The sequence below is a fragment of the Carya illinoinensis genome, chromosome 2 (genome assembly GCF_018687715.1).
Source record: "Carya illinoinensis cultivar Pawnee chromosome 2, C.illinoinensisPawnee_v1, whole genome shotgun sequence".
Classification (NCBI taxonomy): Eukaryota; Viridiplantae; Streptophyta; class Magnoliopsida; order Fagales; family Juglandaceae; genus Carya; species Carya illinoinensis.
In genome coordinates this window covers 28,567,453-28,639,541 of record NC_056753.1, presented here as the reverse complement: position 1 = coordinate 28,639,541, position 72,089 = coordinate 28,567,453, and the positions used below count along the sequence as shown (strand labels likewise).

General features: G+C 35.3%; 3 protein-coding genes and 2 long non-coding RNA genes across 5 annotated transcripts; all 5 read right to left on the bottom strand.

Annotated features, from left to right (window-relative positions):
* Nucleotides 1–10,977: 10,977 nt before the first annotated feature.
* On the bottom strand, nucleotides 10,978–11,760 carry LOC122301866. The gene has a single exon (XM_043113230.1). The coding sequence runs from the start codon at nucleotides 11,758–11,760 to the stop codon at nucleotides 10,978–10,980; it is 783 nt and encodes a 260-aa protein (XP_042969164.1).
* A 19,685-nt stretch (nucleotides 11,761–31,445) lies between these two features.
* LOC122295009 lies at nucleotides 31,446–33,880 on the bottom strand. Its single transcript, XR_006237827.1, has 2 exons — nucleotides 33,393–33,880; nucleotides 31,446–31,730 (listed from the first exon to the last, which is right to left on the bottom strand). It is a non-coding gene; the product is annotated as an uncharacterized LOC122295009 (long non-coding RNA).
* Nucleotides 33,881–37,275: 3,395 nt separating this feature from the next.
* On the bottom strand, nucleotides 37,276–37,629 carry LOC122301865 (secreted RxLR effector protein 161-like). The gene is made up of 2 exons (XM_043113229.1): nucleotides 37,434–37,629; nucleotides 37,276–37,370 (listed from the first exon to the last, which is right to left on the bottom strand). The coding sequence occupies exons 1-2, from the start codon at nucleotides 37,627–37,629 to the stop codon at nucleotides 37,276–37,278; spliced, it is 291 nt and encodes a 96-aa protein (XP_042969163.1).
* A 6,733-nt stretch (nucleotides 37,630–44,362) lies between these two features.
* On the bottom strand, nucleotides 44,363–51,874 carry LOC122300679. The gene is made up of 5 exons (XR_006240060.1): nucleotides 51,503–51,874; nucleotides 49,891–49,943; nucleotides 49,447–49,554; nucleotides 46,797–46,857; nucleotides 44,363–44,984 (listed from the first exon to the last, which is right to left on the bottom strand). It is a non-coding gene; the product is annotated as an uncharacterized LOC122300679 (long non-coding RNA).
* A 1,124-nt stretch (nucleotides 51,875–52,998) lies between these two features.
* Nucleotides 52,999–55,689, bottom strand: LOC122301864 (receptor-like protein 7). The gene has a single exon (XM_043113228.1). It carries the CDS (start codon nucleotides 55,687–55,689, stop codon nucleotides 52,999–53,001), a length of 2,691 nt encoding a protein of 896 aa, XP_042969162.1.
* Between the last annotated feature and the right edge of the window lie 16,400 nt (nucleotides 55,690–72,089).

The window sequence follows — 72,089 nt, the reverse complement described above, 5'->3', positions numbered from 1 at the left end:
TTTTTTTAATTTAAAAAAATTAAATTATTTATTATATTTTATTTAAAATTTTAAAAAAATTATAATAATTAGGTAAAATAAATTAAGATTACTGTTAATATTTACTGCCGCTCCAAATTCCAATTTATCATTCTTCGTGTATGAGTCCATGGGTCTACAATTAAAAGCCATGATTAAATAGGATACCAATCCACAATATGGAGTCTAAATCCAATTATGTTAAAGATTAGATTAGAACAAGACAACTCAATCTTTCTTTTTGATAGAAAATGCTTCACTACATATATTCATAAACGAAGTTACAACTGTGACTTAACAAACTGGAGAACCAAACCATAAGCCAACTAACGCATCTGCTCAGGAGCTTCCCCGTCAACAAATTTCTTTGTGACGGACATTGTCTAAAATTTCTATACCTCCTCTCTTGACAGCAATCAAAAGAGAAAGCTCTCTGTTGAAACAGAGATAAACGACCTCTCTTCCGAAGAAGAGAGGTACACCCACGCTCCATCCTCTCAAGGAGGAGGAGTACAACCACACTCTCTCCTCCTAAGAGGAAGAGTACTAACACCTACATTCCTCCAAAAGAGGAGTAGGACAAAACCCACATTCCTTTTAAAAAGGAGTGGGACACTAGGCAATGTTTTATTTATAATAGCTAAAACAAAATAAAAACAAATACAGAACAACAAAACAAAAAACAGTAAAGGGCTGTGTAAAACAGAAAGCCCAGCCCAAGACCAATGACCCAACATCCCCGTGGGGGCCCAAACCGCTAACAAAAGAGGCGCCTAAGGATCAGACTAGGGTTTCTTCGCTACATCCGCCGCCCCTTCTTCCTTCTCTGTTCCTGTGCAGCATGAGTTGCTGCTGCCGATCACCACCACAAGGCACGAGAAGACCCACAATGCCTAGATTAGCCCCTCAAAACCGTCGGCCAGAACCAGATAGGGAAAAACCAGCAGCCCCATCGTTTTACGAAACCCATCACTCTGTTACGAAACAAAGTATCAAGCCTCTTGCCGTCGAGCCACCTCGCCGTATCCTCGCCTCACCATAGCCCATCGCCGTCAGCCTTGCGTCAACAAGAAAGGGTAGCTAGCTTCTCACCCGTCCAAAACCTCCTATCTATTTCGCCTTCGTCGTACGTCTCCTCTGCAAAGCGCCACCTCGCAGGATTGCTCGGGGCCCTCCTCGATTTAGGATGGCACTGTAAACAGGGGCCATGAGCTATTGCGCCCTCTCCGCACGCCTTCGGGGCCCTTACCAGTGATCCTCGCTTCAGGAAGGCACTGAAACTAGAGGCGAAGAGCTAACCACCACAAACGCAAGAGCCGACTGATATAAAACCAAACCGAGCCAAGAAAACAGACGAAACAGGAAAAAATAGAAAAACAAAGGAACAAAAACTAAAGGGAGGAGGGAGGGAGGAAGGGAGGAGCCGAGGCTCCCACCTCCCTCAACGGCGAGGAAACGATTTGTTTTCTTTCTAGAGAGGGGGCAGAGCTTCTCTCTCTAATGAGGGTAGAGAGTCCATTTCATGAGGTGTTTGTTAAGACTGAAAAAAAGTGCTCATATCTTTCCAATTCAAGACAACTCAATCTGACTAAGAAACTATACCATTTGGTCCATTGCTTTTTAAATTAGGTACGATATGTGGCACTCATTTATACGTACCCGGTCTACAACACTACGGTGTTTGGAAGAATTTCATCATCATGATTCATCAGTTGGATGGGCCGATTAGGGCTTAGATGATCAATTGATACGGTCCGGCCTTATGGGCATCCATGTTTGAGACATAAGTATTTTAAGGTAGGTTAAAGAATACAACTATTTTTAGTTATTTTTAAAATATTTTATTATTATTCATAATATATTTATTATCATTTACAAATTTGCATGTAGCAGCTTCCAGACGTCAAGGAATTACTTGCTCTGGTTGTAAGCTGGTAGTTATTATCTACGAGGAATTATTGGCATACACTTGCTTTCACGTTGTGTGATCTGTGCGGTCAACACTTTGGTGTCGTGACTCAAGTCACACGTGGGGTCAAGAGCGCCACATCATTCACTATTTCTAACTACACCGACCAATTGAGCTAAGAAATACAACCACAATAAAAATAATAATAATAATAAGTTATAGTCGTATCACATAAAAATAAATAAAATAAATAAAAAAGGAACAAGTGACTTATACATTTCATATATATATATATATATATAGAGAGAGAGAGAGAGAGAGAGAGAGAGAGAGAGAGAGAGAGAGAGAGAGAGAGAGAGAGAAGCTTCATCGGTACACAAAAGAAAGGAAAAGGAAAATTAACCTATGAGTAGATTTTCTTTTTTTTAATCAAAGATATGGAGGATAAGTAAGAAGGCTATATTTCAGGAGGTTGATAGAAATGTCTTCGTTATCACTTTCGCAACCCATGCAGACCGTCTGCGGATATTGGACGGCACTCCATGGCTTTTTGATAACTCTCTGTTTCTGGCTCAACCCTACAATGGAGCATCCCAACTAGCCAAAATGAAGTTCGTGACTACACAGTTTTGGATGCAAATCCACAATCTTCCTCTCAGTTTTATGACGAAAGAATGGGGCCAGCAAATAGGAGAGTCAGTTGGAACAGTGCATGAGATTGACGTGGCGGAGGATGGGATTGGCTAGGGCAAATTCATTCGGGTGAAGGTTGAATTTCTAGTACAGTAGGCTATTGCACGTGGTCGAATTATTATGGGTATTGAGAAAAAACAGTGGGTGCATTTTAAGTATGAAAAGCTTCCAAAGATTTGCTTTGCATGTGGCTGGATTCTACATGGCGAACAAGGATGTATGGCGGGAAAACGAACTCTGAATGCAGATCCACAATTTGGTGTCTGGCTTCGTGCTAAGGAGTCTTTTCAACATCGCAATTCAGGATGGGCTACAAAAGACTTGTTTGGTGGTAGGGGAGAAATTACGTTGAAGGACGCTACCACAAGGCCGTCTCACTTTGAGACACCTGGTTCGGGGACAGTACGGCGGCAGAAAGTTCTCTCGGGGATTCAGGGCAAGGGCACGTTGGGAATACAGGGGGTAAAGACAGTAATCATAGGCATGGTGGTAAGGGAGTAAAAATCGATGATGCTGCACCAATGAGTGTGATGGAGCAGTGCAGTGGAGAAGAAGGGTTAAGAAGTTGGGCATAACTGTTCCGCGTTTGAAGGATACAGTTTCAAAGGAGGGGTTTCAGGCTGACTTTAAATTGCCAAATCAGGTGGTTTTGCGGGTAATCACTGCAATCCATCTCTAGGAAAATGGGCCACAAGTAGTGGATCAACCTATCACGAATGCTAGGGGTTCTTAGCCTCATCTTGAACCCGTTTCTTCACAACAATTAAGTGGAGAGCATGGTGCTGTTCATGAGCAAGTGTCTCCACAGATTACTAGCAACGGGGACAACAAATGGAAGACACTTGCAAGAGCATCTAGTGGAAGAGCAGTGCCATTCGACTCTAGAGTGGGAACTAAACGTCGGAAGGGCTCTACAGAGGACATTGGTGCAAGTACGGCAGGCTTAAAACGAGGTAAGAAACTTTGTTTAATTGATGAAGCTATTGATCAACCATTTGATAATTTATCGGTGAAGGCTGGTTGCCAGCCCTGCCAGGCACCATAAAAATCTTGAGTTGGAACTGTCGGGGGCTTAGGAACCCCCGTACAATTCAAAGCCTTTACTCTCTTATAAAGGCACAAGGTCCCGAAGTGATGTTTTTAATGGAAACTAGGCTTACAAGTTTTCAGGCATCAAAGGTAGTTAGGAAGGTTCAGTTTGAGAATTATGTGGAAGTGGCGGCTATTGGTAAGAGTGGAGGTTTGTTGGTTATGTGGAAACAAGAAGTCTTTTTGGAGTTAGTTAACTACTCCAATAGGCATATCAATATGCATATTAAAATTGAGGATGATGACACCAAATGGCTGCTTACCTATTTCTATGGGCATCCAGAGACAGCCAAGAGGAAGGAGGTGTGGAAGCTTCTTAAATCTTTTAGACCCCAACATATGGGATGGAGCGTTATAAGTGACTTTAATGAAATTCTTTACCTTGATGAGAAGGTTGGGGGTCGGGTGAGAGCTGGCTCTCAAATGGCTCTTTTTCATAGTGTATTAGATGAAGGCCATCTATTTGATTTGGGATGGCAGGGTGCAAAATTTACATGGTGCAATATGCATAAGGATGAGACTTTTACTAAGGAGAGATTAGTTAGAGCATTGGTACATAGTAAATGGATGGACTGCTTTCCTAGTTTCAAAGTCATTATTTTGTCTACAATTGCTTCTGACCATAAGCCGATACTGTTGGATTTCATGAAGGCAGGAAGTACTAGAATATGGAGGGGGTGCCAGTTCAAATATGAAGTAAGTTGGTCAAAGGAGGAAGGCTGCAGTGATGTTATAAAGGAAGTATGGGCGAGACAGGGTAGTGTTTCAACAGCACAAGGGGGTTTACAAGGGAAACTCGAAGGTTGTCAAAAAAGGTTACAATCATGAAGTAGGAATTTATTCTCAGAAAGAAGGCAGGCTATAAGGGAGAAGACAAAGCTTATCAAACAGCTTCAGTCTAATGAATGTGCTGCAAATATGGGGGAGTTGAAGAGATTGCAAAGTGATTTGGGTTTCCTATTGGAACAAAAGGATAAAACTTGGAAACAAAGAGCTAAAAAACACTAGCTAGCAGAAGGAGACAGAAATACTAAATTCTACCATGCATGTGTTAAACAACGAAGGAAAAAGAACTTGATTACTAAGATCATGGATGGCGCTGGATAGGTTTTGCATACCTCTGAAGATATTGCAGCTGGCTTCAGAGACTATTTTTCTCAAGTTTTCAAGTCCTCTCAGCCTTCATGTTGTGCAATTCAGCAATGTATTATGCGAGTTCAACAGAAAGTTTCTGAGGATATGCATGTACAACTTGACAAGGCTTTTACACGAGAGGAAGTTAAAGTTGCTTTAAAGCACATGTCTCCTTTCAAATCTCTAGGCGTAGATGGATACAATGCAGGTTTTTATCAAGATCATTGGGGGATTGTAGGGTCTGATGTGACTCAAGCAGTGCTTCAGTTTCCAAGCAGTGGGGAGATGCCTCCAGGTTTGAATCATACTCTTATTGCTCTTATTCCCAAGCTTGATTCTCCCAAATTCATGCATGATTTTCGACCTATTAGCCTCTGTAATGTATGGTATAAGCTTATTTCAAAGGTCTTGGCTAATCGATTAAAGCATGTATTATCCAAAATCATTTCATGAAACCAAAGTGCCTTCATTCCTGGGAGATTAATCACGGATAACGTCATGGTTGCATATAAGCTTCTTCACTCTATGCAATCAAGACACAAAGGTAGGGAGGGAAGTATGGCCATTAAAATAGATATGTCCAAAGCTTATGATCGTGTTGAATGGAATTTTTTGGAAGCTATGCTTGACAAATTGGGGTTTAATGAGGGTTGGATAAAGCTGGTCATGACTTGTGTAAAAACAGTGAGCTACTCAGTACTGCTAAATGGGGCTCCTGGTGAGGTTATAGTTCCTACTCGAGGGTTGAGGCAAGGGGATCCTTTGTCCCCTTACCTTTTCCTCATATGTGCTTAAGGTTTTAGTATGCTGATGAATCAAGCTGAACAGAGGGGGATTATTAAAGGAGTGTCAGTTGCAAGAGGTGGTACACGGGTCAACCACTTACTCTTTGCTGATGACTGTGTGATTCTCTGTAGATCAAAATTGGAGGAATGATTTACTGTTCTATCTATTCTTAAACAATATGAAGAGGCTTCAGGTCAAACTTTAAACCGTCATAAATCCTCTATTCTTGTTAGTTCCAACACAAAGGATGAAACAAAGCATAGTATCACGCAGGTGGCTGGAGGGGTAACATGCAGAAATTACAATAGGTATTTAGGATTACCTACTGTTGTAGGTAAATCCAAATACAATACCTTCAGGGGCCTTAAGGAGCGGATTTGGAAAAGGATTTCAAGTTGGAAAACAAGGCTCTTGTCTTTTGCAGGAAAAGAGATCTTAATAAAGAGTGTGTTGTAGGCAATATCTACTTATACCATGAGTGTGTTCAGGTTGCCAAAGAAGTTACTTCATGAGATTGAGGCTCTTATTGCAAATTTCTGGTGGTCTCACACTAGAGAGTATGCATTGGAAGGCTTGGAGTAGTCTTGGCTATTCTAAGAACATGGGAGTTTTGGGCTTTCGAGACCTTAATTGTTTTAACAGGGCACTTATAGCTAAGCAAGGTTGGAGGCTACTTAAAGAACCTAACTCTCTGGTTGCAAGGATTTTTAAAGAGAAATACTTCTCTAGGGGCACTATGGTTGAGGCAAAGATTGGCTACTGTCCTTCTCAAATATGGAGAAGTTTAAGATCAATGATGGATTTGGTAAAGGCAGGTATGTTTTGGAGAGTAGGGAATGGGAAGAGTATTTGTATTTGGGAGGATAAACGGGTTCCTATTACTAGTACTTTTCAGATTCAGTCTCCCATCCAGCTTTTGGAACCTCATGCTACTATAGATGTTTTAATTGACGCTGAGATGAAGGCATGGAAAACAGATTTGGTTCAAGCTATTTTTAGTCAGGAGGAAGCTCTTAAAATTTACTGTATCCCTATAAGTTACAGTGGAGCCGATGATACAATCATATGGGGTTTAACTGAAAATGGCATATTTACTGTTAAAAGTGCATACTTTAATGATTTGAAGCATAAAATTGCTCTGAAGGGACAATCTTTTCGAGATGGACAACATGATGCTATGTGGAGGAAAGTGTGGGGAATGGAAACTTCTGGAAAGGTAAAACATTTGATCTGGAAAGCACTAACTGATATTTTGCCAACAAAAGATAAGCTATTCCAACGGACTGTCACAGACAACTCTCTTTGTCCAATATGCCTGCAAGAGGTGGAAACTGTAGTACATGCCCTTTGGGAATGTCCAGCTGCAGATAATGTGTGGGGGGTCTCGGATAGCTTTGTTCAAAAATTGTCTTCTACTTTTCCAGATTTCTTTTCTTTATGGACAGTTCTGCAGACAAAATTGGTGGATGCTCAATTGGCTCAGGTGGCAACAGTGATGTATGGTTTGTGGAGAAGACGAAACGAGTTTATTTTTCATAACAAATTTAAAGACCCTACTATGTTGTGGCAATGGTCAGTGGCTGAGGTAAAATTATTTCAACAACTGCAACATGGGGATAGAGATGCAAATCAACCGGACACCAGACCATCTAGTACAGCTCAACTGCAAAGATGGAAGCAGCCTATAAATGAGTATGTCAAGGTTAATGTAGATGCTGCTTTTGACAAACAGAGATCACAAATGGGAATAGGAATTGTTATACGGGATGGCAGTGGGGATCTTGTGGCTACTCTTGCTGCACCAAGAAAGTTTGTGTTATCAGCAGTACCAGCTGAAGGCTATGCTTTGCTAAGGGCTGTTGTTCTAGCTGGTGAGTTGGGACTAACTAAGATTGAATTTGAGGGGGATGCGAAGACTATTGTTGATACAGTTAATGGTAGAGTAACATCTCATTCTTGGTTGGGACAACTCACAGATGATATAAAGTCAAGGATGTGTGCACATTCCTGTTGGTTTCTTTCTTATTTCAGCAGACTTGGTAACAAAGCTGCTCATGCCGTTGCAAAGTTGGCTCTATCCTTAGATTCTGAGCATGTGTGGATGGAGGATTGTCCTCCACGGATTCTTTCAATTATTTCTTTTGATAAGTGTTGTATAGATTCTCAATGAATGCAATATGTTTTCCTTTCAATTAAAAAAAAAAAAAAAAAAGGATGTCTAAGCCAACAACTCATCCTAAGCCTAGCCATTGACCACTTTTTTTTTTTTTTTTTTTTTTTTTTTTTTTTTTTTTTTTATGAAACGATCTCATTCTCATATATTCATTCTCAGAATTACATTTTTCTCCAGTTGGATACATTCATTCATCCACTCTGGAATGTCCTCTAACCAAACTAACTCATTATCACATTGAAGAACAAATTGAGCCAGTTTATGTGCAGCTAAGTTACATTCTCTTGGAGCATATTGTATTGTCCATCTCTACCTAGTATTGTATATTAACTTAATATATACAATAATTTGGCCATACCAAGCAAAGCTCTGGTCAGTTTGTTGCACTTCACTGATAATGTTCCTTGCATCACCTTCAAACACTGCATTGGTTATTCCAATTTCCTCACATAAAACAACAGCTCTCCATAGGGCATTAGCTTCTGCTACACTTGGATCACTCACTGGAGCACGAGGCATGCTTAAGGCTGCTATGACTTCTCCCTCAAAATTCCTTATGATTATACCTGCTCCCATTTTTGAGGTAGAGGTTTTGAAACCAGCGTCCCAATTGACTTTGTATCTGGTTTCATCAGGAGGTTGCCACTTGACATCTCTTCTAATAGGTTGATGAATAAGTAGAGATCCGGTTCCCATATCATCCTTGGCCTCAATGAAATTATTCCATTCTATCCTTGCTGTTGTCCACACTTCTGTAGGACTTTTAAATACTTTCTCAAACACCCATTTGTTTCTTCTCTGCCATATTTGTTTAAAGGTAAAAGCCATATATTCTAGTTCCTGTTTTTGCACCTTGTTTATCAGATATTGCCAAGTCTCCATAAAGGTTTCTTCTCTGCAAATTAGCTTCTGCACTTTGCTATCTTTCTCAGCCCATACATCTGAGCTTGCATTACAGCTCCATAAGGCATGCCCACTGGTTTCCTTGTTTAGCAAACATATAGGACATAGACTTTCTATTTTGATTTTTCTTTTTTCCAAGTTTTCTTTAGTTGGCAAGCAGTTTGTGAGTGCTCTTTATAAGAAAACCTTGAGATGATTCGGGATGTTAAGCTTCCACATCTGGCCCCATATCTGATTTTTTTCTGCATAAACAGATTGTTCTCCCTTTTGTTGCCTCTCCAACTCTTGAGCCAAGTAATAAGCACTTTTCACTGAAAAGTGTCCAGATTTGTTGGGACCCCAATAGATCTTATCTTCAAGTCCCATTCTACTTGTAGGGATAGCTAATATCACCTTGACTTCCTCTTCTTTAAAATTTTCTTCCACCATTTGTTGGTTCCAATTTCCGCTGTCCACTTCAATTAATGCATCTACTGTTGCTTCCTTTCCAAGGTTTGATACAGGAGATTGAACTTTGAATGATGATGGGGTAGGCAACCATTTGTCTTCCCATATCTTTATTTTTTTTCCGTTGCCCACTTTGTGTCTAATGCCTGCTCTAATTAGATCTCTGACACCCCAGAAACTTCTCCATATGTATGATGGTCCATACCCAAGATTTGCTTTCAAAATAGAAGTCTTTCTGAAATACTTTTCTTTCATCACTTTGGCTGCTAAAGAATTAGTGTTAGTGATCATTCTCCATAATTGTTTGGCTAGCATTGCTCTATTGAAGTTTTCAATATTTCTGAACCCCAATCCCCCTTTATTTTTTGAGCTGCTCATGTCACTCCATTTTTTTCAATGGATTTTACTATCATTTTTCAAGTGGCTCCACCAAAAGTTGGCTGTCATAACAGATATCTCTTTGCATAATTTTTTGGGAATCTTAAAAACACTTATTGCATAGCTAGGAATAGCTTGCAACATTGATTTTATCAATACTTCCTTCCCTGCCTGGGTCAGAAAACTATTCTTCCAATTGTTGATTTTTGACCACATCCTCTCTTTAACAACTTGAAAGGATTTTTGTTTTGATCTACCTACAACACTAGGTAGACCCAAGTATTTTTCAAAATCTGCACTGGACTTGCCTCCTATCTTCCTGATCAGACTGTTTCTCATCATCTAAGGAGTGTTTGAGCTAAAATAAATCACAATTTTCTGTTTGTTCAGTTGCTGACCTGTTGCAGATTCATACCAGGCTAAGATGGTCTCTAGTTTCCTCCATTCTTCTAATGTTGACTTACAAAAAAAATATACAATCGTCAGCATACATGAGATGGCTGATTGGAGTACCACCCTTTGCCACTTTAATGCCCTTCATAGCAATTGTTTTCTCAGCATTCTTTATCATTGTACCTAGACTTTCAGCACATAACAAGAATAGGTAAGGAGATAAAGGGTCTCCTTGCCTAATTCCTCTAGTAGGAGTTATGAGATATCCCGGTTGACCATTTATGAGCACTGAGTACTGGACAGAAAGCACACAATTCATCACAAGGCTGGTCCATTTTTCACAGAATCCCATTTTCAGCATTACAGCCCTTAGAAAGCCCCACTCCACTCTATCATAGGCTTTGGACATATCTACTTTAATTGCCATACTTCCAAACTTATCCCTTTGTCTAGTTTTCATGGTATGAAGAGCTTCATATGCTATAATTACATTATCTGAAATTAACCTCCCAGCTATAAAAGCACTTTGGTTTTGGGATATAATTTCATTCAACACATGTTTCATTCTATTGGCAATAGTTTTGGCAATAAGTTTGTAAAAAACATTACAAAGACTTATTGGCCGAAACTCACTAACCTTTTCAGGACTCTTCACCTTTGGAATAAGTAATAAGAAAGTAAAGTTAGTGGTTCTGTCCATCACACCTCCATTTAGTATCCTCAAGGCTTCTTCCACTACTTTGTTCCCCACTATATCCCAGTGATCTTTATAAAATGCAGCACCAAAACCATCAGGTCCTGGTGATTTGAGGGGTGCCATGTCATGAAGGACTCCTTCAATCTCCTCTCGAGTGAATGGGTGCACCAATCTGGTATTCATTTCAGAGGAAACTTTTTGTTGCACATTTTGCACCCCTTTTTGTATAGCATCTTCAGTGGGCAGTTTGGAAGTATACATTTCTTGAAAATAAGAGTGAAAAGCATCTTTGATATCTTGTTGATCTTCTCTTAAAACTAACTGGCTATCTTTGATCATTGAGATCTTATTTCTTTGCTATCTTTGTGTTGCACATGCATGAAAATAGTGAGTATTTCTGTCCCCTTGAGTATACAAGTTCCTTTTTGCTCTTTGTCTCCACTTTATGTCTTCTTCTTCCATAAGGATTCCCACTTCTTTTTGTAGAGCTCGAATATTGTTACTGTTATCTCCACTGTTGCCATCTTGGAGGTTTTTTAATAGAGCTGATTTCTGTTTTAGTAAAAGACCCTTCTGTCTATGAAAGTTTTTGCTCCATTGTTGCAATGAATTTCTACAATGGGTCAATACTTGCTGGACTGAGTTTCTTTCTGTGGTGTCCTGTAACCAATTGTTTGTTATGACTTCTTTACATTCTTCCTCCTTACTCCACCATGCTTCATATCTAAATAATCTTTGTTTTACTGGAGTAACTGCAGCATATTTACTGGTACAGAGAAGAATTGGATTGTGGTCTGAACTCCTAGCCACCAGGTTCTCTACTGAAACTTTTTGATAGGTCTGTCTCCATCTCTGATTTGCAAAACATTTGTCAAGTCTCACTTTGGTGAAGTTTCCTTCTTTCTGGTTATTGCTCCAAGTATAAGCTACCCCCTTGTGACCCAAATCAGTCAGATTATTTTGATCCACAGCATTTCTAAAAGAAATCATTTGGTTTTCTGGTCTTGCTCTACCTCCGCTTTTCTCATGTTGGAAGAGGATTTCATTAAAGTCACCAATTATGCACCAAGGTTCTGTTCCATCATTAATGGTTTTCAGTAGCTCCCATGAAAGGTGTTTCTGTAACCTCTGAGTATCCATAAAAGCCTGTCAACTTCCATTTACCTATGATTTCTTCATCATATAACCACCCACTAATGTCTCTTTGTGAATAGTTTATTAACTCAAAATCAGTAGAGGACTTCCACAAAATAACTAAACCTCCACTTCTCCCTATAGGATTCACACCAAAACAACCTTCAAACCTTATCTTTCTTCTAATATTATCCAGCCTATTTACATCTAAGTAGGTTTCCATCAAAAATATTACTTTCGGGCACTTATCCTTTACCATCAGGTACAGGTCTTGAACTGTCTGAGTGTTCTCAAGCCCTCGGCAGTTCCAGCTCAACACAATCATTATTCTCGGTAGGGCTGGTTGACAGCCCCTGCCGAAATCATTTGATCTACTTCTTTTAGTTTCTTGCCATCCTCCTGTTTATCTGCTTCTGTATTATGGGACAAGAAGGTTCTTTTTACATTTCCCTGTCAAGCTGTTAGAATTAGCTTTGGGAGTTGATTTCATTCGAGCTTGTCTCTTCCATCTTCCCCTTGTCTCTGTAGGTTTACAGTTGTCATCAATCTGTTCATTATCAATCAGCTGCAGTGATTTCTCATGATTGGCATGGCTAGTAGCTGGGATGGACTGGCCTTCACTCAAGTTCTCTGTCCCTTCCAAACTTAGTTTGTGTTTTTCCTCTTTTTGGTATTCCATTGCTTTGTTGAGTGTAGTGTCAGATTTTTCTATAGCTTCAATAAACAGTTCTGGTCTTTCCTTCCTCCAATGATCTCCATTTTCTAAGGCCTTTGATGAGGTATCTTGTTGGTCATTTTGTCTATTTTCAGCTATTGATGGTCTCTGATGTCTTTCCAACAGCCATTCATCTGTATCTGTTGATGGCTTAAAACCTTTATTCCTTTTGTTTGTTTCAGCTCTCAACCATGTGCCATATTGACTTTCTTCTTTATTAAACCTGTAATTTTCAGTTCTTTGTGTGCATCCAAGTTTACCATGGTAGAACAAACCACAACTAAGGCATATTCTCGGTAGTTTTTCATATCTGATGGGTATCCACATGCTTTTTGAGTCAACATCAATAGTTCTTCCTCGAGCCACTGTTTTATTCAAATCTATGTTAATTCTAACCCTTAGGTATTTTCCCCATCCTATATCCCCTGTAGGTACATCCACATCTATAACTTCCCCAACAGTATTGCTTATTAATAATCCATACTTTCGGTTCATACAGCAAAAGGGTAAATCATGTAATTGTATCCAGAATAGTTCAGATTTGAACTCCATAGCATGAGGTTGCAGGTGAGTATTACATTTTTTCAATACAAACAGACTTGTATCAAAAAGCCATGGCCTTCCAGCCATAACTCTATTACAATCAGTTTCATTCACAAACGAGATAACAAAAGTATTTGCTCTTAATTCTACAAATTCCACATCCTTATTAATCTTCCATATTTTGAGCATAGTTGAACGCACAACCTCTTTATTCAAATATCTATCTGAGAGGATTTTTCCTATTATACTTCTATTTTCTTTTTCAACCATACCTTTGCAATTTTCCTCCTGTATATTGATCTCCAGTTGTTCCTCTGCATCTAATTTCAGCTTTTGCCAGTTCGCCTCAAGCTCCTCCATCTAATGCTTGCTCTCACAACTATCTATCTTGTCCGAAGTGTTCGAACAAATAGCACTTTCCTCTCCTCTCCTCAGTGGGAATAGAGAGATACTTGCTTCTCCTCTTTCTGTCGGTTGCTGGAGAAAGAGAGAAGACTTTTTCCCCAAAATTATTTGCCATTGACCACTTGGATACACCTTGTGAGGGTTAAAAAAATATAACTGACCAATAAAAAATATCAACTTAATTCAAATTAATTTTAAGTTAAATTTAATATCTATATACTAAATTCTCAAATTATTAAATTTATCTTAAGTCAAAATCTTTACATGTGAGACCTACAATATTTTTCAACTCAATATATCTTTATATGCAGGACCTATAATTTTTTTTTTTTTACTTTTTATAAATATATTTAAATTTATCTTAATATCTAAAGTCATCTTAATATTTAAATATATTTTAAATAGATCTCATAAAATTTATTCTATCATTTTAATTCATTATTATTGATAAAAAAAATCTAACTCATCTCAATTCAACGTCTGATCTCAACCCAACATAAAATCATATTAGATATGTTTCAAGTCAAGTCGTCTCGTAAGCTTACAAAATTAATGGGATCAATAACCGTCTTGTACGTTCTCGGCGTACGCCTCCCTTCGCTGGGATGAAAATAATAGTTACAAAATCTAATTTTTCAAGTCAAGTAAAGTAAACTCAAGTCAAGTCGTCTCCGTGTCATTGAATTGAAGGCTCGAAAGTAATGGCCACTGTCGCAAGAAACACTTAAATAATCTCTTGACCAGTTGACCAATCATCATTTTTCTCTAAAATAAATACTATTTTTTTAATAAATATACGACCTAAAAGCGAAGAAAAGAAAATAAAATAAAAGCCATTATGGTAGTACTACATACATCAAGTTCGTACAGATTTTTTTTTTTCTTTCTAATTTTTCTTTTCTATGAATACATGTAGGACTAAATTTAGATCTGCTTTAGTTATATAACTGAGATTGAATAAGTTAAGAAGAGATCAAATTTAAATAAAATATTATTATAATATAATTTTATAATAATTTTTAATTTTAAAATTTAAAAAATTTTAATTCTTTATTATTTTTATTTAAAAATTTAAAAAAATTATAATAATTGAATAAAATGAGATGAGGTTTTTTAATCTTTACCGCCCCGAGCTCCAAATTCCTGAATTATTCTTCGTGTCTGAGTCAATAGTTGTTGAATGAAAAACCATAATTAAATAGGATACCAATCCACAAATTGGAGTTCAAATCCAATTATATTAAGGCCTTATTTATTTTTGTAGATGAGATGAGTTGAAATAAAATTTAAAAATTAAATAAAATATTATTAGAATATATTTTTTTAATATTATTTTTATTTTAAAATTAAAAAATTAAATTATTTATTATATTTTATAGAAGAATGTAGAAAATTTATAATAATTATATAAGATAAGACGAGATGAAATGAGAATAATTATAAAAAAAAACCAAGCTTGACCAGAACAGGACAACTGATGAAAAAACTATACCATTTCTTTTCCACTTAGGTAGGATATGTGACACTTGTTAATAGAGTTTAAATATTGTCATGCTTTGAGTCTACATTAGGTGGACATTGAGTCTGATTTCTTGGTTTGTGTATCTTGGGTTCAGAAGAAGTATTGTGGAGTGTGGTATTTAGAAGATTTATAGGAAGAGACTATGGGATTGTACGAAGGTGGGGAGTTTGTTATTAATCATATTTATCGAGAAGGAAATACGCCGACTGATTATTTAGCTAAAATGGGAGATCAAGGTTCGACCTTTGTTTGGATCTCTCTTTTGCATGTTCCAAAACACCTTAAAGGATTTATTTGCATAGATAAATTGTCCTTGCCTTATCTGAGAGGCGATTGAGTTGTTGTTTTATTTTGGTTTTAGGTTTTTGGTTTTGTTGTGATGAGGATGTTCTTTTTAGATGTTGCGTTTTGTTTAATCTTTTAATGCTTGTTATGTAATTTAGGTATTCATCTGTCGTAAGTGAGGATTTTTCTTAATAAATCTGTGAATGAGTCACTCTTGGACATGTGACTCTGACTTTTTAAAAAAAAAATGTGGCACTCGTTTATACGTACCCGGTCTAGATCAAGAGTACAGTGGTATGTTTGAAGAATTTCACAATCAATGATTCATCAATTGGATTTTGACACTTGAGGAAAAACTCTATATGCAAGCGAGTCTGTGGACTCTTGCGCATGAATGCCATTGAAATTAACGAAACTCTATGTTTGAGAGTTTCAGTTTGCGACTTTGCTTTTTTCTTTTTTCCCTTTGTTGTCCTTTGGAGAAATGGGAGCGAAGGTACCATGATCTGTTTGCATTGGTCGCAGCCGATTGTTCTTCATTCACTGTCCTCATCTCAAACATTAGCCTCAGTGGTCTCATTTCCAGCTGGACGAATAAGCTACCGTGGCGATGGCATAACTCTCGTGTACCGATTGGATCTGTTTAGACCTTCATCAACTGTGCTTTTCTTGTCTTGATCTTGTGAGTACCCGAGATCGAGAATTCGAATTCTCAAAAGAGCTTGCAGTGCTAGCTTAGATACATTTTCGGATGAAGAATTCTCAAAGTAGATTCAGGAATTGGCACTCTAGTTCCAACTTTCGGGCAATGATGACGGCAACACTGTGACCATGGTCATGGATAATTTAGTAGATATATCTACATATAATAATAATATAATATATATATATATATATTATTATATGATATATTAGTTAATTGATACTAAATATTATTTTACATTTTATATGACCAATGCTGATAGATTGATAAAAATTATATAGGAAAATACTTTGGCCACAAAGGGAGTAACACACAAATAAACTCACAAACTGATGTGGCTTGATGTGGTACGTCAGATTGTAAAATTACTTTTATTACAAAACAAATATAATGGATTGCATGAAACCATATCAGTTTGTGGGTTTATTTTGTGTAATCTCTTTGTATCTGTAGTAATTTTCAATTATATAATTAAATTCTATAACTATTATATAAAATAATATATTGTATGTAAAAAATATTTAAAAAATTTATATATAAATATTTCAATCCAATTTGATTTGGTCCAAAATATACATCCGGAAAGTAGACCGAGAACTGAATTTCTTATATACCATAGATCGAGAAAGACCAATATAATTTTCGGATCAATTCAATTAAATTGATTTTTTGGTCCACCGAAAATCTTTCACCAGGACCTGATGTTAAGTCAAGGCGGTCTTATGCTAAGCTTACAAATTAATGGACCACGACATCTCCAAGCATCTGTTGTCCTTATCTTGTTGATCTATTACTCTCACTTCGCTTAGATGCTAATAACAGTTAAAATAATCTCACTTTTCATGTCAACTTGTTTTTGTCTCGCTTCATAGGACGAATAACTATCTTGTTCTCGACGTACGCCTCACTTCGCTCGGATGAAAATAATAATAAAAAAAAATCTCATTTTCTGAGTCAAGTAGTCTCTGTATCATTGAAGGTTTGAAAGTAATAGCTATGGTTGCATGAAACACCTAATGTCTTGACAAATCATCATTTACCTCTAAATTTTAAGATACGTATTTTTTAGTAAATATGACAAAGTACTAAAGAAGCTCTTAATCACAATGAATTTACGAAAAAAAAAAACACACAAATGTACTTAATATTATATAATTGGAATATTTTGTAATCCATATAAAATTAAAAAATATTTCCTTATATTCATGGCCAAAAATAAGTATCCTAACAATCCTTTACCCAAATATAAAAAGTTTTTCATACAGGAGGTTGGGGAAAAATTCTCCGCTCACGCGCATGCCCAGACACGCCTGACGCATGATATGGTAAATAAAGGCTTAACCGTTGAAGCAGTACTGGTTCTTGTTTGAAATGAAACGGTGCCACCTTGTTGTTTGTAAAGTGTTGTGTTTAATTGTAAGAAAATGGAAAAGTTGCTTTGTGAGGATTTTAACGTGCATACTAGAGGAACGATACATCTACAATTTTTTAAAGCTCTTAATTTTGAGCAATTTCACAATCAGCCAATGCAAACATGCTATTTCATTAAAAAAATAAAAAATTGAGGTATCATTGAAAACAAAATCTTACTTTACAAAATTATCCTTAATTGATTTAATATAAGTTTTTAAAATAATTATAAGATACTCGCAGATGAATCATTTTCCTAAATAAAATGTAAGCGTTGTGATGACCATTGGAACCGTGAAATGACTTTGTAGTTTGTACATGTCACAACACTTTCAATTAGGTTGTGTATGGCGACATTTTTATATTACAATTAAATCATTATAGTAATTATTTAACCAAACAAGATGGGAGGTAATTACTAAAAGAATAAATTTGGGCATCAGCCACTGTTTGGCTGAAGCCGGAATACACCTGACGTGGCATTAGTGTGAATTTACGTCCTTATCCCTTCGTGTTCCCCTACTCTGAAGATTGAGTTAATTTGAAAATCACCTTCTCTCTCTTCCCCCTCCCCAACCCGTCCCATTCATCTTTCTCTCTCCCCACCACAGCTTGACACCCCCCATCGCAGCCCATCCCCAGCCCCTGTTCCCATCGTTCACCCCCCCCCCCCCCCCCACAACCTGAGTCACATCCCCCCCACACCAAAACCCGAGTCAAGCCCCATCTCCTCCACCCCATTCCCCCGCGTCCCATCGTCCCCCCCCCCCTCCCCCAAAATATTGGGTGTTGCTTCTCCTCTCCTCTCCACATTGTTCCGATGTACGCAAATTTGATCTTCTGGTATGTATAAATTTTAAATTAATTTTTTGGGTGTTGGTCCCGTATGTATAAACCTATTAATATTTGGATTATTTTTTAGATATTGATCTCTCAAAAATTCACGTGGTAAGTCACCAGTATTCTGTATTTTGCTCATAACTTGTTATCCCTTACTTTTGCTAGATTTACGGGATGATGCTTGTATAATATATTTATAAAACTAATGAAAGAAATTGGAAACATGATCTTGTTGGATCTCTGGAAGTTTTGTTTGGTTGTAGTAGTTGTTGATGATTTAATAAAATTACCACGTGTTGTCTATCTTTTCAGGAATTGTCTTATTTCAATTTTCTCTTGAGCCGAAATCCTTATGTGAAAAAATATCTTTGAAGAAGCTTTTGCTTGGGTAATCCCCCCGATCTTTGATTGTTTATGCTTTTGTTTGGGTGTTTTGGTGAAGGTCAAGGTCAGTGTTTTCTGATTTCGTATTTGTGCATGAATTTTCATTTTTTCTCCTAAACCAAATGAACTACATCCTTGTAAAACTGTAAAACTGTAGGCATGTAAAACTTTGACCAGATTTTCGTTTGGCCTTCAAATGTAAAACTGTAGGGATGTTTCTCACATACTCTGCTCAGTTTGTTAAGAAATTTCTGTAGGTTAAAACTTTGACTAGAAATCAGTTTTAAATACTCTTCATCATCTTAACTGTATTTTGCATTTTTATACATCCTTGTTGGCCTTCAAATGTAAAACAATAGGCATGTATTCTCACATACTCTGCTTGGTTTGTTAAGAAATTTTTGTAGGTTAAAACTTTGACTAGAAATCAGTTTTAAATACTCTTCATCATCTTAATTGTATTTTGCATTTTTATAATTTGTTTTTTGACTGGTTGAATTGGTGTGGTATCTACTGAAGAGCAATGAAAAGGTTTTTTTCCCCAGAAACTTTAAGAGTAGGATGTTGGGCTATATAATGTGGTCTTCTATGGCCATTGTGAGGTTTTGTGCAGAAGTTGTATCTTCTTTATAAGACTATGTGAAAAAGCAGTGGTTCTACCCAACACTACACCTAGAGGGGGGTGAATAGGTGTAATCTAATTTTTATGGCCTTTTGAAAATTAGACAAATAAGCAGTTAATAAATGAATCAAATAGCACAAATAATCAACACATTATTTTGATCACGGAGCGAAAACTCATTTGAAGAACATCTTCAAAATCTAAAACCACTCCGGGTGTAAGGCACCACCTCAAATCCACTATAAAAATTTTAGTTTGTTACAACCAATTTAGAGACACTCACAAAACCTTTGTAGTAGCTAAACTTGGCTTGCAACACCACGAGTGACCCACTCGGTCTCTACACGCATGTAGTGTCGGAACTCCGACCTTCCTATAGCTTCCCACAAGAACCTCTCGATCTCTGCATCAACGCAGCTCTGGACTCTTCCGGCCAACAAAAATGTACACTTCAATGGACTCAAGTAAGAGTTGATTTTGAATGTGTTGTGGTGGAGAAATATTTATCCAAGAGATAATCAAACAAATGGGGGAGAGTTTGCTCTAAGAAGTTCTTGGAGGCCCTTAGGGTTTTTGCTCTGATTCTCCACACATAGAATAGAAGTTAACCTGTTCTATTTATAGTTCCCATCAAATGAGGCGTTCAAAACCCTACATTGTAAGTGATCTGGAACATTGGCTCGAGCGAAGTGTCGAGCGAAGGTCGAGTGCCACAATCTGCCAAAGTTAGCTCGAGCGACCTGTCGAGCGAGTATTGAGCGGTCGACTCTGCCTGAGTTCGCTTGAGCTCAGTGTCGAGCGAGGGTTGAGCAGTTGACTCTGCCTGAGTTCGCTCGAGCTGTATGTCGAGCGAAGGTCGAGCGGTTGAATCTGCCTGAGTTCACTCGAGCTGTATGTCGAGCGAAGGTCGAGCGGTGCAATCTGCCCAAGTTCGCTCGAGCGCTCCGTCGAGCGAGGGTCGAGCGAAGTCGCCTTCTTTGACCAATCTTCAAGCCTTTCCGCAACAACACTTGTTACAACACTATTTTACACAGGTTTTCACAAGAATATGCCAATACGCTCATTTTTCCCTCAACAATCTCCCCCTTTGGCATTTCTGTGACAAAACGTCTATCCTATACATATCACTTAATCCTAGCACACCCAACTAGATCCATATTCTTGAACATGTTAAAATATTTCTGCACACACTTAGCAAACGGTTAAACATACCCATTCACATATGCACAAAAACATATTTGCAATTCTCAAATCATAATTCATGAACAGTCATGTCAAGTACAGGTTTTAGAAAAGAAATATTTCATTAAGCAACAAATCAGAGATTGAGTTCAAGAAACATTAGTCAAACAACAGCAGCTAACAAGAGATATAATTCAACAGACATAACCAAAAGCTGCTATTCCCCAAAAAAAAAAAGTTAGTACAAGTAACACTCCCCCTGAGTTAATACTACTGTACTACTCCCCCTCAACAATATCTCCCCCTTTTTGTCACAAGAGGCCAAGGGTCTCAATCATCACCATCGGCATCCTCATCATCCTCATTGAGCTGCCTCTCGATGTTGTTGAAGCGTTGAGTCACAAGTTGTTGCAGGTTATCAACTTTCACTTCAAGGCTGTCGAAACGGGCGTCAAGGCGAGCTAGATACTCAAGTACCTGCTGAAGACTAGGCTCCGACGAACCGGGGGCTGAGGAAGATGGCTGAGAGCTGGATGGGGCCGAGGTAGACGGCTGAGAACTAAATGGTCGGGAGCTCGAAGGCTGAGAGGAGGGAGCAGGAGGGTGCTCAACACGGAGAGGGTGTGGAGTTGTGTGAGCACGACATAACTGGACCGTCCTACGATCAATAGGAGCCTTAAGTGCAATTCTAGGCTCCTGAGGATGTAAAGCAACAAATTGGGAGAGAGCTAGTCGGGTGATTAAACACAGTAAGGGCAAACCAGTCCGTGTTTTGGAGGACCGATACGCCTCAACAATAACCCGACACAAAAGACTTCCTAGATCAATGGAGACACCATTGATCAAGGCATACAGCAGAAGGGCACGGTCAAGACCTACATCACTATTATGACCAGTAGGATCTAAGTTCGTAAGAACAATCCTACTGAGAATGAGGTGATCAGGGATAAAACGAGCAGTTGAAATAGGGGTTGTCCCTTCCCAACTACTAGGTCGACCACAAAGACAACTAGCAATGACTTGTGGACTGGGAGGAGATGTTCGTGAGTAAGGAAACTCGGAATAAGACACACGAGGGGCATTTAGCAGAGTCGCTATCATGCCCAGAGTTACTCGGAAAACAACGTTCCTGAGACTAACTTCAAACGAGTCATCAACAGACACGTCATGAATATTGGAATAAAACTCCCTAACCAACTCCATAGAAGGAGTGGGATGACCAGTGGTCAATGCCTGCCACTGACAAGACTAAAAAATGTGGGGAATGATAGTCTCGGTAAGCTCACCTAAGGCCACTTCACGCTCGACTATGGGAGTACGATGCGAGAAGTTCTGAGAATACAACTCTTGGGCCCGGACACTATGGAAGTGAGCTTGAGCAGGTGCAGGGGGTTTTGGCGAGGTCGAACACGTCGAGACATGGTTTCGGCTATAGACAAAGTCAAAGACGTTAGACAAGTCTAAGGCAATGTAAAGACGTGATGAATGCATGCATGCTGACACAACAATGCCAACCGACAATGTAGGACTTGGTGCATGCCCTATGCCGCTCTTCATTTTTCAAAACAATGATAAATGCCTAGTTCAAAGTGTCCCATATGCATGCCAATGCCAACTCATGTGAATGACCAACATGCATGCTAATGCCAACCCATGTGCATGACACATATGCAATGACAACCCACATGCAAGCCAATGTCACTTCTAAACCAAAACACCTTCAAACCCAATGCAATCCTAGTTAAACGATGTCCCAAACCTAGGATAGACATGAAATAGATATGGAGACAATACTATGCCAATGCATGATGAAAAAGAGAATACAAACTTCATTTAGGCATTTTATCAAACACTTGGAGTGCATCCAAGTGGGAAACTCGGGCATAAGCCCATGGGAGTTCCAAAAACTGCCTAAATACACTCAAAAACCCAACAATGGCTCCACAATAGCCTCAATAAACCAAAAGAAATGGAAAACAATCGAAGAAAAAACTGAAAAACTGAATCCGAAACCCCTATGCACAACACACGGAAAACAAACAAAATACAAGCACCAAATCATGAAAATACACAAGAGAAAGGGCTTTACCTTGATTTGGAGATGATTTCGGAAGTAAAGCACAAGATTAAATGAAGAAATTTGAGAAAAGTGGAAGAAAAACGCACGGAATGGGAGAAAGGCCACTGTGCTCGAGCGGCTTGAGCTGTGCTCGAGCGGCGCTCGAGTTTTATAATAGGCGTTCGCTCGAGCGAACTTAAAACCCTCGAGCGGCTGTCGAGCGGTTTTTCCTCGAGCGGAGTCGAGCGAGGGTCGAGTGAGACCACCAGAAAAACACATTTTGCCCAGTTTTGAAGCACACAACACTCACATGACTTGGACAAATACTGGGAATGTCAATTTTCACACCAAGAGTACATATCAAATGTAGAGGAGCATCATATTCCCATAAAACACGCAGTTAAAAACAAAGTATCACAAGTAATATAGACGTGCGTGTTTAAAGCGGTCCTTGCTCAATCAAGAAATTTCAACCGTAAGGCGTGAGCAGGGTTGGGCTGAACATGAAACCATAAGTGCTTGGGAAGTTCATTCAAGATACAGAAAGTTAAACCCAATGCTAGGACCTAAATATTTCTGTTTAAATACTTGTTTCAGTATGTTCAAGAAAACAGAAAACTTATTCTGTTTTTCACCCTTTTTTTTTATTACAAACGAACCATGATGAGGTCATCTAACCCGTGGTCAATTCTGTATGAAGATAGAGCTTCCTACCACTTTTGATTGCCTCCCCAATAAACTCACAAGTGGTGAAATGTCAATTGACCGAGTTTGGAGTGAAGTGTGTGATGCCAGTCATAGATTACACGAGATACTCATGTTCCAAACCTTTGTAAAACATAGGTATATGATACAAATCTCAAAAGATACATGCACCTAGATTTTAGAATTAACAACCCCACTATTATATAGCGCAATCATGGAGTGCATGTAGGGACAGCAATCAATGACAATGAAACTAAACAACTAACAAATGCAACCCAAACATCAACAACAAAAAAATGAAAGTGCATGAAAAACATGTAATGCATGTTATGCATGTTTTAGGGCTTATGTCAAAGCACAAATTCCAATAGCCTTTCTAAGAAGTTTAAACCAAAGCTTATCCAAGGGTTTCGTAAAAAGGTAGGCTAGTTGATGTTCGGTGGGAACATACTCAAGAGTCACAACCTTTGTTTCCACAAGCTCCCGAATGAGATGGTGCCTAATGTCAATGTGCTTGGTCCTAGAGTGTTGGATAGGATTTTTTGAAATGTTAATAGCACTGGTATTGTTACAATAGACGCTCATCACACCTTGGGCAATGCCATAGTCACATAGCATTTGCTTCATCCACAACAATTGCGTGCAACAACTCCCTACAGCAATGTATTCAGCCTCAGCCGTGGACATGGAAATTGAGTTTTGTTTCTTACTCATCCAGGCTACCAAATTCGTCCCAACATAGAAACACCCACCAGAGGTGCTTTTCCTATCATCTGCATTACCTGCCCAATCAGCATCTGAATAGCCTGCAAGTTCAGTGTTAGAGTCTCTAAAATACCAAATCTCATAGTTAATCGTCTCATTCACATAACGAAGTATGCGTTTGACAGCTATCAAATGTGATTCTTTTGGATTGGCTTGAAATCTAGCACACACCCCAACACTAAAGGCAATGTCTAGTCTAGTCTACTTGCAGTGAGATACAGCAAACTCCCAATCATGCTTCTATACAAGGATTGCTTAACATCCTTGCCTGACAAATCAGCGCTTAGCTTAACACTAGTGCTCATAGGAGTTCTAGCATGGCTCTTGCCATCTAATCCAAATTTTGTGATAAGATCTTTTGCATATTTGGATTGAGATATGAATAACCCATCATTCAACTGTTTTACTTGGAGTCCCAAGAAAAAGGTTAGTTCACCTACCATGCTCATCTCAAATTCATTCTTCATCTCATCAGCAAACTCAAGAGCCAGAGTGTCAATGGAAGATCTAAAAACAATGTCATCCACATAGATTTGAGCAATTGTTATGTCTTCTCCAGCTTTTCTGATGAATAATGTCCTATCAACACTTCCTCTCAAGAACTTGTGGTTCTCCAAATAGGAAGTTAGTCTTTCATACCAAGCTTTGGGAGCCTGTTTTAGGCCATAAAGAGTTTTCTTCAGCCTGTAGACATGACTAGGATATTTTGGATCCTTGAAACCCTTTGGTTGTTCAACATATACTTCTTCTTGGAGAACTCCATTCAGAAAAGCATTCTTGACATCCATTTGATAGAGCTTGAAGCACATATGACAAGCGATGCTCAACAAAATTCGAATTGACTCAAGTCTGGCAACCGGAGCGAAAGTCTCATCGAAGTCTATACCCTCCATCTGGGCATACCCTTGAGCAACCAATCTTGCTTTATTTCGCACAATGATTCCATTCTCATCAGACTTATTCTTGAAAATCCATTTTGTGCTTACCACATTGTGACTTTCTGGTCTTGGCACCAAATACCACACATTGTTCCTCACAAATTGATTTATTTCATCATGCATCGCATTTAACCAATTCTCGTCACTTAAAGCTTCTTCGACCCTTTTTAGCTCAATTTGTGAGATGTAACTTGATTGAGCCAATTGATTTATCACTTCCCTTCTTAGTCTCATCCCTTCATCTATGTTTCCTATAATATTTTCTTGAGGATGATTCAACTTTACTCTTGAAGAAGGCTCCTTTTGGCTTCTTATCTTTTCATTTGATGCGAACTCCAAGTTTTCCCTTACTGCATCACTATCTTCTCTTTCAGTTCCACTTGGTAAGTGAGATGGCTCATCTTTATTCAATTTCTCTTCAGGAGCATCATTCACTACCACATTTATGGATTCTATTACAGTTCTGGTATGCCGATTGTAGCATCTATACGCACGACTGTTTCTAGAGTATCCAAGAAAAATCCCTTCATCACTTTTGGGGTCAAACTTAGCTAAGTTTTCCCTGTCTCTCAAAATGTAGCATTGGCTTCCAAACACCTTGAAGTAATTCATATTTGGTTTCTTTCCTTTCCACAGTTCATATGGTGTTTTGGAAGTGTTTGGTCTCGGATAGACTCTATTCACAATATGACATGTTGTGTTCACAGCTTCTCCCAAAAAATGGGTAGGAACATTCTTACTGTGTATCATGACTCGAGTCATTTCTTGAATCACCCTATTCTTTCTTTCGACCACTCCATTTTGCTGTGGAGTAATAGGGACAGAAAATTCTTGACTGATGCCCTCTTCATCACAGAAACTCTCAAGATTTGAATTGTCAAATTCTCTTCCATGATCGCTCCTAATTTTGACTATTACCTTTCCTTGCTCATTTTGAAGCTTCTTGCACAAGATTTTAATCACATTAGGAGTTTCAGCTTTCTCTCTCAGAAATTCTACCTATGAATATCTGGTGAAGTCATCCACCATTACCAGTATGTATCTCTTTCCCCCCAGGCTTTCAGTTCTAGAGGGTCCCATAAGATCTATGTGCAATAACTCCAAAGGTTGTTCAGTTAGGATAGCCATAGTTTTCTTGTGAGCTGTTTGACTTGTTTTCCCAATTGACATGACCCACACACAGGAGTCTCCACTTTACCCAGCTCAAGCAACCCTATCACCATATCTTTCTTGGCAATCTTGAACAGATTTTTATGATTCACATGTCCAAGTCTTTGGTGCCACAGGTCTGTTGCCTCACTCTTAGCACTGTTGCAACTATATTGAAAATTAGGAGTGATGCTATAACAATTGTCAGATGTCCTCGTTCCCTGCATCATGCAGTTTCCATCATTATCTGAAACAATGCATTTTTCTCTTGAAAAGCGAACCTTAACACCATTGTCACACATTTGACTTATGCTGAGGAGATTTGCTTTTAATCCATCAACAAACAATACTTCCCTCAAGACGGGTAGTCCAGGTATATCAATTTCACATTTTCCAATTATATCAGCTTTTCCACCATCTCCAAAAGTTACTGTTCCACACTTGTATTCCTCAACAGTTTTAAACAAACTTCTATCACCTGACATGTGACGTGAGCATCCGCTATCAAGGTACCACACATATGTGTCTCTAGTCTTTAGAGCAATGTGTGCCACATGACATGTGTTTCTTTCTCCAGTTCTGACCCACATCTTTCTAACTTTTGGAGAACCACCCTTTTTGGTAGTTGAAAGTTGGTCTAACTTGACATTCAGCATCTCATTCTGCCTAGTTAAGGCCATTACTTGACTCCAAAGATTCAGATGTCCTCTTCTTGGTTGTCTATCTCCATTTTTCATGTGATTCTTCCTAAGCTCATAGCGATTTGGTCGGATGTGGCCAGCCCTACCACAATTATGACACACATAGTTTTCTTTGCTATCTCTTTGTCTCCTAAATGAAGAGGTATACTTAGGAGCAGTTATGAGACGTTTACCCATGTTTGGAGGGTGCATACTTTTGCTTTGAGAGGGTGCATGTTCATACGCGATGTATCTTTTCAGCTTAAAACACTCCGTTACAACATGACCTGTTTTACCACAGTGATGACAAATGGGTCTTGCATTTCTAGTTTTTGGTTTCACATGAGACAGAACACCCATTTGGACATGAGATGATTTCTTGCCCTTGTCAGATGGGTTACTCTTTCCATTGACTGCTGATTCACAAACAAACACAGTCTTCTTCTCTTTTTTGTGGGAGACCTTTGAGGTGGTTGCAGTTTCAGAGTTTAATGCATCATATCCTAGTCCACTCTTGTCACTAGGGGACTTTCCAAAACTTAGGATTTCATCCAACTTTTGTTTCCCGTTGGAGAAGGATTTCAACTTTTCTTTCAGCAAGGTTATTTCACTTTCATGAGTTTTTAACTCATCTTCCAGAAACACCTTCTTCATTTTAAACTGATCAGCTAGAACAATGGCCTCAGTTAATTTGCCTTGAAGCTCTTCATTTTCTCTTTTAATGAAGTCTATCTCTTCAATGTGCCCTTTGTTGAGTTTCCTCAATTTAACACATTCCTTGTATAACTTCTCATAAACTTCTTGCAGCTCATCTTCATATTCAGATTCATTTCCAGACTTGCTCTCATCATCCGACACATTTTCACTGTTTTGACTCTTGCTATCTACCGAGACAGTGAATGCCATGTAATTCAGATTTCTTTTTGGGGAAGAGTTCCTTGATGAATCACTTGACTCTAATTCACTCTCACTTAGGGATGCAATTTTTGCTCTTTCTTTTGCCTTTTTGTAGTTTGGACATTCCAGGCGAATGTGTCCAAAACCATAGCATTCATGACACTGCACACTGGACTGACCCTTATCTCTATTTGTTCTAGTGTCCTTCTCAGAGTTTCTATCCTTGTTCCCTGAGCTTGAGACTCTGTTGTATCTTTCAAACTTTTTCTTCTCTAGGCTCTGATTCTTTTTATTTCTAGCCACAAACATTTTCCTGAATTTCTTAGCATAAAATGCTATTTCTTTGTCACTCATAGCCAAATCATTGGATGACTCATCTGACTCCTCTCTAACAGTATTGAGTGCTATGGACTTATGCTTCTTGTCCATTGGAAGAGTATGTTCATATGTTTGGAGGGAGCCCACCAATTCTTCAATTCTCATAGTATCCACATCTTTGCTTTCCTCAATAGCCGTAACTTTAGGACGAAATCTCTCAGGAAGAGATCTGAGAACTTTTCTCACAACTCTATTCTCAGGAATTTTATCCCCTAGATTAAAGCGAGAGTTGACGATATCATTTAGTTTGGCATAGAAAGCATCAAATGTTTCATCATCCTTCATTCTCAACTCTTCAAAACTAGTAGTCAACATTTGAAGTTTAGAATTCTTTACAGCCTTGGTACCTTCATGGGTAATCTCAAGAATATCCCAAGCTTCCTTGCAATTTTGACACATTGATATCCGTTTGAATTCTTCCTGGGATACAGCCATAAAGATTGCATTAAGCCCTTTGCTATTCCAACCACACTCACTTATTTCATCTCTAGAGTAATTTTCAACACTTTTGGGAGTTCGAACTCCGTCAACAAGAACCTCTGGTTCTATCCAACCATTTGTTACGGAAACCCATACTCGTTCATCCACAGATTTCAAGAATGCTCTCATTCTCACTTTCCAATAAGCATAGTTATTTCCATCAAAATATGGTGGAGATGTGAGTGATTGAGACCTATCCATTTAAACCACTACAGCAGGATCATACTCAGGAACTAAATCCTAGCGGAGTGAACCCGCTCTGATACCAATTGAAAAGGCAGTGGTTCTACCCAACACTACACCTAGAGGGAGGGTGAATAGGTGTAATCTAATTTTTATGGCCTTTTGAAAATTAGACAAATAAGCAGTTAATAAATGAATCAAATAACACAAATAATCAACACATTATTTTGATCAAGGAGTGGAAACTCATTTGAAGAACATCTTCAAAATCTAAAACCACTCCGGGTGTAAGGCACCACCTCAAATCCACTATAGAAATTTTAGTTTGTTACAACCAATTTAGAGACACTCACAAAACTTTTGTAGTAGCTAAACTTGGCTTGCAACACCACGAGTGACCCACTCAATCTCTATACACATGTAGTGTCGGAACTCCGACCTTCCTATAGCTTCCCACGAGAACCTCTCGATCTCTACATCAACGGCAGCTCCGGACTCTTCCAGCCAACAAAAATTTCCACTTCAATGAACTCAAGTAAGAGTTGATTTTGAATGTGTTGTGGTGGAGAAATGTTTATCCAAGAGAGAATCAAACAAATGGGGGAGAGTTTGCTCTAAGAAGTTCTTTGAGGCCCTTAGGGTTTTTGCTCTGATTCTCCACACATAGAACAGAAGTTAACCTGTTCCATTTATAGTCCCCATCAAATGAGGAGTTCAAAACCCTACATTGTAAGTGATCTGGAACATTGGCTCGAGCGAAGGTCGAGCGCCACAATCTGCCAAAGTTCACTCGAGCGACCTGTCGAGCGAGTATCGAGTGGTCGACTCTGCCTGAGTTCGCTCGAGCTCAGTGTCGAGCGAGGGTCGAGCGACACACTCTGCCTAGGTTCGCTCGAGCTCAGTGTCGAGCGAGGGTTGAGCGATTGACTCTGCCTGAGTTCACTCGAGCTGTATGTTGAGCGAAGGTCGAACGGTTGAATCTGCCTGAGTTCGCTCGAGCTGTATGTCGAGCAAAGGTCGAGCGATGCAATCTGCCCAAGTTCGCTCGAGCGCTCCGTCGAGCGAGGGTCGAGCGAAGTCGCCTTCTTTGACCAATCTTCAAGCCTTTCCGCAACAACACTTGTTACAACACTATTTTACACAAGTTTTCACAAGAATATGCCAATACGCTCATTTTTCCCTCAACACTATGGTATTTAATGTGTCAGGCATCATGGTTGATTAAAATGTTGAATATGTTATTTATTGATTTTACACTTTGAATTGGCTTAGTCGTGAACCATATTTCGATTAAAATATTTTGTCCTTTAAATTCCCTTCAATCTTTGTTGCTAAGACATCCACTAGGCTCTATTACTATGTATTAAATTCTGTAAATGAGATAGACACTTGCGTTTGGAACTTGCCTTTAGTTTTTTAGAATCACGCATGTCATCATCCCAATCATCATCGTTCTCTAATGATTTACCACTGGAATCACCAAGTTGTTGGTGTGGCTTGAAAACACGACTAAAGACATCTCACACTAAGTCTAATCCTGGAAGGAGTTTTTTTGCCTGCCCAAAGTATGATATGATAAAGCAACTTTACCTCAGACATTCTCACATTTTTATTTGTTGCTTGCCTAGTGTAATATATCCTGTTTATTGCGAGTTCGTACTGTGCAAGGAGATACGAGATGTGGATTTTTCATTTGGACGGATATATTTAATTTGCTAGATTAGAACTTACGTACAAGGGAGAATAAAGTTTGGAATATGTGAGATGATGTACTTATGCACGAATATGAAGTTCGGAAAAGGGAAGATCAAGTAAGAGAAAGAGAGAGGATGCTTCAAAAGAACCATCGAATATTATTGTGGTTGTATTGGGTTGTTGTAATTGTAATAGTTTTGGCTTGGTTCGGGTAACTCACGCTGTAAATGTTCACGTTGTGTTGGTTATAATTGTAATATGTAATTCTATTTTCTTTATGTGTTGGTTATGATATACAAAAGGGATATCTTTTGGTTATGTTATACAAAGGGGATATCTTTTGTTGTCCCTAAACTACTTTTGGATGGAATGAAATTCTGCATGTATAACTGGTTTTCATCCAAATGGTACTAAATTATTTGATTCTAATTTTTCTTGCATCTCATGTGCAACATGCAATGGAGCCAAACAATTATATGGGAAAAATTTTGCCAAAAAGTCTTCATTTTTTTGCTCCATTAATGTTCTTAGTGCTGTTCGAGGCCGCTTGTGCATGAATGGAGATGATCAAGATTTAATTTTTTTTTAAATCTGTAATTCTTGTTCATTACAGATTGGTCATGCTTAATATTTGACTTTCATGATCGGTTCCTTCTATCAATGGACTAGAAATATATATATATATATATATAGTCATTTCACAAAACTATAAGTAAAACTGCATGTAATAACAAAATGAAATAAAATTTTATTTAACATCTTTTCCAACTTGCTGATAGTTACAAGGCAACCCCGTAAATATTTACTTCTTGAATTAAACAGAAAGATATTTGTCTAATCTTTCAGCATCTGAAGAAACAAATGGGAACTATCTGACTGTATGTACGTACATCTATTGAGACTTACAAATATCTCTCTAAAACTACATGCAAAATTGGATCGGCCCGTACCTCATCATCCGAGACAACAATGGTACCCTCTAAATCTTCATTTATGTCAAATAACATTTCTAAACATGGAAGAAAGGAGATGGTTTAGCATCAAATCAATATTAGTGTCATTCAAGTGAAAGCAAAATTACGTGTAATACCATCAGCAGCATCAGAAAATATACAACCAACATTTTCTGAAAATTCTGGAAATGCAGAAAATTCTTGCTGGAAGTACTTCGGATTACTCGAATTCAGAGGGTACAAAATATTTACATCCAAATTATGCTGCAAAATTGGAATAATTTATAGTAATGAGCACGTCTCAGATGTTCTTTTTTAAAACAATAAAAGACATCAAAATGCACACTCACATCTGGGACATCATTTGGATCTCCAAATGTATTTTGGGATGTCATTAATGACTGCGAAGTCGACGTCGAAGGTTTGGGTGCCATTCCATCTTCCTCTTCCCCCATCATACCAAACGAAGAAAGTGATCCGACACTTTAAAGGGAAAGTACATGCATGATGGCAAATGAAGAAAAGGTAACATTAGCGTCTCATCATTGATAACAAAAAATAATCATAATAATAAAATGAAAAGTAAATAAAGAACGCAACATCATTAAAGTCTCTTCAACTTGGTCCGGGTTATACTACCAAATCATGTTGTCTATATATGCCCAATCATAATTGATAACAGTAAATAAAAAATAAAGTGGAAGAAAAAAGAATATGAAAAGTGAAAACAAATCAAAACCATTTTGCATATTATTCATGGTGTGAAAAGTGGGGCTATTTGGGCTCTTCTATGAATCTTCTTTACTATGCCTATGTTAAATACAATTTTGGATATCTCATTTTCTCCTTTCTTTTTGTTTTGTCCCATAAGTGACTCATTCCATCTTGTCAATGACAACTTATCTTTCACCAAGATCCTGGGTTATGTATTCATCTTCATCCTACCAGTTGTGCTTGTGATTCTAATTTTTTTTTTCTTTTCATTTTTATGAGCTTCGTAGAGTTTTGCACTGTCCAGTTTTAACAGATTAAGCTGCCAGCAAGTCTCATATTTGGTGGATTTTGTTTCTAGGATGTGTTAAAAAAAGGTGCTGGGGGCTGGCTGAAAAAAGGTTGTTGCAGCATTTGCAGATGACATTTTACAAGCTGATGGAGAAGTTGATATGCCTAGATTGGGACAAATTGTGTTCACTGTTGCAGCAAAGCCTAAACTTGTTAATCGGTACGGAAATTTGTATGCGTTTCAAAGTTTAATGAAATAAAGTTCTTCATTTCCTTTCAATGCAGAATTTTCAATGGAACTTATGATGTGTTTTTGGAGTGACAATGTTTCAGGAACCCTTTGTATTTTGTTGGAACACAAATACAAACCATTTAAGCATATTATTCATGGTGTGAAAAGTGGGGCTATTTGGGTTATTCTATGAAAAGTGACTCAAATGGCAGGGGGATTATTGTACTTCTGTGCATGGATTGGAACTTGAAGGAAAAGGAAGGCTAGAACACAAAAATCAGTAAAAATTCTCAATGGGTTCTAACAAAAAGCACTGCATGGTCATCTTCTAGAGAAATAAATTCCATCCTTATTGAGAGTCTCTTTGCCAAGCTTTTTTCCTCAACCATTAATCGATGTCGGTTTTTTTGTAATAGGATTTCCTTTTCTTGCTTTATTCTCCAACATTCCTCTCAACGCACAATTATGGCCATTGTAAAATTTCAAAGGGAAAAAAAATATGCATAAAAGCTACTTTCTTGGTGGATGATATCAATCTTTAGATATTATTTTCCTTTCAAACAAACTAGGCTATCATACATATCTCAACATCCACTTTTCTAGGGCTTTTTTCAAATTAATCAATCCCATCATCATGGTGAGTGCTTCAAAACAACCTGGTGTAATATATATTCTTAATCATTATTATTTCTATTTTGCATTAATCTTACTTCATTCATTCATTATTTTTAGGACTGTTATAGCAAACGTGCCACGGAAGCCAACCAAAATACCCAAAATTGCAAATCATGTTATGCACAAACTACAAACACAAACCAAACATCAACAATAGCAGTCCAAACTTACCCATGCATTTTGGGTTTAAATATAATAGATAGGGAGGGACGATTCTAGGGCAAGAAACCACTCACCTGTTGCTACAAATGTAGATTTTGAAATCAGCTTGTTGATTCTGAAGCAAGGAAGACAGAGAGCTTCACAGCAACTGTGGAGGAGAGCTGTCCCAAAATCAACCTTAAATGCCCAGTAAGATGCGGAGAGGAAAGCTACACCGCGAAGGAGAAACAAACGGAGATGGGCGGCCGAGAGGGAGGGAGGCGAGCTGGTAGACACGGGTAGGTCGGCGTTGTGCAGACGGGCTCGATGTCAGGGTCGCTGGTGGCGGTGGACAACAGAGATTTGACGCGGGTGGGGAGGAGAAATGGACGCGGGCTGGAATGAATTCGACGCGGAGGGAGCTTCAATTCGAAATGGGTAAATTGAAAACAGCATCGAAAACGGTGCGTTTCGATTAATTAAAAAAAAAAAGAGAGAGAGAGAAGAAGCCATGTAGGGTGTACAAAATTGCATATTGCTACAGTAGCTGATCCCAATCAATACTCTTACTTAAAAAAGATGATTTGATTCATGTAAGATAAGACAGGTGAAAAGGAAACTTGATAGCAAATGACCATATCATGTTTCCAGTCAAGTCGTCTCATAAGCTTACAAAATTAATGGGACCAATAACTGCCTTGTTCTCCACGTACGCCTCACTTTGCTCGGATAAAATATTAGTACTTTCAAATCTCATTTTTCAAGTCAAGTCAAGTCAAGTCGTCCACATGTTATTGAAGGATTGAAAGTAATGGCTACCGTCGCATCAAACACGTAATGTCTTAGACCAATCATCATTTGCCACTAAATAAGTACTATTTCTTAATAAATATTTGACCTAAAAGAGTAGAAAATAAAATAAAATAAAAGTCATTATATTTATAGTAGTAAGTACAGACATCATGCTCATACAGAATTAATTTTTAATATTTATTTTCTATGGATACATGTAGGATTAAATTTAGTAGTAGTTTAATTTTATAATGAGATGAAATGAATTGAAAATTAAATAAAAAATTATTTAAATATTTTTTTAATTTAAAAAAAAATTAAATTATTCATTATATTTTATTTAAAAATTTAAAAAAACTATAATGATTAGATAAAATAAATTAAGATTTCTATTAATCTTTACGACCACTCCAAATTCCAATTCATCATTCTTCGTGTATGAGTCCATGGGTCTACAATCAAAAACCATAATTAAATAGGATACCAATACACAAATTGGAGTCCAAATCCAATTATATTAAGATTAGATCAGCACAAGACAACTTAATCTTACTAAGAAACTATACCATTTCTTTTTCAATTAGTTAGGATATGTGGCACTCATATATACGTACCCAGTCTACAACAGTACAGTGGTTGGAAGAATTCGATCATCATCATTCATCAATTGGATGGGTCGGTTAGGCTTAGATGATCAGTTGATATTGGTCCGGCCTTATGGGTGCGAGGGGATTTTCCCCCTATCCATGAGATTTCCCAGGCCCAACCCCTTGGATGGGGACCCATAAGGGAGAGGAAGACTCACTAGAGGACAAGAGAAGGGGGAGAGAAAAATTGGAGATGTGACTTAAAGAAATGAGGGAGGAGATAGAGAGAGAGAGAGGGGGGGGGGAACCTACAAATTAAAGGACTTTTAGATCTTATGGGAAAGACTTCATCTTCTTCAAATGGACAAGAGATACGAGAGTGCGGGAAGAAAGACCAAAACAAACAAATTTACATCTCCATTATACAGTGAGGACGAGAGGTTATGAGAGATGATAAACAAATATATTATAGTGGAATCTCCCCCACACCCTTGATTATTTAGTTTTTAAATAAGATGGTTTATATATATATATATATATATATATATACCTTCAATATATTTTGTGAATAAAATTAGAAAATAAATTAAATTTGAAACCTTCAAAATTAAAAGCGTTCTTCGTACAGAAAAAGAATCGGCTTTGTATGTAGTATGAGACAATCTCCTTAATTTATTTACGTCTCTTATGATTTTCAAATGAATTTTAGTCCTATTAAATTTTAGCCTGAAACTTGTTATGGATTCAGTTATATAACCGGATATCTGTAACTGGTTATACTTTTTTAAAAAAAGATTGAAATGCGTTTTGTCATCAGCATTACCATTTTTGCCCAACAAACCCCTAACTTTAGTCTTCACTCACCTCTCAACTCTCAACCAAACCATCTCTCTCTATCTCTCTCAAAAAAAAAAAAAAAAAAAAAAAACCCTAAACTTTTGCTTACAGCTCGATCCATCACCGCCGGTGAGTAGACCGTCAGTTTTTGTCATAGATAAAGTCCCTTGGATCCAGTCTCTCTCTCTCTCTCTCTCTCTCTCTCTCTCTCTCTCTCTCTCTCTCTCTCTCTCTCTCTCTCTCTCTCTCTCTCCGAAAATCCTAGCATCCCTCAACGAAACCCATTGCCGCCGTCCCCCCTTAGACAAAAGCAAAATTCTAAGATCCAATTTCTCTCGCTCTCCATGGTCCCCACTTTGTGTCCTATTATAGAAGTGGAGTAAGCACAAGGAGCTTCTATTGACCCAGATCTCTGCCTACAAGCAACTTCCCCCAAATTTGCCCAACTTGGCTTCACCATTTGGTTTGGATAGATTAGATTTGAGTTTACATTTTTGTTTGTCCATATCCATTTGGTTTGTGAATCTTGGTTGCCATTCTAGATTTGAACGTTTTATGGGGTTTTTAAAACTTCGTATTATAGATTTGGTGTAGTTTATGGAAACCTAGTTGGATGTGTGCTTTGTGTGAAATGTTTCTGTCTTGGTTTTGAAGTTCTTGTACATCTCTTTGATATAGGACTCGTTGAGATAGTGAATGACTTGAATCTGTTCTTGGTTGTTTGTTCTGTCCTCTCCATTTCTCGATAATCTTTTTTAGTTCTATATGTGAATATGGGTTTTTGTATTTGTGTTTAAATCTAGATGCAGTTTGCCCAGATCTGAGTTTTTGTGTTTAAACCCAGATGTAGCTTGTGTTGTGCCTCAAACCTGTCCAAGAATCACACAATACGATATTTAAGTGGTTCAGCAATTTGCCTACGTCCACTGGAGTCAAAATTCAATATGTTTGTTTAAGATTACAAACACTCAAAGTTTTCTCACGTCCACTCTCTCTGTTTTTGCCCACACTAAGTTTACACATGTGAGCTCTCCTTTTATAGGAGAAACTCTACTAAATATTAACCGAAATTGATGACTAATGGTGAGCTACAGCAGCTATAGTTAATCTTGCAACATATAGGACAGTGCAGAGCATGAGATTTTGGATGGAGCATGTGCATGGTAGCCTTTTTAATTTCTGCATTCACACTTAGGTGGCTTTTTCAATAATCACCCCCTCCACCTAAGTGTGCCATACTAGGCTGCTTATAAACTGATTTATTCTTCAAATGAATGCACCTCCTTCTTTGACATGAGAGACTTCTGTTATCGAATGCGCTCTAAGACTCCAATGCACCTAAGGGTGTTCAGCAGTGTGCAATATTGATCAAGTCTAAACAGTGTTGGAACTTGATCCTTGTGATGAATTTCGTCAACATATCTACTGGATTATCTTCAGTGCCAATCTTCTGAATTTTGATGTCCTCTTCTTTTAATATTTCATGTACAAAGTGAAAATGGACATCTATGTGTTTTGTTCGAGACTGATATACTTGATTTTTGGCCAAATGAATTACACTTTGACTGTCACAGTAAACGGTAATCTCTTGCTGCTTAAAGTCCAAGTTTGTTACCAGTCTCTGTAACCAAATGACTTCTTTCATGGCTTCTATTATAGCCATATATTTAGCCTCCGTGGATGATAGTACAATTGTAGACTACAAATTTAATCACCAACTAACTAGTCCTCCAGTCATAGTGAACACATATCCAGTTGTCGATCAGTGTTTAAGATCACTTGCATAGTTTGAGTCAATATATCCAGTTACTAGACTATTTTCACTCTTCTCAAACTTTAAACCAAGATCTATGGTCCCTAAAATATATCGTATAATCCATTTAACCGCATGTCAATAGGCCTTTCCAGGACTATGCATACAGCAACTAACTAAGCTAACAGCTTGTGAGATATCAGGTCGTATACACACCATGGCATACATTAAGCTTCCAACAATACTTGCATATTGGACATTCCTTATGTAGTCATGCTCTTCATCATCTTTAGGAGACTGCAATACACTGAACTTGAAATATGAGGCCATTAGAGTACTCACTGGCTTCGTCTTCGAATCCATGTTGAAAAGTTGTAGTATTCTTTTCAGATATTGCTTCTGAGTAAGGTGAACTATACATTTCACCCTATCTCTACTGATCTCTATCCCTAATATTCTTCATGCTTCTCTCAGATCTTTCATTTCAAACTCATGACTCAATTGAGTTTTTAAATGATTTATCTCCACATTACTTTTACATGCAATTAACATATCATCTACATATAAAAGTAAATAAATGAAAGATCCATTTGCAAGTTTTCTGAAATACACATAGTGATCGTATTGGTAATGAGTGTATTTCAGGTCTATCATAAAGTGGTCGAAATGCTTGTACCATTGTCTAGGTGACTGCTTCAAGCCATAGAGGGACTTCTTCAGACTGCAGATGCATTTGTCTTTTCTAGCTTATTTAAAACCTTCTGGTTGAGACAGATAGATCTCCTCCTCCAGATTACCATGTAAGAAAGCTGTCTTCATAGCAAGTTGTATTAACTCAAGATCATTTTATACAATTAAAGCTAGCAATATCCGAATGGATGAATGTTTCACAACATGAGAGAATACTTCACTCTACTCAATTCTCTCTGTCTGAGCGTAGCCCTTGGCTACCAATCTAGCTTTGTATCGTACTCCATTTGTAACAGTTTGATCATCTTTCTTATTGAAAACCCACTTACAGCCAATTGACTTCTTTCTTTGTGGAAGCGGCACAAGCTCTCACATCTGGTTTTGGTGAAGAGACTGCATCTCTTCATTCATTGTCTTTATCCATTCAACTTGTTCATTGGACTGTATAGCTTCTCTGTAAGTGGTTGGGATCTTACCCCCTTCAACTGGTATTGCATATGTCACTAACTCTGCATCTCTCGTCTCAACCTGTTGATTGCTATTGATTTGGGTTGATGTGGAGGTATTGTGACTGGACTATCAACCTCATTTTATCCATGCTCTCCATCTGTGTCTTCTGAATCCTTTGAAGCAGTAAACTTCACCTTCTGCGAATCATCGGGTGTTCCACTATTATGGCTACTTTCACTGAAATTTTTATGTTTATGTGAACTAAGCATCTCAAATTCGTTGAATGTAACATCTCTACTGATTATTACCTTTTTAGACTCTATGCACCATAGTCTATACTCTTTTACACAATACTAAAGCCTAAGAGTTTTGCTTTCTTGGCTCTAGGATCAAGTTTACTTTCTTTAGCATGATAGTAAGCAGGACATCTAAAAACATGTAAAAAGTTATAATCATTAGCATGTATACATTTCTACATTTCAATTGGTGTCTTCATAGATTCAGCCCAAAATGTTTTACTGAATCCAGCATCCAATAACATACATCGCACTTTCTTTAGCAAAGTACGATTCATCCATTCTGCCACACCATTTTGCTGCGATGTTCCTCTTACCATGAAGTAGGGATGTTCGCCGACTCGATCCGACCTGAAAATAGAAATACCCGACCCAACCCGAATATGGTTTATATCGATTAATGGTTAACTGATTACCCAAAATCAATGTACATTTCACAGATAAACCCAGAAAGATCTAGAAACCAAAGTCTCATCCAAACGCATCGACATTTCACAGGATCGCGATCTCTGCTCGACTCTACCTCCCAAGTCTCGACCAAGCCCACCACCAGAAGCTCCCCTATCTGCACTAAATCTGCCGTCGCCTCTGACCACTAGCAGTACCTCAACAGTTTGGTCGCACATGATCGCCTATTTCCTTTACTTCAGCTTGCTGTTTTTCTTTTTCTACTAATACTGCTTTTTCCTTTTCTTTTTCTTCTTTATCTTGTTCTGCCTCTATTTCTTCATCTACTACGTTCTCCTCCTCCTCCTCTTCTACCGAGTCTTGGATATCGTCATCTCTAATGAGGTGAAGTCTCAAGCGTCTGTCTTCTCTTGAAGCCAGAAGAATCTCAGTTCTATTGATCCTCATCTCGGTGAGCTCAAGCCGTCCATCCTTCCTTACCGCACGGAGAAAGAAATTTCGCTGGCCGTTCGGGCTCAACGACGAAAGAGGCAGTGGAAACTTCTTCACTTCCCCACCCTCTTTCTTCCATTTAATTTTCTTCCTCGTGCTCCTTTGAAATTGGGTAACGGGTAATACCTGTTCTTGATTTTAACCATAAACTGTCCGGGTTTTAGGGTCGGGTAATTTTGGGTTTCAGGTCGGATCGGAATTTCGGCCTTTTTGTTCAGCCCTACCATGAAGTGTCTGATAATTCCCTCTCTCTAGCATACTTTCATGAAGGGGTCTGAAGTGTACTCACTCCATTATCAGATATGTGCCTCTTGATTTTTCTTTTGATCTGAGTTTCAATCGTTTTTTCTAAACAAGGAAGATGTTCTGCACTTCATCTTTATTCTTCATCGTATACACCCACACACGACGAGAATAATCATCTAGAAAAATTACAAACCAATGCTTACCTCCCAAATATGCATGTTTGGTAGGTCCCCAAATATCGGAGTGTACATAGTCAAGTATCCCCTGTGTATTGTGTACATCGGTTCCAAACTTGATCTGCCTCTGCTTCCCCAATACAAAGTGCTCACAGCAAGACAATTTACCAATATTGGCACCTTTAAGTAAGCGTTGCTTCACTAGTATTTGCAAAACTTTTTCTCCAGCGCGTGCATATGCCAAAGACTGGTGGTGTCAGCATTAGTCTCATCTAGCTTCTCACAGCCTGTGGAAAATCTACCATCAACAGTACTTCCTTCTAAGAAGTACAAGTTTCCTCGTCTCAAACTCTTCATAGCCACATGAACTCCCATTACTATTTTGAAAGTTCCGTTTTCAATAGTGATTCTAAATCCCTTTGAATCTAGAGATCCAAGTGAGATGAGATTCTTCTGCAAGTCCGGAATGTACCAAACTTCTGTCAGATTCTTGATACTTCCATCGTGCAACTTCAACCGAATGCTTCCTATTCCATGAGTTTTACAGGCACTCTCGTTGTCCATACATACTGCTCCACTATCAATCTTTTTGAAGTCGGTAAACCATCCCGATTAGGACATATGTGATAGTTACATCCAAAATCCATAATCCATTCATCGGAATGAAAAATGGATGATGAACTTGTCAAGGCAAAGTCTGAATCTTCATCTATGTCCGTGACATTGGTTGTAGTAGGTTGCTTCTTATGTTTCCCTTTAGCTTGGGACAATCCTTCTTCCAGTGTCCTTTGTTGCGACAAAAGGAACACTCGTCTTTGGCGAGTTTTCTCCCGACTGATGAACCATGTGATGTGGCCCGAGTTTTCAATTGAAAACCTTTCTTCTTTCCCAGATACCTTGACTGTAGTCTCCCCCTTACTGTTAATGCTTCACTTGATGTATTTAGTTGTACCTGCTTATCTTTTTTGCAGTACTCATTGCTAATTAAAGAACTAGATACATCATCAAAACTGATTTTTTCCTCCCCATACAGTAGTATAGTAATTAAATACTCATATGTATAGACAAGGAATTTAATAATAGTAAAGCCTTATCTTCATCTTGGATTTCAGCATCCAAGTTTAATAAATCAGCAAGAATTTGATTGTAACTATTGAGGTGTTCAGACATAGAAATACCTTCATGAAACTGGAATCTGAAGAGCTTTTTCTTCAAGTGCAAACAGCTCTCAATGGTCTTCTTCATGAACTTATTTTACAATTTCTGCCAAAATTTACTTGCATTTATCTCTCTCATAACAAAGTACTTCTGATCTTTGGTAAGGCATAACCGGATTTGTACTATAAGTTTGGGTATTAAGCTTCCTCCAATCCTTTTAGACCATATCATCTGATTTTTCTTCTAACGCAACATCCAACACTTGTTGGATCAAAATTTCCATAACTTCACACTGCCACATGCCAAAGTTGCTTATTCCATTGAACTTTTCAACTTTGAACTTGGCATTTGAAATTGTGGACCGACGCCCAGAGCTTCTAACAGTATGGATGAGTTTGAAATGATTTAAATAGTTGGAAAGAACTATTTGATCATTGAAATCGAACTCCAAATGGCTTAGGTCAAGTCCAAAAAGGATCTGAAAAAATGGACGGTGCTGATCATCTGGTGCGTGAGATACACGCGCTGAGCAGGGCGTCTGGGGGCGCGTGGCATACACGCACAAAGAGCTTCTAGGGCGCGTGGGTGTGTGTTGCTCACTCGTCTTCAACCTCCAGCTACGAGTGCAGCACATGGATTTATGCTTTGTCTTCTCGAGGTGCGTGTGGGGTCCTCCGACCTCCATTTTCGATTCCGTTTGTGGAAACGGATTCCCCTTGATGCGAGCAACACCCTGGAGTAGTTAAAAGTTGATTTCAATCAACTTGATTTTTGGACAGCGCAAACCAAAGCTCTGATACCACTTGTTACGCCTCAAACTTGTCCAAGAATCATACAAGACAATATTTAAGTGGTTCAGCAATTTGTTTACATCCACTGGAGCCAAAATTCAATATGTTTGTATGAGATTACGAACACTCAAAATTTTCTCACGTCCACTCTCTCTGTTTTTGCCCACACTAAGTTTACACATGTGAGCTCTCCTTTTATAGGAGAAGCTCTACTAAATATCAACTGAAATTGATGACTAATGGTGAGCTACAACAGCTATAGTTGATCTTGCAACATATAGGACGGTGCAAAGCATGAGATTTTGGACGGTGCATGTGCATAGCAGCCTTTTTAATTTCTGCATTCACATTTAGGTGGCTTTTTCAGCAGTTTGCCCATAACTAGATTTTTGTGTTTGTGTTTGTGAATAAACTAAATATATATGCTTTTGATAGAAAGAGAGCATAAACTTTTTACCCTAGCATCTTGATGTTAGAAAATGGCAACAATTTACCATCATCATCATGCATGATCTGTTCAGTTTTCATAATGCATTAAACTTTTAAAGAAAAGATAATGACCAAAATAAAATTAAAAAAAGAAAAGAAAAGAAAGAAAGGACATTCAGTGGAAGGGATATATCATTGAAATGACAATTCTTTCTTTTAAGTTTATTGATTTTTGGCCTAATGGGTAACCGAGTCAGCAAAGATCAGCAAGCAATTCTCATTAAAAAAAATAATAAGGGTGGAATGAAGTACTATTTTGTTTGAAACACTTATTGGGGCATTTTATTTTTCAAAAAAAAAAAAAAGTGATCAGACACAATAATATCACATTAAAGAACAATCTTAAAGAAATTACTAAATGTTTTGCTTTGTTGTGTCCATCAGCTTGTATTTGAATAATGTTTTGTTTGAAGTAGAAGATGTATTACTAAATGTTTTGCTTTCTTAAAGACTAAAGTACAAGATGTTGTCTATATTATCTTGCTTTTTAACATGCATTTTGTAACTATTTAAAATTATTTGTTCTTTATGTTTCTTGTTGTATTTTTGTTTAATGAGCAGTATATATATCTAGCTTGTTGCTGAGAGTTTTAGTAGTTTTGTCAAGCTACCAAAAAATATTTTCTATTAATATATCTGCATGCTGGATTTGTCAAGCTGTTGATCATAAATTGAGCATCAGTATATTCTTTTCCCATCAACTAATATATTTGAATATGTGCTGAAGTTCTTTATATTTGGTAGATTAAAAAGGACAAATGTTGTGCTGCCACTGTTTCCCCAGTTCTCCATCTCCACAACTGGGTAAAGCATTCGTGTACTTAAAACTTTATTTAGGTGACAATCTTTTCAGTTTGTGACCTCCATCTTTAAGTATGTAATTTGATTGTTTTTTTCACACTTTTATTAATCTCTTTGAAGTTTGAATATGAGGCTTCTCTTTCTTACCAATGAGCGTACTCTTTCGTACCAGGTTGGCTGTAGAACTTAAGTTCTTATGTTTTAGCTTGAAAGCTCTTTCTTTGCTTGATTCTTGACACAATCTTGTGTTGCTTGCTTTTGGCTCAACTTTAAGCTCGTTTTTCAGTTGTTACTAGGTAGAGACCATTTCAAAAAGGTGCGGATATATAAGCAATATTCCACTGGTGAAACTCATGCAAAGCTATCCTTATTTCTGCAATAATTAATCATTTAAGAAACCATGGATCGATTTCTAGAACTTTATGATTTATTGAATCTGTTTTTAGAATAAATTTGGCACCATTGACCAATTTGGAAGGAAACAATGAAGAAGATGAACAGCAGCAGCAGCTGCAGCATGACTCTTTGGAAATATTGAGAGATAGAAATATTTCTATATTTGTTTATATTGGAGAAGATAGTTATAGCATCGAGTGTTACATCTTGATATTGTTGTGATGTATTATTATTTATTTATTTATTTATTTTTATAAGGGGTGGGGGGTATTATTATTTATTTTGTTCTTGATAAATTGATATTTTGTATTGTGATGTAAACAACAATGTAATATGTAGTGTACATATATTGTGTGTGTTGATGTATTATTATTTATTTTGTATTAAAAAATAATAATAAGCATAAAAAATAATAAACATAAAAGCCTATAGAAAAAGCCTTTTGAATTGTTAAGAGTTTTTTAAAAACCTTTTAAAAAGTGTTTAAAATATTTTTTTTTTTTAAATATGGGTATTAAACATGATATTCGAATTTAAAAATAAAAAATACTATAAAAATATTTTGGAAAGTTTTAAAAAGTCCTTTTATTAAAAGCAAAAAGAAGCCAAAAATAAAAAGTATTAATAAACCTGGATATCCAGTTACAACCTGAATATTCGGGTTTACATTTAAAAAAAAGTAATAAACCCATATATCCGATTATAATCCAAATATCCGGATTTACATCCGGTTACCATCAAAATTATTTTCAGGTTTATCCAAACGGATAACCGCCCAATTTTTAAAACCTGAATACAAATCCGGGTATCCGGTTCTACAGCCCTACTTCCTAACATCTAAAAAGAAAAAAAAAAAAAAAAAGGTTATTCTACACAATCACCGTGCTTAACCATGGGGGAATAGGCCGATATGCCATTATGCCACGTCAATTGATTTATTTTTAAAAAAACAAAAAAATAAATAAATAAGGACAAAAATATAAATAGAAAAGAGGAAGAGAAACGCAGAGGTCCCTTCATCTTCATGGTTGGAGCTTGAGTAAGCTTCTCATCGCCGTCGTACCATACTAAGCTTCTCTTCGCCGTCTTACCAAATTGAGCTTCCACTGTCTTCCATAGCTCAGGCATTCAAATATAAGTATTCCTCTCGGAGCTGAAGGTTGAGCTTCTACTATCTTCGTACCAGACTAAGCCAACTTCGTGGAGCTTGTCATCGGTGGATTGTTGTACATTGAAGGCACGAAAAACCAAGGAACATATCTCAAATTGCTGCACTTCCTCTTTCTCAGTTGGGTAAAACTTTCCTTTACTTCTGATATTTGGATCTGTTTATTAACATTGGTAGGTCTGTGAATATAATCATCCGAGTTTTGCTGGGAGTTTGGGCAATCATTATTTAAAAGGATGATGATAAAAAATAATTAAAAAATTAGAAATTTAATTTTGCTTGAAGAGTTTTACTTGACTAGTTGTGATCATGCCCTGCCCACTTCAGCTTTTCTAAAAATAATGCAAGAGTTTCATTTGCCATCCAAAGCGTTAAACCTCACATACATCAAAACATTATAAGCATAGATATGCATAAATAAAAGTCCTCAACTTCAGCTAGCAAGGGATGCACATCAACACCAGAAGTAAAAACTATATATAGGTAGACTGAAATATTGCATTGGTGATCATTTTGGGAATTATCTTTACCAAATGCAAAATCGTTTGGATAACTCGTTCAGTTGGTTGTTGTACTTATGTTTGTATATATAGTTCTTCTTGGGTTTGTCATCATAGGAAAAGGGGAAGAGCACCCATCTCCGCTAACATCATCTAGTTCAGATCCACAAATTCCTGTATGTTATATTATTTAAAAAATTTGTTAGAATGTGTTGAGTTTATGTTTATTTTAAGAATACATCAACCTCGAGCTTTCTAATTATCATTATTGTTTTTATGTTATGGACCTATGCATGCATGATCACCGGTTTTTCTACCATATCCAAATGGCAACCAATATACATTTCAATATGGGATAGGACCACCAACTCCTCTCATCAATACAAGCTCTGCTACAAGCGCAAGAGTTGGTAAAAATGATACACCCAATTATAGAGAAACTAAAGCGCTATATACCTCCTCTAGAGTTGTTGAAGAAAGTAAAGAATATAGACTAGATTCTAGAGTAACTGATGATGGCAATGCCGAGACACCTTAGATAGTGGAAATGGATGGTGGTGATAAGAATGACGAGCCAAAGCTAAGGATGCAGCTTAATTCTTTTAAAAAATTAATGAGTTATTATAAGCAATATGTTAAAAAATGCAGATTTGACAAAAAGGAGTGAGAGGGGAGAGGATGGCAGTGTCATATATGTCATCCTTAGTTACGCTTGTGGTGGGAAGGCCCGAAATAGGAAGTTGAATGTCGTCAAACCACGTCTGACAGGAAAACGAACTATAAGGAAAATGCCTTAAAAGTCGAGAGAATATTGCGGTTGACAACAGTTCATAATACCCATAATCATAGCCTTAGTCTATAGAAATCTCGATTATTTCGATATAATAGAAAAATGAGTAAATTCATAAAAAGACTCATAGATATAAACGACTTAGCTGGCATCCAAATGAATAAGAGTTTTGGATTGCTTGTCATTGGCATGGGTGGATTCAAGAACCTTCCATTTTTGGAAATGAATTGTTGCAATTACATCAATAAGGCACGGTATATGCGATTTGGGAAAGATGGTGCTGGAGCAATTCGAGAGTATTTTTGTAAGATGCAATACAAGAATGACAGATTTTTTGCATTGATGGATTTAGATGATGACGAGAGATTAAAGAATTTTTTTTGGGTAGACTCACGTAGTAGGGCAGCCTATCAATATTTTGTTGATGTGGTAACATTCAACACCACATATCTGACGAATAGATATGGGATGCCATTTGCACCATTTGTTGGTGTATACCACCATGGGCAGCCAATTCTTTTGAGAGCAAGGTTAATTTCCAGTGAGGATACAGAGACCTTTACATGGTTATTCCAAACCTTGTTGCAATGTATGGATGCTATAGTTTCAAAAGCTATTATCACAGATCAAGACAAAGTAATGAAAAATGTAATTGCTATTGTCTTTCCGGAAAGCTTACGTAGATTTTTCCTGTGGTATATATTGAAAAAAGTCCCTGACAAGCTTGACTCCCATGGTGCCTACAAAAGTCAGTTGAAAAATCAGTTGATGAAATGTGTATATGACACTTAAAGTATTGAAAAGTTTGAGAGTTGCTAAGAGGGGTTAATTAACAGGTACAACTTGCATGAGAATGTCTAGTTGCAAAGTTTATAAGCTGAGCATAGGCATTGGGTACCGGTACTCCTAAAAGAGTTTTTTTGGGCTGGGATGAGTACAACCCAACGATACGAAAGTGTGAATGCTTTTTTTGACGGTTATGTTCATGTGAGAACAAACTTGAAGGAGTTTGTCGACGAGTTTGAAAACACATTGAGAAAGAAAATTGAAAATGCAAATAGCGCGAACTTCCACTCATTTAATGCCACAATTCCCTACATATCTAGATCTCTAATTGAAAAGAGATTTCAAGAGTTGTACACGTATGCTAAATTTATGGAAATTCAACGGCAAGTCTTGGATGTGCTCGATATGGATCCAACTCTACTTAAAAGGAATGGTGTAATAAAAACCTATCTGGTAGAGGATGAAGTTCGTGTTGAAGAGTTCATTAAACTAGTTACACATTATGTGGACTTTAATGAGGAAGAATGCGATGCTAAGTGTTCATGTAGGTTATTTCATATAAGAGGGATACTGTGTAGGCATAGTCTGACTATATTCAAATCTAATCAAATAAAATCATTACTAGATGAGTGCATTTTAGATCAATGGAGAAAGGATATCAAAAGAAGATACACTTTAATCCGCAGTAGCTATGACCTAGGGGATAACAGGCTAGATGCTAATAGATTTTCAAGTCTATTGAATATATGTTATCAGATGATAACTCATGCAGTGGGTTCCAATGAGCACAGTGAGGATGCAGCTCAAAAGTTATATTCAATGATTGACTTATATCGTGATAACCAACAAACCCCCATCTATGACCCGAATGGATTCCAATGTTGGTTGTACGACATTGGACACAACTATAGTTGATAGTTCAAAGCCAATACTTAGTCCACTTATTGTGAGAGGAAAAAGAAGACCCCCATCTCTGAGAAGTGCGTCCAGGAAGAAGAAAGACATGCTGAAAGTTAAAGCGAATAAAAAGAAATCACATGTAAAGGAAAAACGTAAACAAGTGCACATTTTTAATAATTGTTACTCATAATTTTAAATAGATTCATGTTTATGTATATTTTATTAATGCAAATGGGTTTTGTTACTTGTTACTTGAATATTAGCGAGATGAAGCAGATACACTAGTCCTAGACACGTGCAAGAATTTATTTGGCCCATCAGAGATAGATATATTCAATGTTGGACACGTGCAGGTATATTAAGATATATCTGTATATAATTGTTATATACTTATATTTGAATTGCTACTTGACTGTGGAAGAAGTAAATGTTAGACATTGTGAACATTAAACCAATATTTGGCTTTTTTATTATTATTTATTTGTCACCAAACTGTTCCAGATGGCTCAACGATTAACATTAGTGGAACACAACTCCAAGAAGCAGTCATTGGGACTCAAGAAAATGCAATGATCTCTTTCACACTAGTTTGATTCTTTTTATTATTTACATACAAACAATAATATACACATGACATAACTCGTTAATTGAATATTATTCATTACAAATATAACATGGGTTAGATGGATCACAATCAATGGCAAAGAAGCAATAGCTCGATTCTTATGTTTTGGAGTGCTTGTCTTCAGTTGGAAGAAAAGCATCAGCATATATTCTTATGTTTTGGACTGCTTGTGTTTAGTTGTTCATTTGATTCTTTAATGAAAGTTTATTATGATGTGTATGACAATCACAATTTAAAAATTGAATGTCTCGTGAATACATTACTTTTGGCAAGAGTTCACCAGCTTGGATATTGGACTTGCAGTCAATTTGTTATTATTTTTATGAGAAATAATATTTGCAGTCGTGGTTATGTAAGCGTCACGCAATCTCTTTGAAAAAAGTGAATTAATACGAGACCCACATAAAATAAAATAAAAAAAAATTAACTTTTTAATCGTAGACTCCACTCTTTTTTAAAGCGATTGTATAGCTTTTACACACTCCACGATTGTATGTAGCATTACTCTATTTTTATTAATATTATTTTCCCCTTTTGTGCATGAATACAAGAGTTCACTAGTTTGAATACAATCACAATTCATTGTTACCTGTAAGTAGGTGGATGTATAATGCATTTGTTAGATGTATAAGCAGGTGGATGGAAATTAGTTTCAATCTATACCAAACATAAGAAATAAGAAATAATCCATTATTCGTACCAAACATTTAGCAATAATTTTTTAAAACCATGAAAAAAATTAGCTGACTAGGGATGCTTTATCTCAATGTTATCATCTTCTAATGAACGACAATTTCCTAATTTATATTTGTGGTTAAAATCTTGAAAGATATGTTTTTAGAGTTATTTGTGGTTAAAACCTTGCCTCAAATAACTCTAAAAACATATCTTTCAAGGTTTTAACCACAAATATAAATTAGGAAATAACTCTAAAAACATATCTTTCAACCCCAAATTTTAGGATAAGATAAATATATATATCTATTAAAACCAGTAGCCAAAAATATAGATTTCTCACCAGAATTACTCCAATGCAACAAGAAGTGTCCCAAACAACTTCGTTTTTTTCCTGAGAAAAACAGAGAATGCGTCCTTTTCATTTCAATTTACCGGCAGCCTCCATTTCCTGACTCAAAACATAGAGGAACACGTTACACAATGATCCAAATTTTAATAACCTTGTGACATCCCCAACTCTCACGTACGGACATGTAAAAATTGAGACGTCAGGATGATGACAACACAAGTCACGCATCGCATCGGCAAGTGTCAAGTGTGTGTACATACAATACGTGTACATCAAAAAAAAACGCAGCGGTTAATAAAATCTTTCAACTAAGTACCAGTTTTTTTTTTAAATACAAACTCGTTTAAAACATGCGTATCAAAATAATACAAGTCTAAATAATGTCACAAATTCAAAAATACATAATTAAAGACGGAAAATAATACAAGCCAAAACCTCCAATCAGTCCTCCAACAGAACCGACACCTCAGGCTCAGCCTTCTTTTCATCTGCATCAAAATTTATAGTACCAAAGACGGTATCGCAGGTAAGTAATAATCCAAGCAACCCACAAGATATAAATACATTAAATTCTGAACAATATGCATGAACAGGATGTCATATGCATGAGATCTAAAAATAACATTTTCCAAAAAATAATCTTTTTCTCAACGCACGCCAAAAATCTCATTTTTTTGGCCTAAACAGTTCCATTAAAACATTTCCTCGCCATTATCTCAGATAATGGCCCAAAACAAGAAATCCACCATTTTCCCATAAAATGGTCCACGAAAATCCATTAATAAAAATCCCGCAATTTTTCCAGAAAATGACCCATTAACCAATATCAAAATCAATTTCCAATTTTATTTGTATGCATCATGATCTCCCTTAGGGATCATCCGCATACCCTGGCTCCTATACCACACCACAGGTAACGACCACGCATATGACATCTACACAAGCAATACCCAACTCCGCGCCCAGTGCGTACCATGACCAGACATCCTCTATTCCCTGCCAGCCGAGGGACCACAAAGTCGGCATGGTAATGTTACCGTATCGCCCAAGCCTGTTGTCGCCTAGCGACAACCCATGGGACATCACTCAGTATATTCTACTCTCGAGTGACAGAGAAGCTCCATCGAAATAATGTCACATCTCGGTTTGGGGTCGTGATACACACGCACTAAAAATTCATTAACACTTAAAAAACTCAGTTTTCAATTTTCAGCACATAAATAACTCTATCCTCAAATCCAACACATCCAAACATAAATAACTCTATCCTCAAATCCATCCGACTCCCGACTCCTCGGACTCAGTCCGACACAACTAAGTAAATCATAATGTATTGTTAAAACAAAAATATATTTAAATATTAAAGAAAATTTAGAAAATACTTACAGCGTTTTAAATACAGTAATTCTAGAAGATCAAATACCCGATTAACTCCAAAAGTTAGCTTGAAATAAATCACTAAAAATTACAATTTTTGGAACTAAAATGGCTTTAAAAAACAAGGGGGTTTAAGGTGCAATTTTCGAAATAAAGGGACTGATTTTTACTTAAATAAAATAGAAGATGATGGATGGGAAATGAGGTTCATGGCAAGAGCAAAATAATCAAGAAAAAACCCAAAGTGAAGCTCACGGCTTGGGGTCAAAACAGGGGCACGGTTTTTGGCTTACAATAGAGCACAAAAAGGGGCCAAACAACTGGAGATGCAAGGGAATAAACCACAAGCTTGGATCACGAAAATTACAAAGGAAAATAAGAGGGAAATCAAGCATAAAAATAGGGCCAAAAACAGAGCATGAGTCACGGTTTGGAGAGAAAAGAGAAGAGAAATGCACAAGATGAGAAATCAGATGAAATAAAATGCAAGGAAAGAAAAGAGAAATGCACGGTCAGAAACAGAGAAACCGAAATCAAGAGCTACGGCAGGACACAGATTTTCAAATGCACAAGAAGAAAATGAGGAAAGGGAAATGGAGAAGAGGAGGTTCGGTCTGCAGATAACAGAAACTAGAAACTAAAACAACAAAACTAGAGTGCAAGAAATTACCTAACGAAAATGGAGAAAGGCAGCTGCAGCACACTCTGGTTTTGAAGGAAGAAAGAAGGAAAACGAAAATGGAAAGAAGGGGAAGAAGAAGCTATCGGCTGCAGGGGAAGAAGAAATGAAATAAGAGGAAGAAGAAGGTAGAAGGCGTTGAAGAGGAGAGGAATTAAGCCCTAAGGCATGGACCAAACGACACCGTGTAGGGAAGGGAATAAAAGGGGCTGAGCTAGAGCAATGGCCTGGGCAGAAAAATGAAGGAAAGTCCTATTAAAACAAAGCCCAGTCCGAAAACAAGGGTCTAAGAGGAAAAAAGTACAATAAAAAAATAAATAATAAATAAAAGTTGAATAAAAATACTACAATTCAATATTAATAAAATAAAATATTTAAAGTCTAAAATAAAATAAATTAAAGCAGAGAGCAATTTAAATACAAAATAATAATTAATATCAAGAAAGTAAATTAAAATAAATTGCACAATTTAAAAACCATAAAATAAATCTAACAAATAACACATTAAATTTAAAACAAAAAAACTAATATTTATAATAATTTAAATAATTCTTCATTAAAAATCACGTAAAAATGGGATATCAAAAATCTTCCGCCTCTCTCATGTCCCATGCTTGCAGAAGTGAAATAGCATATCAAAAATAAAAAATAGTTCCAAAACACAAAAAGCAAAATTAGAGGAAAAGAAAGTAGATCTAAAGACTTGGGAGAGGTTTGGAGAGTGAGATGAGATGATAATTTTGTGAATAGTAGTAAGATAGTCTGTGAATAATAATGAGATTGTTTGAGTTAAGTATTTTTTGAATTTTAAGAAAAAAGAGAAAAAAAATTAAATAAAAAATATTATAAAGTTTAAATATTGTAATAATATAGTTTTATAATATTTTTTTGTTTAGAAATTTGAAAAAATTTAAATTGTTTTTTATTTTTTATTTGAAATTTTGAAAAGGTTGTTTTTTATTTTTTAGGTGGTGTTGTTTTAGGGGTATGAGCGCGTATGAGTCTTACAAATATCTGTAAATGGAGGAGGTGGTATAGACAAGGACCAGCAGAGTACAGTAATAGTTGCTCTAGATGAAGATGAATATGAAGTTCAATTCTCTAGATTAGCAGACTACTACTCTTAGGTATACGTGTTTGAAGTTCTCTCCTTGTTTATTGTCCTACGTACATGCACATTACCTCTCTCTAATCAAATATACACAACTCAAGTGTAACGATTACTATAAATTGGAACGGAAATACACCAGAGCAGAGCATCTCTACTTTCACTGCCATAAACCTCTGGTTAATTTTCTTTCACAACACCTACTTTATTGAGAGCGTGGGTGGAAATACAACAGATTCTTTTCGGTACAAACATCCTACCCATGGCCCTTTCCTTTAACATCTAAAAGATGGAAAAAAACAAAAAAGAAAAAAAGAAAAGTAAAGCCACCATAATAGTACGTACTACGTACAGACTTTGTGCATAGAATTATTTATATTTAATTTTTGCGGCCTCTCCAATTCACCCTTCTTCGGTTCGGCTGCCCAATAGAAAACGTCTTCATAAACCAACCATACTTCTTTGTGATTAAGATTTGCCCAGACACAGCTCCAAACACGAATCCAACCCCATATCCCATTGCGACTACTTTCCAACCAAATTCAAATGAGAATTGATCTAAGTTGCGGCTTGAAAATGGAGGCAGTGAGTCCTCAGGATTCCCACATTTCTTTGGCAAAGGGTTACCACATAATTCAGGGTTCTCACTGAACAAACTGTTGTCGAATGTGTCAAACTGTTTCCCATGTGGTATAGGTCCTGTCAAACGATTATGGGAGACATTAAAGTATGAAAGGAAAGTGAGTACCGTTAGTTGCAGAGGGATCGCACCAGACAACTTGTTTTGAGACAGATCCAATGCTTCTAGCCCTGTCAAGTTTGCCAATGTAACAGGGATAGGTCCAGTGAGAAAGTTTGAGGAAAGGTTGAGCATATTAAGTCCTTTCAGATTCCCCACCATGTCTGGGATTTCTCCTTCAAATTTGTTGTTCGAGAGATCAATAACTACTAAGAAATCAGGGACTTTGTCATATAGTGTTTCTGTGCCTTTCTTGATCATTGTCATTGAGTAAGAGTAGGAATGCGTCAAGTAATCTCCTCCAATTGTAACTAGAGTTTGGTTTTCCTCCACGTACTTTGAGCTCTCGAAATCAAAAATTTGCATGGCTTTCCAATTTTGGAAGTGTTCAAAGGGCAACTTGCCAATAAGATCATTATTTGAGAGGTCAATGATGTGCAATTTCGGGAAATCGAAATTGCTATCAGAACTTCCTATTGTACCATAGAGCTCATTAGATCTCAAAATGAGAATCCTCAACTCTGGAAGAATACCCAACCAGGAAGGAAAAATATCATGTATCTGATTGTTACCAAGATTAACAGCTTCAAGCTTGGCACAATTGGCCAATGACCTCGGTACACGCCCCTGTAAATGATTTTGGCTGAAATCAATCATCATCAATTTGCTTGCTTCACCACAGATCCGAGGAATGGTTCCATGAAAGTTATTACCGTGTAGGTCCAATGATAGAGAACCACTCAAGTTGCCTAAACATTGAGGAAGAAGGCCACCCAAGTTGTTGATTGACAAATAGAGACCAGTTATGGAACTTAGATTGCAAATCAAATGTGAAATTTTTCCAGTCAGGTTGTTGTTTGAGACCGAATAGAGAGAAATGGAAGGTGGTGGGATTGGCAATGACCCTTGAAGCATGTTAGAATCAAGCGTCAGGTGCCTTAGATTAATGTAGGGGAGCACAACCGGAAGTTGGTCGAAACCGGTGAGAAAGTTGTCATCCAGATATAAAGCACAGAGAGTTTCTATACTTACGTTCCACATCCATTTTGGAACTTGGCCATGAATTTTGTTTCCACCGAGATCTAATAGCTCCAACTGATCTTGGTTCTTCAGAAACTCTGGGAACTCACCCAAGTCACAATCAACTAGGTATAATACACTAAATTTTGCAAAAGTTGAGTTGATACTGGGCTTTGTAAGCAATGAAATATTGTTTCTAGATAATTGGAGATTAATGAGGTTTCTGAGTCTCAGAAACAACTCAAACTCCACCGTGCCACACAAATAGTTATCATTGAGAAACAGAGTATCAAGATTTACAAGCCTTGATATTGACTGTGGAATTGAACCCTGCAACCTATTTGATTGAAGATCTAAAAGACTTAGATTGGTAAGGTTACCTAGTGAAGATGGTATTTCTCCTGAGAAATTGCAAAAACACGCAGTCAATTGAACCAAGAACTTTAGGTTACCAATCGAATCTGGTATCTCACCATAGAAGTTCGTGGATCCAAGTCTCAATAATACAAGAGGGCTAGTTCTGTTAAGTTCTGGGACACATCCCGTGAGGTCTTTGTTGATCCCAATATGAAGACGCTGAAGATTAGGTAGATGGAAAATTCCCACGGGAAACTCACCATGCAGGTCACACTCGATTAGAGATAGAGATGTTAAAGAAGTTAAGTTTGCCAAGATATTGGGTACATTGGATGATATGTCAACCTGGTCAAGAGATAGTACTTCCAAGTTTGTGAAGTTTTGAGCTATAACTGTTAGGCCAGATTTTTGGAGCTTCAACAACAAATTATTTGAGAGATCCAAGAAAACTAATTTGGAGAGCTCTAAGATTTCTGAAGGGATTTGGCCAGAAAATACAGAGGCTGAGAGGTTGAGATTTGTTAGCCTTGAAAGCTGCCTAAAAGTAGCTGGAATTGGAGAAGAGGTAAAGTCATTGTCGGCCAAATTGAGGTTTTGGAGGTGAGCAAGGTGGAAGAGGCTGCTATTGGAGTTGAGAAAACCTTTAAGACAACTGCTACTGAGATCGAGGGCGATGACATGACCAGTGTCCTTATTGCACTCTACACCGTCCCACTTGCAGCAATCACTGATTTGATCAGGCTTCCACGATGAAACCTTCGCATATGCAGAGGGATCTTCGGACGCAGACTGATTGATGAAGAAGCTTTCCTTGAATTGCAACAAGGCAAATCTCTCATCATCATGGCACAGGGGTTGCACAACAGAAGAAGAGGCAGCAAGTATAAGATAAAACATGCTCAATGAAACAAGAAAGTGCACGATCAAGATGATGAGAGAAAACGATAAACGCATTGTCTAAAATATTGAGTTGGGGAGAGATCAGAAAAGAAATGGAGGAAATGAATTTTAGATTATTTCATTCCCTCCATGAGTACGTGTATATTTAAATTAGTCTTGGATGACAAGGCAGGGGACCATATATGTGTTTAAATTAGTCGAGGTCGTCATCTCATGCTAAGCTAACTTACAATATATATTAATGGATGATATGTACATAATATTTATTCTAACGTATTCACAATTTGCTCAGATATATGTTAGCTATACGTTATAAGGAGTTAAAAAACATCATTTTCCCATGGCAAGTCGTTTCTTTTGCATTGAAGGCTTGTGAAAGTAATGGTCGGCATCGCATGAACCACATAATGTTTTAGCCATCATCATTTGTCTCTAAATAACAATTTAAGATATTTCTCTCATAGGAAATATGACCAACTAAAGAAGCTATAATCATGTATGCATTAACACTTATTTGATATTATAAAACTAAGTAAAGAATATTATAAAACTAAAAAATTTCTCCTTGTATACAGAGTTTCAGATATCATGCAATCTTGATCGTTCACTAAACTCTCGGAAATGTATGATATTATTCTAATTTCTTTTCTCTCAAAATAAGAAATAAACCATTATTTGTACTAAACATTTAGCAATAACTTTTTAAAATCCTGAAAAATAGCTAACCAGGAGGGATGCTATATCTTAATGTTATCATCTTCTAATGAACAACAATATATATCCTAATTTATTTTTGAGTAATGATAGTTATTATTTATTTTTTTATCATCTTATACTGCGATATTAGATAATTGAAGATTATTTATTAAATTTCGCTTGTAAACTTATCATTTAATACCAAATCATAGAATAATGAGAAAAATAATGATAAATAAATTAAATCTTAATTTTTAGGATTAATGGCAAATTCAGGACTCCAAATTTCACCACTTTGCAAAAACTCCCTTGGTATTTTGATTTTCAACTTGCGACATTGATACCTATGATTGTAAATTTTTGCAATTAGCAACTTCCCTAAAAAGATCGTTTGTCGGTTAACGAAGTCTTTCACCCGTGACACGTTTCAGCAAATTAATCAAAACTTGACATGTGCCATTCCTATTAATTTTTTTCACATCAACTCAAAAAGTTATAAAAAAAATAATTAAAAAATTATTTGAATGAAAAAATATTATAAAAATATTTTTAAGTTAAAATAATCGATTTAAATGAAATTAATTTTTAAAAAATCTGTTCAACTTTAAAAAACAACGAAAAAATCAGTTTAATTAAAAAATTCAAAAAACAAATATGTTTAGCTGATTTTTTTAAAAAGAAAACTGGTTTAACTAAAAAAAATTATAAAAATATCGTTATCTTAATAAGATGTGAAAAGTCGTTTTAACTGAAAATGCTTATAAAAACAGGTTGTTTAAAAAACGTTTTGAAACTCAGTTTAATTAATTTAAGCAAAAACATCTGTGTAAATAAGAAAATTCTGAAAAAATAGTTCCACTAAAAATTAAAGACACGAAAACTAGTTAAGTAAAGCCTAAAAATAATTTATAAATTCAAAAATAAAGGAAAAGAAAACTCTGCGAAGTGAAAAAGTTTTGAGTTAAAATATTTAAAAATATTAAATAAATTCAAAATTTTTAAAACTAGAATAAAAAAAATTTGCAAGGAAGAATTTTTTTTAATAACGATTTAATTTGAGCTGAAATATTACATATTTTATATATTTAAAACCAATGTCTTTTAATTATTTTATGACATTATTATTATTTCATGACATTATTATTAATTTTAGATAAAAAATAGTTAATAGGCATAAATACAAATTGTAATTTAAATTGATTAATATCATATTTATATTTAATTTTATAAATATAATTTAATTAGACAATATTTCTTTTCATACAAAACTTATTTTTGATATTCTTTTTTTTAATTTTATATTTATTTGCATGTTATTTCTTTTCTGTGTTTGTGCGTTTAAAATATTGATTCGTTCTTTGTCTTTACAGCTTTCCAGATGAAAATGATTCCTGGACACGCATACGTAAGCCATGTACGCAGCATGGATGACTTCTCTTCATTTTAAAACCGTATAAACATGGGAGACATGTTTATTATTTGAAAAATTCTATTTATAAGTCTCTATATTAAATATCATTTTTTTATTAACTTTTTAAACACATTAATTGTACCAAACATCTAATAGTGATTTTTTAAAATAAAAATATCATCTTATAAAAATTATTTTGCAACTCTATAAATAGATAAAAAGTAATTTTGTAAAATTAAAATTCATAATTTCTAATAAAGTGACACGTTTGTATTGATTAATTGTAAAATAGTTTTGAAAAACTGTTTCTATATCATTACATTTTTCAAAAATCTCGAAAAATATTGCTTTTATGGAATGATGTATTATTTATCATCTCATCTACTTATAAGCAACTTCCTATTATTGAGACTATTCGTACGTCCTCCTCCTCGACATCATCTCTTCCTACCTTCTCAATGTTCTTCTTATCGTATTATTTAATTTTTTAACAAACAAAAATAAATAGAAAATAATAATTGATTACAAATGAGTTCATGGACACAGTAAAACAATTAACTAATATTACTTTTCATCTGTTATTAATATAATATGGAAAATACTATCTATACTTACAATTTTATTCATATAACTATTAAAATGGGGAAGATTTTGAAATTCCAATTAAAAACAAAAATCTGATAAAATTGAGTGGATACTCAATACGTATAAGAAAATGTTATTTGTACTTGTAGTTTTTATTAACATAACAAAATGTATTGACGTGATAGTTGTTGATATATTGACCACTATGAAATTTAAAATTAAAAAATTAAATTTAAATAAAAATTAATAAAATAAATTTTATACATAAAATTATAATTACAGGTAGCACTGCAATAATATTATGAGAAGTTGCATCTAAATCAAAACTACTCCGTTAATATATAACACGTATTTAGCATGATTTCTTTTTAAAAAAAAATTGTTGAGTTGGTGACGTGGCAACAGATAAAGAAGCACGCCCATGTCTCGACCCTCTTGCAGGGCACCATAAGTCTTGACCCTTCTGCAAGGAACCGTTATGAAATTTTAGATGATTTCATTCACTCAACGAGTACGTGATCTATTTAAATTAATCTTGAATGAATTGGTAGGGGACCATAAGTTTAAATTAGTCAAGTCATCGTCTCGTGCTAAGCTAGCTTACAATATATGTTAATGGATTATATGAATGTAATACTTTCTAGAATCTGTTATCTTATTTTGTTCACATATTCTCACTTCCTCATATATATGCTGATAAAGAGTTAAAAAACCTCACTTTCCTATGTCAAGTCATTTCCGTGGCATTGAAGGCTTATAAAAGTAATGGTCAGCATCGCACGAACCGCGTAATGTTTTGGCCAATTATCATTTGTCTCTAAATAACAACTTAAGATATTTACCTCTTAGGAAATATGACGAATTAACTAAAGAAACTCTTAATCCCATATGGATTCACACATACAAGAAAAGGAAAAAAGTACTACTTAATATTATAATTAAAGTTTTTTTGTAAACTACATAAAACTCAAAAATTTCTCCGTATATTCAGACATGAAGCAATCTGTATCGTTTACTAAACTCTCGTAAATGTATGATATTATTCCAATTTCTTTTCTCCCAAAATAAGAAATAATCCACTATTGGTACCAAACATTTAGCAATAATTTTTTAAAACCCTGAAAAAATAGCTGATGAGGGAAGCTATATCTCAATGTTATCATCTTCTAACGAACAACAATATCCTAATTTATATTTGGGGTTAAAACCCCAAGTTTTTCGAGTTATTTGGAGGCAAATAACTCTAAAAACATAGCTTTCAACCCCAAATTTTAGAATAAGATAAAAATATATACATTAAAACCAGTAGCAAGAACCCTAGATTTCTCACCAGAATAACTCCAGTGCAACAAGAAGTGTCCCAAACAACTTCGTTTTTTTCCCGAGAAAAACAGAGAATGCATCCTTTTCTTTTTAATTTCCAGACAGCTGCTTTGGAGTCCATTTCCTGATTCAAAACACGGAGACACACGTTATGCAATGATCCAGATTTTAAAAATCTTCAACCTCTTTCATTTCCCATGCTCTCAGAAGTGAAATAGCACATCAAAAAAAAAAAAAAAAAACAATGCAAAACATGAAAAGCAAAGTTAGAGGAAAAGAAAGTAGATTTGAAGACTTATGAGAGGTTTGGAGAGTGAGTTGAGATGATAATTTGGTGAATAGTAATAATATAGTTTGTAAATAGTAATGAGATTGTTTGAATTAAATATTTTTTAAATTTTGGAAAAAAAGAGAGAAAATTTTGAATTAAAAAATATTATAAAGTTTAAATATTGTAAGAATATAATTTTATAATATTCTTTTTGTTTGGAGATTTGAAAAAATTTGAATTGTTTTTTATTATTTATTTGAAAATTTAAAAAAATTGTTTTTTATTTTTTAGGTGTTCTTGTTGTAGGGGTATGAGTGCATTCAAGTCTTTGTCCAAATATCTATGAATGAAGGAGGTGGTACAGACAAGGACCAGTAGAGTACAGTAGTAGTTGCTCAAGATGAAGATGAATATGAAGTTCAATTCTCCATATTAACAGACTGCTACTCTTTATCTTATCTTAGGTATATGTGTTTGAAATTCTCTCCTTGTATATGTGCTACATACGTGCACATTAACTCAATCTCTCTAATCATCATATCTAGTCTTGGATGAGTTGGCAAGGGATCATATGTTTAAATTAGTCAAGTCTTCTTCTTGTATGCATGCTAAGCTAGCTTAAAATATATATTAATGGATGATATGTATGTAATACTTCCCAAAATCTATTATCCTAACTTGTTTACATATTCTCATTTTGCACGGATATATTTTGATAAAAATCAATTAAAAAACTCAATTTTCAAAAGTCAAGTCGTTTGTGTAGCATTTAAGGCTTGTGAAAGTAATGGTCAGCATCGCATGAACCACCTAATGTTTTGACCAATTATCATTATTTGTCTCTAAATAATAACTTAAATATTTATCTCTTAGGAAATATGACGAATTAACTAAAGAAGCTCTCAATCACGCATGGATTCACACTTACAAGAAAAAGAAAAGTACTTCTTAATATTATAATTAGATTTTTTTGTAAACTTTATAAAACTTAAAAAACTCTCCTTATATTTAGACATAATGCAATCTCCATCGTTTACTAAACTCTAAAAAGGCCCGACTCACATATAAATTTAACAGAAACTCCAAGCTGTTCGTCTCTTTCAAAATAATAAATAACACATTAATTGTACCAAACATCTAAAAGTGATTTTTTAAAATGAAAATGTCATGATTATAAAAATTATTTCGCAACTCTATAAATAGATAAAAAGTAAATTTGTAAAATTAAAATTCATTTTTAATAAAGTGACGCGTTTGTATTGATTAATTGTAAAATAGTTTTGAAAAATTGTTTCTATATCATTACATTTTTCAAAATTCTCGAAAAAAAATAGCTTTCCTGGAATGATATATTATTTAGGAAAAATATAGTTGCAAGCATAATTGTGCACTAATCTATGCACCAATGTGATGTGATTGGTCAAAAAATAGATTTTATTAAAAACAGTGTTAATTTAAATTTTAAGTATGAATAAATCAGTATTGGTATACAGATTAGTACGCAACTGTATTTGTATGTAGTAAAACTCTATTATTTATCATCTCATCTACTTATAAGCAACTTCCTATTATTGAGACTATATGTACGTCCTCCTCCTCGATATCATCTCTTCATAGCTTCTGCATCTTCTTGTTATCTAAATCAGAGCTACTTCGTTAATATATAACACGTATTTAGCATGATTTCTTTTAAAAAGAAATTTGTTGAGTTGGTGACGTGGCAATAGATAAAGAAGCGCGCCCATGTCTCAACCCTCCTGCAGGGGACCATAAGTCTTGACCCTTCTGCAAGAGACCATTATGAAATTTTAGATGATTTCATTCACTCAACGAGTACATGATGTATTTAAATTAGTCTTGAATGAATTGGTAGGGGACCATATGTTTAAATTAGTCAAGTCATTGTCTCGAGCTAAGCTAGCTTACAATATATATTAATGGATGATATGCACGTAACACTTTCCAGAATCTGTTATCTTTTCTTGTTCACATATTCTCACTTCTTTTGGATATGTGCTGATAAAGAGTTAAAAAACTTCACTTTTCCATGTCAAGTCATTTCCATGATATTGAAGGCTTGTGAAAGTAATGGTCAGCATCGGATGAACCACGCAATGTTTTGACCAATCATCATTTGCCTCACTCAACGAGTATGTGGTGTATGTAAATTAGTCTTGAATGAGTTGGTAGGGGACCATATGTTTAAATTAGTCAAGTCATCGTCTCGTGCTAAGCTAGCTTACAATATATATTAATGGATTATATGAATGTAATACTTTCTAGAATCTGTTATCTTATCTTGTTCACATATTCTCACTTCCTCAGATATATGTTGATAAAGAGTTAAAAAACCTCATTTTCCATGTCAAGTTGTTTCCTTGGCATTGAAGGCTTGTGAAAGTAATGGTAAGCGTCGCACGAACCACGTAATGTTTTGGCCAATCATCATTTGCCTCTGAATAACAACTTAAGATATTTATCTCTTAGGAAATATGACCAATTAACTAAAGAAACTCTTAATCCCATATGGATTCACACATACAAGAAAAAGAAAAGTACTACTTAATATTATAATTAAAGTTTTTTTGTAAACTATATAAAACTCAAAAATTTCAACATATATTCACACATGATGCAACCTCTATCATTTACTAAACTCTTGTAAATGTATGATATTATTCAAATTTCTTTTCTCCCAAAATAAGTGCGCATGCTAAGCTAGCTTACAATATATATTAATAGATAATATATATGTAACATTAACTCTCAGAATCTATTATCTTATCTTGTTCACGCGTTTTCAAAAGTCAAGTCGAATCTGTGGCATTGAAGGCTTGTGAAAGTAATAGTCGGCATCACATGAACCACATAATGTTTTGGCCAATCATCATTTGCCTCTTAATAACAACTTAAGATATTTATCTCTTAGAAAATATGACGAATTAACTAAAGAAGCTCTTAATCACGTATGGATTCACAATTACAACAAAAAGAAAAGTGCTACTTGATATTATAATTAGTTTTTTTTTTTTTTTTTGTAAACCTTATAAATCTAAAAAATTTCTCCTTATATTCAAACATCATGCAATCTCTATGGTTTACTAAACTCTTAACTTTATGATATTATTTCAAATTCTTTTCTCCCAAAATAAGAAATAATCCATTATTGGTACCAAACATTTAGCAATAAGTTTTTAAAACCCTGCAAAAATAGCTGACAAGGGATGCTATAGGTTAATGTTATCATCTTCTAATGTACATGTATTGGAATATATTTTTATTTTTTAAAATATTTAAAAATGTTTAAAAAATGTAAAAAAGAACAAAAAATAAAATGTGAATAAGCACTCCCAACAATCAAAACTGGATGACACATTAGCATCACTCTTTTGTTGTAGGGGTGTCAATTAGTTATTGGAAAAATGTGAGAATTGGTAGAAATCATCGGTACCGGTGGGATTAGTGTTTTCCAATTGGGAAATGCTTATCCCACACACAAAAGTCACTGATGGTGGCTACTAATTTTTTTTTTTTTTTTTTTTTTTTAACTTAGTGATTAAAGTAGTGTTTTAAAATGATATTATGAATTTAAGAAAAAACATTTAAAGATATAAAAAAAAGTATAAGAAATAAGAAAAATAAATAAATAGTCTATTATTTATATGTGACTGTAGCCGGCGGCTTCCAGCAGTTAGCAAAGGGCAATTTGTTTCAAGTCAAGTCGTCTCATAAGCTTACAAAATTAATGGGACCAATAACTGTCTCGACGTACACCTCAATTAGCTGGATGAAAATAATAGTCCAAAAGGAAAAATCAAATATACCTATTAAATGTGCCTCTTATAAATTTTTATTTTTATTTTTTTAATAATTAAATATGTGATTATTATTAAATTTTATTTTTTTAATAATTAAGAATGTGACTATTATTAAATTTCTATTTTTTTCAATGTTTAAAAAATATTTAAAAAAATATAATCCCCATTTATACTAATTTATATATTTAACGTGCACATTTAGGAGCCTTCCTTATATTATCCAGTTCAAAAATCTCATTTTTCAAGTCGAGTCATCTGTGTCATTAAAGGCTTGAAAAGTAATAGCCACCGTTGCATCGAACAAGATTTTTCCAACACGTAATGTCTTAGACCAATTATCATTTGTCTCTAAATAAGTACTATTTCTTAATAAATTACGACCTAAAAGTCAAGAAAATAAAATAAAATAAAAAGCCATTATATTTATAGTAGTACTACAGACAACATGCCCGTAGAGATTTTTTTTTTTTTTTTTAACTTTTATTTTCTATAGATACATGTAGGATTAAATTTAGTACTAGTTTAATTTTATAGATGAAATGAGATGAATTAAAAATTGAATAAAATATTATTTAAATATATTTTTTATTTCTTTAATTTAAAAAATTAAATTCTTTATTTTATTTTATTTAAAAACTTTTAAAAATTATAATAATTAAATAAAATAAATTAAGATTTCTAAATTCCAATTCATCATTCTTCGTGTATGAGTCCATGGGCCTACAATAAAAAACCATAATTAAATAGGATACTAATCCGCAAATTGGAGTCTAAATCAAATTATATGTTTGGATAGTAAGGTGATCTTATTCATAAACTATTTATTATTTTTTTATTACTATTTATTATTTTTTTTACTATTATTCAAAGATAATCTAAGATGACCTTAATATCTAAACGTAACTGAACAATCTCATTCCCTAAATATCCCTTAGAGTATTTCAAAATTTTGTAAATAGTTGTAAAATTGTTTTAGTGAAGATGTTTGATTGAATTTTGAAAAATAAAATAGAAAAATTAAATAAAAATATTATAAAACTAAAATATTGTTTAAATATAATTTTTTAATATTATTTTTATTTTGAAGGTTGTAAAAATTGTATTGATTTTTTTCTTTTATTTTGAAATTTGTAAGAATTATATTGGTTTTTGTATTTGAATAGTGAATAAGTAATTAAATTTTGAAATTGAAAAGTATTTTATATCTGAGTAATATTTAAAAATAAATCTATAAGAAGTTTTGAGAATCTTTTACTTATCCAAACATGCGCTGGCTAGGTCTGGGTATTAAAAATATTTTACTATTATTTATTATTTATTATTTATTACTGTTTATTACTTTTTAATACCCCGTTACTATTTTTTATTTCTTTTCTACTAGCATTCACAACTCTTTAATTTGGTAGGATATGTGGCACTCATATACCGATATACGGACCCGGTCTACAACAGAACAGTGGTTGGAAGAATTTCATCATTTGATTCATCAATTGGATGGGCCGGTTAGGCTTATATGATCAGTTGATACCGATCCGGCCTTATGGGCATCCATGTTTGAGGCACAACTATTTTAAGGCAGGTTTAACAATACAACTGTTTTTAGTTATTTTTAAAATATTTTATTATTATTCATAATATATTTGTTATCATTTACAAATAATTTGAGATACTTAGTAATGGCAACTTGACGTCTTGAATCTTAGCACCTTCCAGACGTCAAGTTGGCAATGGATTCAAGGGATGGAAGTCGTTATTTAAGACTAAGGTCCATTTGATTTCATAAATAATCTTAACTTATCTCAACATTCAAATATTATTTAAATATAAATATTTTTTAATTTTAAATTTTCAAATTTTTTATTTAATCATTATTTAATAATTATAATTTTCTCAAACTTCCATATAAACCATAAAAACCAATTCAACTTTTTTAAATTATAAAATAAAAATTATATTAAAAAATTATATTCTAACAATATTTTAACTTTATGATATTTTTATTCAACTTTTTCTCTCTCTTATTTATCAAAACTCCACTACTATTCATAAACTATCTCACTACTATTTATATATTTCTTATCTCACCTCGTAAAAGTAGTAAGGTAAATCATGTGTACTCCCTAGTCAAAGAACCCGCTAAAGACCAATCAAAAGGTTTAGGTCTCATTTGGGTAAACAAATAAAATGAAATGATTTTAGTAATAATTTTAGTAATGGCACCAAACATTTAGTAATAATTTTTTAAAATCCTTGAAAAAAATAACTCATGGCCAGGATTACTAAATAAGTAAAAGATCAGCACCTATCTATATATAAGAATGTGATTTTCTTACTATAAGAAAATTGAGTATTTGTGATGAGTTATCTACGATAAAAATGACTATTTATGATGAAAATGAACTCATTTTAATAGCAAATAACTAACGAGAAATAAATATTTTTCTTATAGTGTCTATTGGCTAAAACCTCTATTCAACACTCCATATTGAAAAACTGGGAGGGTTTGCAATCATATCATTTTGATTCTACAAATAGAAACTTCGTTCATTTTACTCAAAATCATGTATTCTTGTTACCATTTTGATTTTGCAATACAGGCACTGAATATACTAAATTTCAAATTTGTCACTTAGCCTCAAACTATAGTAATAGTACTCATATGCATTATTATTTGTATATAATAAAAACCATATCATATATATAAAGTCAAATATTATAGGATTCGATCTCTTCATTAATGAGAAATACTATCAAATCAAAATAATTACTATATTTGACCTCCAACCTTAATAAAGCTAACTACCGTAGATATCATGTGCTATATATACGCATAATATTGAAATTTAAACATACAACAATACATATAACATATACATATATACACACGAGTGTAGACAGGCTAAGTCAAGTGAAATAGATTAAGTTAAGATATTTTATTAAATTTTAAGAAACGTGTTGCCCAGATGACTAACACAAGAAGGGGGTGAATTGAGTTGTATTAAAAAAATAACAATTATAAATCAAATATATAATATAAAATATAAACAAAATATGAAATAACAATAAATATAAAGAGTAAGGATAGGAGAGAAGCAAACTCAGTATGTTAACGAGGTTCGGCCCCACTGCCTACGTCCTCGCCTCAAGCTACCCCTTGAGGATTTCCAAATTCACTATTCAACCTCCTTCAGGTGGAGATAGAAATCTATTACACCTTTGAACAACACCGCTACAAAGGATCCATGTAGAACACCCTCTACACTTGCAATCACCTTACACGTGGTGATTCAACTATTCCCCGTGTAGAATACTTTCTACACGCACAAGGGTTATACACACCATTTTTCTGATACAAAAGCTGATAGTGGGTAGGTTATCAGAAAACACTCCTCAATGAGTGAAATAAGAACAATACAGCGCAAACTATATCTCTCAAAATGAATAAGGATTAATGCTCAATACTTAGAGAAGATAGAATGAAAGTTTTGAATGAATGTTGTATGCTCTTGGTGTTGTAAATGTGAAGCTCTCAAATGATCTATTTATAGGCATATGAGATTTCATATTCAAATTTAAAAAGATTCACATGTCAAAGACAACATCATTCATTTTTTCAAAAAATTCAAATAAAAGGTTCTTCTTTTTCAATTGTCAAAGACAACATCATTCACTTTTTCAAAAAAATCAAACCTAATCTTTTACTTTTGGCATATGACAAAATGAGCACACTTTCATTTTCAAAAAATTCAAACCTAATCTTTTACTTTTTGCATATGACAAAAGGAGCACACTTTCCTTTTCAAAAAATTCAAACCTAATCTTTTACTTTTTATATAAGTCTAAAAAAACATCAATCACTTTTGAAAATATTCAAATAAAACATGCACATGTGAAAGATGACAATCAATCATCTTTAATATTTTCAAAGTTCAACCCTTTAATCAAGGCATGCACATGCAAAAGATGACAATCAATCATCTTTCAAAATTTTCAAATTTAATTTTCAAAAATATTCATGCACATGTGGAAAATGTATTTTAATGCTTTATGATAAAATATTAATTTTGAGCATTAATCCTAATTTCGAATTTTGAAGAGATTTACAACATTACTCTATAATTTTAATGTGAACTTGTTCCTTTCTTGCTCATGTTTGTTTCCTTGATGTGCTTGACTCCATTGTGTAGACAACTTGAGGTTGAGACTTCTTTATTCTTTGAATTCATTTGTTATCATTAAAATCCATGTGTAAATATATAATTACACAAAATTTGAAATCTTGGGTTCAACAATCTCCCCCTTTTTGATGATGACAAATACTTAATAGAACTTGAAACCTGTATTAATACTTAAGCTCCCCCTGAAAATATGCGTTAGTTTTTCAAGCAAAAGTATAAATATAATTCCAAGCATATATAACAAGTTTAGCAATTTAAACAATGTTAATGTTCTAGTCTAAAACTTCTTCCCCTTTTGACATCATTAAAAAGGATCGACAGCAAATAAATGGACTAAAGAAAACGATGCGTTTAATAGTCACTGTAGATAGTTGAAAAATGGAGCCGTCTGTGACCCGACAAGTGCTGTAAAGCCTCAAGGCCTAACTCTATGAATTTAATACGGCTGAAGATTTAAACAATCGCCTGATGTTGTTGACAAACGGGATTGAAGGTTCCGAGTTTCTATAAAAAAATGATCATTTTCATCTATCGGATGCCAAAAAAATAATCGCTTCTTGACCTGAGTTCTGTTTTTCCACAACGATAGAATGACTGAGCAATTCTCTTCCACTAATGTTCTAGACTTGAATCAGGAACCCTTGATGCATCAATCATCAATCTTCTCTCCTGAGGCCGTCAATACCATGATAGGAGCAGTGAACCGTTTTTCTAGTAAGGCTGATTCTGAGATTATTGCAGAATCAAGAATGCTCAGTAGTCAATATGCTGCCTCTGTTACGATCATGTCTCAGAGGTTAATGGCGAGGGTGAGTGAGATTGATCATCTTAACATGCAAATATTTGAATTACGACAGAAGCTTGCTAATAAGGATAGTGAGAATAAAAGGCTAAAGCAAGAAAACCAAGAGTTGAAAAAATTTGCAGATTGGTATGCTCATGATCTGCAACCACGAATAGAGGAGCTGGAACAAGAAAGGGTTCAGATACAAGGTCAACATCGGCAGATAACAGCAGAGGTTCATCGTTTACTAGAAAAATAGGGACAATCTACTGTTAATCTCGCTGGCTTAATAAGAAAACTTTTGACAATGTGTGTCCAGCATATCTTGTATTTCTTTTGACTAAATAAGATTTGAAGAGAAAATAGTTTGTCTTATTCTTTATGCTATCTCTATAAAATCAGTCCTGAAGTTCATCCAATCCGCATCAAGTTTTCATCTCATCTCTATAACTCATCTACATTCCTTCAGCATTCTCGTTTTAAGCCTTCTATTCTTTTCTCAATGGCTCATTCTTCTAACATTTCTCTAGATCCATCCATGAGACATTCTGCATCTCAACCTCCTATCCTTTCTGCAGCTGCCATTGGTGCCATGTTGCAGCAAGAAAATAATAATCTGACTAATAAGTCAGATTCTGATGCTATTTATGACTTGGTGGGTCTTGGGACTCGCTACTCTTCTTCTATTGTTGCTTTTTCTCAGCGGCTACAAGCCAAAAATCATGAAGTTGAAAAGCTCAAAGAACAAATTGTTGTACTTTAACGAATTGTTCAAGAGTCTCACACAAGGGAAGGAATCATTCGGCAGAAGAATAAACAGTTGAAATCTTTATTAGATTCTTCATTCCGCTTGCTGGTTCCCATAGATAAGAATGACATGATATTGTATGAAGAGAATGAGCGTCTCAAACATGAGGCTAAGAATCTCAAGTTTATGTAAAAGTATTTAAAAAATCTATCTCTATTTTTATTGACTCTGGTCTATCTTTTAAGATATATTCATAGCATGTATCATACCTATTTCTCTTCTGATCATACATAATCTATCTTCTGGTAAAGGTTTTGTGAAAATATCTGCTAATTGATCATGTGTGTTTGTGAACTCTAAGAAAATGATAGCTTATTTCAATATGCTTAGTTCTTGAATGTTGTATTGGGTTCTTTGAAAGATTTATAGCACTTGTATTATCACATTTGATTGGAATGTGATTATACATAAGTTTAAAATCTTCAAGTTGTTGCTTCATGTAGAGAACTTGAGCACAACAACTACCCGCAGCAACATATTCTGCCTCAGCAGTAGATAGTGCAACAGAATTTTGTTTTTTACTAAACCAGGAAACTAGTGCATGACCTAAGAAATGACATGCTCCACTAGTGCTTTTTCGATCTATTTTACAGTCAGCATAATCTGCATCTGTGTAACTGATTAGATCGAAAGATGTGTGCTTATGGTACCATAATCCTAGGTTAATTGTACCACTAAGATATCTAAGAATGCGCTTAACTGCAATTAAATGTGATTCTTTTGGAGATGATTGAAAGCGTGCATATAAGCACACACTAAACATAATATCTGGTCTACTGGCTGTTAAATATAATAAGCTACCAATCATACCTCGATATATCTTCGAGTCAACTGGCTTACCGGATTCATCTTTATCAAGTTTAGTTGATGGGCTCATTGGTGTTCCAATTTCCTTAGAATTTTCCGTCCCAAACTTCTTCAGTAATTCCTTAATATATTTTGATTGATTGATGAATGTCCCACTTTTTGCTTGCTTAATTTGCAATCCGAGAAAGAATGTAAGTTCTCCCATCATGCTCATCTCAAATTCTTCCTGCATAGTCTTAGCAAAAACTTGACACATATTTTCATTAGTAGCACCGAATATTATATCATCAACATAAATCTGAATCAAAAGAATATCATCATTTTCATATTTAATAAAAAGAGTTATGTCGATTTTTCCTCTTGAAAAACCTTTTTCAATCAAGAAACCACTAAGTCTTTCGTACCAAGCTCTAGGAGCTTGTTTAAGTCCATATAGTGCTTTTGTGAGTTTGAAAACATGATTTGGGGAAATATGATTTTCAAAACCTGGAGGTTGCTCAACATATACCTCTTCATTTATAAAACCATTTAAGAAAGCACTTTTAACATCCATTTAAAAAGGTTTGAAATCTTTATAACAAGCATATGCAAGTAGCATTCGAATAGCTTCTAATCTTGCGATAGGTGCATATGTCTTATCATAATCGATTCCTTCTTCTTGATTAAAACCTTGGACTACAAGTCGAGCCTTATTTCTAGTAATGACTTCGGACTCATCTTTCTTGTTTCTAAAAACCCATTTTGTTCCAATAATAGTATATTTTTGGGTTTAGGAACAAGTATCCAAACATCATTTCTTTCAAATTGATTCAACTCTTCTTGCATAGCTAGAATCCAAGATTCATCAAGAAGTGCGTCATCAATATTTTTGGGTTTAATTTGAGATAGAAAAGCAGTATGATTGCAAATATTTCTAAGAGATGATCGAGTACTTACACCTTGTGAAGGTTCTCCCAAAATTTGTTCCACTGGATGATCTTTCACAAATTTCCACTGTTTGGTTGCATCTTGTATTAAATTTTGATGATCTTTCCTGATGGCTCCATGTTGAACTTCCTCTATTGTTTTCTCTTTGTTGAGATTGAGACTTTCCGTATTATTTATACCTCCTGTTTCTTCATCAATAGATTTCTTGGAGAGTGAAGAATTAGATTCATCAAATACTACATGCATAGATTCTTGTACAGTCAAAGTCTTTTTATTGAATATTCTATAAGTTTTACTATTAGTAGAATACCCGAGAAAGATCCATTCATTAGATTTTGCATCAAATTTGCCTAAATTATCTCTGTCATTCAAAATAAAACATTTACATCCAAATACATGAAAGTAATCAATGTTGGGCTTTTTCTCATTCCAAAGCTCATAGGGGGTTTTATCTAACTTAGACCTTAGCATAACTCTATTTATAACATAACATGGAGTACTTACCGCTTCGGCCCAAAAATAACTAGACAAGTTGTTCTCATTAAGCATTGTTATTGCCATCTCTTGAGGAGATCTATTTTTCCTCTCTACTACCCCATTTTGTTGAGGAGTTCAAGGAGCAGAAAAATTATACACAAAACCGTTTTCATCACAAAATGTTTCAATATTTTTATTAACAAACTCTTTTCCCCTATCACTTCAGATACTTGAAATAGTATAGCCCTTTTCATTTTGAATTCTCTTGCATAACTTGGTAAAGGCATTATGTGCCTCATCTTTATGAGTAAGAAAGATGACTCAAGTATATCTAGAGAAATCATCAACAATAACAAATGCATAATATTT

What these genes read in the sequence shown, in the direction of transcription:
- LOC122301865 (XM_043113229.1), bottom strand. Translation starts at nt 37,629, where the DNA reads ATGGATTCGAAGACGAAGCCAGTGAGTACTCTAATGGCCTCATATTTC. An exon ending in TGTTAGCTTAGTTAGTTGCT is followed by an intron (nt 37,371 to 37,433) that starts GTATGCATAGTC and finishes GATATATTTTAG; the next exon opens with GGACCATAGATCTTGGTTTA.
- LOC122301864 (XM_043113228.1), bottom strand. Translation starts at nt 55,689, where the DNA reads ATGCGTTTATCGTTTTCTCTCATCATCTTGATCGTGCACTTTCTTGTT.
- LOC122301866 (XM_043113230.1), bottom strand. Translation starts at nt 11,760, where the DNA reads ATGGATACTCAGAGGTTACAGAAACACCTTTCATGGGAGCTACTGAAA.